The sequence below is a fragment of the Salmo trutta genome, chromosome 20, assembly GCF_901001165.1.
Source record: "Salmo trutta chromosome 20, fSalTru1.1, whole genome shotgun sequence".
In the NCBI taxonomy this organism is placed as follows: domain Eukaryota; kingdom Metazoa; phylum Chordata; class Actinopteri; order Salmoniformes; family Salmonidae; genus Salmo; species Salmo trutta.
In genome coordinates, this window is record NC_042976.1 from 47,494,710 (window position 1) to 47,566,798 (window position 72,089).

Below are 72,089 nucleotides of genomic sequence, written 5' to 3' on the forward strand. Positions count from 1 at the left end.
TTTCCCTCTGGAGGTGCCAATTAGCTCTCGGAGATGACAAGACGAGCATGACTCAGGCATCGGCACAGCGGTAACGAGCTGGGGTGGTGGCACCCTCTCTCTCTTTACCATCTTTCCCTTTCTCGCTCTATTTCTCTCTCTCATTGTGTGTGGGCAGCCAGTCATCTCGTTACAGCACTCAGAATAAGCTTCCCCCAGACTTTCACTCTCCTTCTCTTCCTCCTTACTTTGTCCTCTTCATATCTCTCTCCCCACTCAACCCTTCTTCTCCTTCAACCACTTTCCTTTCATGTCTCTCCCCTCACCATCTCGCTGCCTCCTTATTTCTTTCTCATGGAACATGCCATCTTCCCATACATGGTTTTATTATAAAATATTCTACTTTCAGTGTGCTCCAGGATCCTCATTCTCCATGACTTTTGAATAAAGTCTGAGCATTTGAGACAATGTAAAGATTTCGAAAGTTAAATTAATCCACAGGGCCATCAGTCCACGTGGACATCTCAAGTATCAAACGACAGTCATACAAGAAATTGGACCTTGGATGATGACTGATGTTTTTAGGGTGGATGCTAAAATACTTATCCCTGTCAGTGTCTTCACAGCTTACTGCACATTCTGCCTGGATGGCAATCCACCAAATCAATCAGGACTCCTCACAATCTGACATATTGACTCTCTTGGGAGTGGTCCCAGGAAATGAATGCCCTTGGGAATCACTCTCCTGACAAAACCGAAACATCATCTCCACTACCAGCGTGTACAGATATCAGATCAAACCAGTATGCGAGGAGAATTCTACAATTTGAGACAAATAGACAGTACCAGTCAAAAGTTTAGGCACACTTACTCATTCAAGGGATTTTCTTTATTTTTACTATTTTCTTCATTGTAAAATAATAGTGAATACATCAACTATGAAATATCACATACGGAATCATGTAGTAACCAAAAAACAGATAACAAAAATATTAAATAAATATATTTGATATTTTTCAAAGTAGCCACCCTTTGCCTTGATGACAGCTTTGCACACTCTTAGCATTCTCTCAACCAGCTTCATGAGGTAGTCACCTGGAATGCATTTCAATTAACAGGTGCGCCTTGTTAAAAGTTAATTTATGGATTTTCTTTCCTTAATGCATTTAACCTCTCTAGGGGGCGTCCCACCTTGCCAACATCCGGTGAAATTGCAGAGCGCCAAATTCAAAAACAGAAATACTCATAATAAAAATTCATAAAACATACAAGTGTTATCCATCGGCTTAAATATGAACTTCTTGTTAATCCAACCGCGGTGTCAGATTTCAAAAAGGCTTTATGGCGAAAGCATACTATGCGATTTATCTGAGGACAGCGCCCAGCACACAAAACATTACATACAGTTACCAGCCAAGTAGATTAGTCACAAAAGTCAGAAATAGCAATACAATTAATCACTTACCTTTGATCTTCGTATGGTTGCACTCACAAGACACCCAGTTACCCAATAAATGTTACTTTTATTCTATAAAGTCCCTCTTTATATCCAAAAACCTCCGTTTTGTGGCGTGTTTTGTTCAGTAATCCAATGGCTCAAAGGCAGTCACAACAGGCAGACGAAAATTCAAAATAGTACCAGTAAAGTTCATAGAAACATGTCAAACGATGTTTATAATCAATCCTCAGGTTGTTTTTAGCCTAAATAATTGCTAATATTTCAACCGGGAATAGCGTCGTCAAAATAAAATAAAAACAAGAAAGGCGCACTCTCGGTTGTGCGCCACAAACAGCTCTGGTGACATCCCACTATCCACACACTCAGTGGTCATTCTCCCTCATTTTTCAGAAAAAAAGCCTGAAACAACGTCTAAAGACTGTTCACAACTAGTGGAAGCCATAGGGGACGGAATCTGGGTCCTATCCCTTTAAATGGTGGATATGTTTTCAAAGGAAAAACAGCCATTTAAAATAATGGCACTTCCTGGATGGATTTTCTCAGGTTTTCGCCTGCCATATCAGTTCTGTTATACTCACAGACATTATTTTAACTGTTTTGGAAACTGTAGAGTATTTTCTATCAAAATCTACCAATTATATGCATAGCCTAGCTTCTGGGCCTGAGTAGCAGGCAGTTTACTTTGGGTACACTTTTCATCCGGAGGTGAAAATAGTGCCCCCTACCCTAGTGAGGTTAAGCCAATAGGTTGTGTTGTGACAAGGTAGGGGTGGTATACAGAATATAGCCCTATTTGATAAAGAAAACAGGTCCATATTATGGCAAGAACAGCTAAAATAAGCAAATAGAAATAACAGTCCATTGAGACATGGTCAGTCAATGTCGAAAGTTTCTTCAAGTGCAGTCGCAAAAAGCATCAAGCGCTATGATGAAACTGGCTCTCATGAGGATCGCCACAGGAAAGGAAGACCTAGAGTTACCTCTGCTGCAGAGGACAAGTTCATTAGAGTTACCAGTCTCAGAAAATGCAACCCAAATAAATGCTTCAGAGTTCAAGTAACAGACATATCTCAACATCAACTGTTCAGAGGAGACTGCGTGAATCAGGCCTTCATGGTCGAATTGCTGCAAAGAAACCACTACTAAAGGACACCAATAAGAAGAAGAGACTTGTTTGGGCCAAGAAACACGACCAATGGACATTAGACCGGTGGAAATCTGTCCTTTGGTCTGATGAGTCCAAATGTGAGATTTTTGGTTCCAACCGCCGTGTCTTTTGTGATACGCAGAGTAGGTGAACAGATGATCTCCGCATGTGTGATTCCCACAGTAAAGCATGGGAGAGGTGTGATGGTGCTTTGTTGGTGACACTGTCAGTGCTTTATTTAGAATTCAAGGCACATTTAACCAGCATGACTACCACAGCATTCTGCAGCGGTACACCATCCCATCTAATTTGTGATTAATGGGACAATCATTTGTTTTTCACCAGGACAATGATCCAACACACCTCCAGGCTGTGTAAGGGCTATTTGACCAAGAAGGAGAGTGATGGAGTGCTGCATCAGATGACCTGGCCTCCACAATCACTTGACCTCAACCCAATTGAGATGGTCTGCGATGAGTTGGACCATAGAGTGAAGTGAAAGCAGCCAACAAGTGCTTAGCATATGTGGGAACTCCTTCAAGACTGTTGGAAAAGCATTCTAGGTGAAGCTAGTTGAGAGAATGCCAAGAGTGTGCAAAGCTGTCATCAAGGCAAAGGGTAGCTACTTTGAAGAATCTAAAGTATAAAATATATTTTGATTTGTTTAACACTTTTTGGGTTACTAGATGATTCCATATGTTTTATTTCATAGTTTGATGTCTTCACTATTATTCTACAATGTAGAAGATAGTAAAAACGTTTGACTGGTACTGTATATGGAATTAAACTGCAGTCGTATACTACTGAGGTAGTCATTAAAAAAAACGTACATATGAGTTATCTAAGAAGCTGATAATAAAAATGTGCTTCTTCTATAGAAATGGGTCATGCGTCTTTCACAATAGTAGAAAACAGATTCCTACTGGTTCTAGATAATGGCGACATCATCATCTAACGGTGCAGACAATGATCAACTAGGGGGAAATCCGGATAGACTAGCCTGCCACTGTGCCTGTCACCTTATAACCTGTCGAAAGTAGACAAACAACTGATCCAAACGGAATGAATGGAATGACACATTCAAATCACAGGGCTTTTGCGCCATTATTTAAATGTCATTTTCAATGCAGTTTACAGCCTAGAGTAGAATATTGTACTCACTTGAATTATTCATTGCATTGTGATGTTGTAGGCTAATCTATACTGAACAAAATTATAAACGCAACATGCAACAAATTTGCTAAAATATTTCATGCCACTTTTGTTACTTTTTTCATTTATTGTATTAGTTTTTATGCATATGTTTAAAGTACATAATTCCATCACAAATACTTATTTTACGTAAAAAAAAGTTAGTAGCAGAAGGAGGCTGCATACTTTGACCAAGGGCGCAGTGCCACACATCATAAGCCATACAGAGTATAGACATAGGAGTACCCTAGTACATATAAGTACCGTGCAAATTCAAGCAACACAACTGATGCACATCGCATACAACACGCCAGCCATGACAACACAGTTTTGTTATAATATACACTGAACAAAAATATAAACGAACATACAACAATTTCACTGAGTTACAGTTCATATAATAAAAAAATGTAAGGGCGTCGATCACAAAACCAGTCAGTATCTGGTGTGACCAGCCTTTGCCTCGTGCAGCGCGACACATCTACTTCGCATAGACTTGATCAGGCTGTTGATTGTGGCCTATGGTATGTTGTCCAACTCTTTTTCAAAGGCTGTGCGAAGTTGCTGGATATCGGTGGGTGACATGTCTGGTGAGTATGCAGGCTATGGACGCTTCCAGGAATTGCGTACAGATCCTTGCAACATTGGGCTATGCATTATCATCTTGAAACATGAGGTGATGGTGGCGGATGAATGGCACGACAATGTGTCTCAGCATATCGTCATGATATATCTGTGCATTCAAATTGAGATCGATAAAATGCAATTGTGTTAGTTTTCCGTAGCTTATGCCTGCCCATTCCATAACCCGACCGGCACCGTATGGGCACTCTGTTCACAACGTTGACATCAGCAAACTGCCCTCCCACACAACGCCATACACATGGTCTGCGGTTGTGAGGTTGGACATACTGCCAAATTTTCTAAGATGTTGGAGGCGGCTTATGGTCAAGAAATGAACATAAAATTCTCTGGAAACAGCTCTGGTGGACATTCCTACAGTCAGCAGACGAATTGCATGCTCCCTCAAAACATGAAACATCTGTGTCATTGTGTTGTGTGACAAAACTGCGCATTTTAGACTGACCTTTTATTGTTCCCAACACAAGGTGCACCTGTGTAATGATCATGGTGTTTAATCAGCTTCTTGATATGCCACACCTGTCAGGTAAATGGATTATCTTGGCAAAGACAAATGCTCACTAACAAGGATGCAAAGATTTTTGTGGGTATGAACAATGTCTAGGATTTTTTTTATTTCAGCTCATAAAAAAATGGAATCAACACTTTACATGTTGCGTTTATATTTTTGTTCCGTTTAGGTAATTGTATTGACCCTAAACAAAAAAGGATAGCTTTTTGAGCTGTGTGACTCATGTCTTCACTGTTCTCTCCGCTGCCTATCAGCTATTGCTTGTGTTCTTGTGGATTTATATTGAAAATTGGTGTAACTTTGAATTATTGTATGTGTGGTATGAGTGCTAGCCTACTGGAGATCTGGACAAATGACGCAACTACCACTATTGTCACTATGAATGGTGGTTAAAGTGCAGGATAGACATTTAGACTGATAGACTATATTGACCTGTTGTATAGGTAGCGCGGAAACCCTACATTTGGATGAATTGGTGCCTTTCGGCAATTACTTTTGTTGTTAGAGGACACATTCCTCTTCACTGAGGAATGCGGTTGTTTTTTAAATATATATGTTTGTTTCCTAGGCTCCTGCCTGGGTTGTGTAATTGCTGGGTCTTGTAATGCAGGGCTCCCTCAAAAAAGAGACCTGGGTCTCAATGGGAATCCCCTGCTTAAATAAAGGTTAAATAAAAAATAAAGTAGAGCATACACATCAGTGTTAAATCTCCCTTTTGCAACTCTGCAGCGCTCCCTAGTTAATTTTGAGTTCAAAGAAAGCCTTCCCCTCTCTCCCAACAGTAGTGATTACATATACAACCCCCAAGAGCAAACACACAGCACACAGAAGCTAACCAATCAACCTCCAGCTTGAAACAAATACAAGCCACCTACGTCTCTGTTTCAAGTGTAAGAGGCTTTCATTCCCAATTTTCTGTGATATTACGAGTCATATGATCTTTGTTTCCAAACAGGCTAAGGTCAGATGATTCACCGTCTTGTCCTCTGAACAAGCATCTGGCAAGGTAATCCCTCAATGCGACTCGCACTGCGGCAGCTCCAATCTCTCCGCCTTCTAATGCCAGCTTTCTACAGAGTATCTTCAAAAGGCAAAAGCCTGAAACAAAAAGCAGGTGTTTACTGCGCATACCACAGGTGGCTGTTGGCACCTTAATTGGGGAGGATGGGCTCATAGTAATGGCTGGAACGGAATAAATGGAATGGTATGGAACACATCAAACACATGGTTCCCATGTGTTTGATACCATTCCATTCCAGCCATTATTATGAGCTGTCCTCACCTCAGCAGCCTCCTGTGGCGCATACTGTGAACTAAATCCCCTAAAGAAGTGGTGTTTGCAGCCGTGGGAAAAGACAACAGCGAGATAAAGAGAAATGCGTTTATAATCACGCTCATCCCCACAAGCTGCAAGCAAAGCATTGCACTGTTCATGATGCATCTCTGCCAATGGTGTCAGGCCATTGAACTTTGATATGCGTTGAACAGCTCAAGGTAACTAGGTTTGTTCTTGCTCACCTGAGCAGTTTCTCATTCCACGGCACCTCGGCCTTTAAAGCTATTTATGTTTTACCTGAACCTCAGGGCTCCTATTGTCTTGATTTTGCGAGGTGAAAAGGGTTCTTTTTGAGGATGAATCTCTGTAAATACCAGAGAAAATTCATCCCCTGCCCAACATGCCCAATACTTGCATGATAAAATATACAACCTAAGTTTGCATCCCAAATGGCACCCTATTCCTTATTTGGTGCATTACATTTGACCAGGGAGCACAGAGTTCTAGGCCCGGTTGCATAAAACGTCTTCAGTGTTTCCCTTAAGGAATAATTTTCCCTTACCTAAGGGAATTGTTTAAGGGAGTTGCATAAAGCCCCTCAAATATTCCCTCAGGTAACGGCATACTTAAGTGATTTTACAGTAGTTTGAAGGCATGTATGGCAGAAAGAATATATGATTACCATGGTGATGACCTGATTCACTGACAACATCTTGTCAGAGATCGCATTGATTTTGTGAGATAGCTATTGATGAACATACAAGTAATTAACTTTACAATCACCATTACACTTACCATTGATCATTTCTTGTTTTTAATCTGTGAGAGAAGTGCTACAACTGGTGGAAAGAGGCTGGCACAGAATGAGTTTCATAATGCCTGCCGTACGTTACGTCGTGACATGTCACAATTTAACCTACAGCATCAGAGGCGTCAGTTTTATACTATTGGCCCATTACCATGTCAATCAACGCTTGAATAGAAACGTAGTTCACACCCTGCATTTTGATAACAACACAGTTGCTACAGTCCCATTCGTTTTCATTGCAGCCTTGTTTGAACGCTGCGGTTGCGCAAATGTGTACAGATCGGGGTTAGTCAGCTAGTAGCTAGCTACTCGCTAGTTCTAATTTTTTATTTAGGTTGTGTGAGTCAGATGGCAAGGGTCCAATACTGAGGGTGCTAACACTATTTGATAAATGTTTTATGTTTGTAGCTGTCTAGTAACAGTGCTATGTAGATAGATATGTGTGCTTGGCTAGTGTTCTATTATAGCTAGCTAGTTACCTAGCTAAATAATGTGTGTTAGCTTGGCAAACAAAAGCATGTAGCTGACGTTACTGTATAGACGAGAAGGCGGGAAGAGTTTCTGCCACTTGCCATTTTTAAGGTTAAGTCTTTACTTTTTACTTTTTTACTTTTTGTTGTTAAAACTCTTAGTATCACCAACATAACTGATTTAGTAGGGCATGTCATAATAATATTGTATGCCATTCCCCTTTTGACCCTCCTGACAGTAGCACCTGCTCCTATCCATTACACAACATAAAGCCCACAGTAATTGCAATGCTATTGCTATTCTAATGTTACCTAAACCTTCATAAACACAACCAAATATACAGTATAGAATGTTTAATTACTGTTAGAATGTTGCTTTTAGCTTGAATCGAGGCCCAACACGTCTTATGTTAACTGTTTAATGCTGGCATAGAGATCATATAATCACTTCACCATGACAATAAACGAAAGCTAAATATTTTTATTATTCAACATTAATATTAATAAATATTATTTCTTGAAAATATAACAGTTGTGTTCTGCACTGTTCATGAGCTACCTTTTGAATATTTCATGCCTCCTTACAGGGGATTGAAGCATACCCAGTGTTGCTTGTTGTTTTGGCCTTGGTTGGAGGTGCTTTTAAAGCTAGAAAGTGTTGGTTTGGTCTTACAATACCTGCCAAACAAAGCTACACTTACTGGCCTTGACATTTAACTATTTGAACATAACTCTCAACATAAGAATGTGTTCTTAACTGACTTGCTCAGTTAAATAAAGGTTAAAAATAAAAACACAAAAAAATTATATATATTGATTTATTTTTCAGAAGTGCAAACTGAAGGTAATTTGAAAAAGAAGATGGAGGGGAGTAAATTAGATTAGAATGCCCTAAGTAATTTGAGGAAAAAAGCAGCAAAAAGGTGAATCAGTTAATTTTGTCAGCTCAGAGAGAGGTCCTGAATGTGTCCCGGAAGTTAACGGCACAGGTCAAGACCCTAGCATGGAAGATATGGACATGTCTGATGTAGAAGTGGTGGATTGGGAAGGTTCTGGTGTTGACAATTTGTCAGACAGTGAGAAAAGTGAGGGAGACAGTTCTACTGGTGATGAGAGTGAAGGCTTGATGGGCCGCCTGGCAGACTGGGCTGTAGTGTTTAGGATTCCGTTGATTGCCTTGTCTGCCCTGTTGTTAATTCTTTGAATTTACCATCTTTACTGGGCACAAAAACTTCGTACAAAATAATTTCACTACTTTGGAATAGTTAATGCGCTTAACAAACTATTGCAAAGACTATGGTCTCGTGTTCCGTACGGGCATGCTTTTAAGTTGTAGCTTCACTTTGATGGCCTTCCTCTTTTTAAGAGCTCTGCCATTCAGTTTTAGCCAATACTCGGAATTATCCAAGGACATGCCAAAAAGCCTGTGATTGTTGCTCAAAACCAACTTCTTTGAATGTGTACTTAAGCAAACTGGTCACTGAGTTAAAAAGCATAAGTAGGGGTTTTCTTTTCATGGGATTTTTTTTTCTTCTTAAATGTAACTTCTGTAATATGTGATGCCCCAGCGAGAGCATTTATAAAAAGTGTGAAGTCCCACACTGGATATAGTGGCTGTGACAAGTGCTACCAAAGGGGTGTCTACACAGGCAACCGTATGACATTTCCTGGGGTTAATGCCAGTCCTAGAACCAACGAGTGCTTTAAACAGTTACTGGATGAAGAACACCACCATAACCAGTCTCCTCTTTTGGATACTAATATTGATTTGGTAACAGGCTTCCCTCATGACTACATGCATTTAGTTTGTTTGGCGGTCATGAGACTCCTGTTGGATCTGTGGATGGACAGTAGTGGTCCACTGCGTTGTCATATTTCTTCCTGTCAAGATTCCTTCATCTCAGAAAGGCTTGTAGCTTTAAGGGGGTACATCCCAATGGTGTTTGCCAGAAAACCACATCCAATTGCTGACAGAATAAGATGGAAAGTGACAGAGCTGCGTCAGTTTTTACTCTACACAGGTCCACTTGTTCTCAAGGATGAGTTGCAGCCACCTATGTATGACAACCTCATGTTCCTTTCTGTTGGTGTATATATTTTAGCGAGTAAAGAATATTGTTTAACAATCTTACCTAGCCAACACATTACTTGTCTCATTTGTTCAGCACTTCGGACAACTGCAAGGTCAGGAATTTATCATTTATAACATACATGGCTTGGTACATCTGAGCGAAGATGTCAAACTACATGGACATTTAGATGTATTGGGGACACTAAACAGAATGGTCAGAAGGCCACACGATCCTTTAACTCAAGTGATCCGCCGACTGTCAGAATTTGATAGGTTAAAGTCTAGTTATGATGATGAAGAAGAGCAGCAAGGAATATACTTGAGGAAGCCACATCAGGATGGGCCAGTGTTTTGTTGGAGTAGTGCATCAGTTCAAGGAGCTGTTGATTAATGGATTAGTCGTGAGAACCTCAGAGAGATGGTTGTATCAGAATTTATAAGAAAGTTGTTTCTGTCCTGAATGTAATTTCTACAGAAGGCGAAGAGTACATTGTGGTTAAAGAATACAGACTGAAAGCTATTTTGTTTTTAGTATCCTTTTGACTCTAGGGAGTTAGGAATCTGTGGTTTCTAACCTGTCCTCAAGAATTCAGTGCTTTCAGGTAAAAAATCTGCAGAAATATGTGAGGTTGCCACTACATACCACTACAGTCCTAGAACTGGAACCCGATTCAACTCCCTGACGATTCCCTGTAATATATTTTTGTAAGTATACTTACTTTAGCCTAAAAAAATTATGTTGCTACTGACTTTGTTGATGAGTGCATATGAGCATATTTAATTTTGTAAACATGCTTACATGCTCCCATCACGTTTTTATCTACAGTAGTGGTGACTAAAGTTAGCTGAAGTGTGTAATGGTTGTCGGAGAACTATCTAATATAAAGTTGTAAAATAGTGAACTATTCAAATAAAAGCAGTAATATCTGTAATGTACAGTATAATTTTAACCAAATTATTTTGAGTGTAAGATGAGGCTGTCAATGCGAGTGTTCCTATTTTTGTCTCCCTTTAGGAAATGTATCACTGTAACACACGTCGTTGTAGGTAGACTAAAATGCAGCGGGTATATTTATCATCTTTTATTGAAGGAAAACAAAACACTTACACAAAACAAACGATGAAAACAGTCCCGTAAGGTGCACAGACTAAACAGGAATCAACCACCCACAAACACAAGAGAAAACTAACCCACTTATATATGGCCTCCAATTAGAGGCAACGACAACCAGCTGCCTCTAATTGGAGGTCTTTCCAAAACCCCAACATAGAAATAGAAAAACTAGATAAACACATAAATAGAATAACAGAACAAATCCCCAAAACCCGAAACACACAAAACAAACACCCCCTACCACGCCCTAACCAAACTACAATAACAAATAACCCCTTTTACTGGTCAGGACGTGACAGTACTCCTCCAAATGTGCAGACCCCGGATGCACCGAAACACAAAAAAAAACACAAAAATAACCCCAAACTTAAAGGGAGGGAAGGGAGGGTGGCCACCGTCAATGACGGCTCCCGTGTTACACCCCCCCTCACTAATCCTCCAACTACGGAGGTGGCTCAGGCTTCGGCCTTAGTCCCCATTCTAACCTGCCCACCCACCTTGAAGGCTCATGGCTGTAGACCACTGCTGAAGGCTCTGGGCTGAGGTGCGTCGCTGGAGACCTCGGGCTGTGGGCCATCTCTGTCGGTTCCGGACTGTGGGCCGTCGCCGGAAGCACCGGACGGGGCACTGTTGCCGGAAGCTCTGGACGGAGCACTGTCGCCGGAAACTCTGGATGGGGCACTGTCGCCGGGAAGCTCTGGACGGGGCACTGTCGCCGGAAGCTCTGGACGGGGCACTGTCGCCGGAAGCTCTGGACGGGGACTGCGCACTGAAGGCCTGATGCGTGGGGCTGGCTTTGGAGGCGCCAGACTAGTGACACGCACCACAGGGTTAGTGCGTGGAGCAGGAACAGGACGTACTGGACTGGGCAAGCACACTAGAGGCCTGATGCGTGGGGCTGGCTTTGGAAGCGCCAGAACAGTAACACGCACCACAGGGCTAGTGCGAGGAGCAGGAACAGGATAAACTGGGTCTTGAATACGCACTGGAGGTCTGGAGCGCACAGCCTGCACAACCTGTCCTGGTTGGATTGTAACTGTAGCCTGCACGGGTGGAGTGCTGGCACAGGGCGAACTGGGCTGTGCTGAGGCATGATGGCTGCCGTGCGTAGAGCAGGCGCAGGGTAGCCTGGGCCTAGGAGACGCACTGGTGGCCAAATGTGCCGCAAGCACGACACTTGCGGGGAGCTGGTATCAACCGTACCGGCCTGTGCGTGCAGATGGGCGAGACCGTGCACACTTCCTCATAGCACGGTGCTCTCATCGCCAAACGCTCCCCATAATAAGCACGGGGAGTTGGCTCAGGGCTAACCCTTGGCCCAGCCAAACTACCCGTGTGCATCCCCCAAATTTTTTGGGGGGGCTGCCTCCTCTCCTCCTGAAATGGAGGATATCATGCCTCATACCTCCGTCGTTCTGCCTTAGCTGCCTCCAGCTCCTCCTTCGGATGCTTGTACTGCCATGGTCCTTTACCATCTAGTATCTCCTCCCATGTCCACGACTCCAAATAGCTCCTCTGTTGCTCCTTCCTCCGCTGCTTGGTCCTTTCAAGGTGGGTGGTGGTTCTCTAACACACGTCGTTGTAGGTAGACCAAAATGCAGAGGGTATATTTATCATCTTCTTTTATTGAAGGAAAGGAAAACAAAACACTTACACAAAACAAACGACGAAAACAGTCCCGTAAGGTGCACAGACTAAACATGGATCAACCACCCACCAACACAAAAGAAAACTAACCCACTTAAATATGGCCTCCAACTAGAGGCAATGACAACCAGCTGTGGCCCTGTTTATAGGAATTGTTTTAATTTGCAAGTCATGTTTCTATATTGTCTTTACAAGGCTCATTTGGGCAAAAATCATTTGAGATGTGAGCTTGTTTAAAAACAATATGTGTAACAATGTTAGCTATGTTGCCACTGCAGAACTTTAATGTTATGTATCAATGCACTTGTATGTTATTGTGTATGATTAAGTTAGCATGCACAAACGAGACTTTAGTACATTACAGTAGGCACAATGGAGTACAGTATATATTATTGTATTCTAATTTAATGTACTTTATTGTGCTAACTGTACTGTACTATAATAAAATACAATTTCAGTATTTAAGACCCTAATCATATAAATGCCATGTTATAGAAGGGTGAAGACACTTTTTGAAACAGCACAAGGTTTTTATTAACTTACCTGCAACAGCAGTCTTCCTGAGATGGAAATAGTAACAAAGGCTCCAAAAACACACAAATACATACTTTTACAAGCTGCAAAGTTCTCATTATTATGGTGCAGATCTGTAGATGTTGTAGAAATGAACATTTTGTAATTCTAAACTTTATCTGCAATGGTCTGTGGCGGTAAGTTTTGCCGTCTTGAGACAATATCTGACATACATGCGCAAACTTCCATGTTTTGCTCAGCAGAGGTAGAGTATCTCATGATAAGCTGTAGACCACACTATTTACCAAGATAGTTTTCATCTATATTCTTCGTAGCTGTCTATATACAGTGGTTGCTCCACTAAAAGTTTTGCAATTATGCTGCGGGACTTCGAGGTAATTTGTGATTTAGTACGGTACACTGCGTCACCACTTCATTGCTCCAGACCAGCGCAAGGGGGAGTTAGAGCACTGATTATGCTTTTGGGTCCTACTGTGTCTCTAACTGACAATGAATGGGCGACATGAACCTAAACAGAAACTATGCACGACTATATCGAAGTTAGTATAGCCTATTTAACTAGGCAACTCAGTAAAGAACAAATTCTTATTTACAAGGACTGCCTACTCCTTCCTCCCCCGTCAGGGAATTGAACACGGTCTCCCGCGTGCCCGCACGAAACAGGGATTCTTTAGCTAAATAGCCCAGTACTGTACTCCCAACCGTCACGTTGTACAGCACCATATTTTCCATTCCATCCTAACGGAAACCCAGAGGGTTTTTACTTTTTCTTAAAATATAAACACCATAATATTAATCAAATTAATTAAGCAAGTAGCAGTCAAACGTTTGGACACACCTAATCATTCCAGGGTTTTTCTTTATTTTTTTCTATTTTCTGCATTGTATCAGTTAAGAAAAAATATTATTTACAAGGACAGCCTACTCCTTCCACATCGGGGAGTTGAACCCCGATCTCCCGCGTGCTTGCATTCTCTAGCACAGCCACTATTGAAGGCTTTCAAAGGCTTCTCAAAGATGCCCAATGGTGGTCAAACTAGCACTAATTAGCATTGATGGTACCGGTGGTTCACACTCAAATAACATGCCATAGAATTCTCTAGCACCATGCAAGCTGCACCGGCAGGACACTGCACCAGGCAGGACGCTGCGCCTCCAGGACGAACCACTGTACCACCACAAAACGATGCTGGCACCAAGACTACACTCAATTAGCTGTATACAGGAAAATGTTCATCCAGAGAAGGCACTCCTAGTGGCCTGGGACTTAATGCTGGGAAACTTAAATCTGTTTGACCTAATTTCTACCAGCATGTTAAATGTGCAACCAGAGGGAAAAAACTCCTACCTTTACTCCACACACAGAGCCGCGTACAAAGCTCTCCCTCGCCCTCCATTTGGTAAATCTGACCACAATTATATCCTCCTGATTCCTGATTACAGGCAAATACTAAAGCTTGAAGCACCAGTGACTCGGTCTATAAGAAAGTGTTCAGATGAAGCAGACGCTAAGCTACATGACTGTTTTGATAGCACAGATGGGAATATGTTCTGGGATTATTCCGATGGCATTGAGTAGTACACCACATCAGTCATGGGCTTCATCAATAAGGTCATCGATGACGTCGTCCACACAGTGACCGTACGTACATATCCCAACCAGAAACCATGGATTACAGGCAACATCCGCACGGAGCTAAAGGTTAGATCTGCTGCTTTCAAAGAGCAGGACTCTAACCCGGAAGCTTATAAGAAATCCCGATATGCCCTCTGATGAACCATCAAACAGGCAAAACGTCAAAGCAGGACTAAGATTGAAACGTACTACACTGGCTCCGATGCTTGTCGGATGTGGCAGAGCTTGCAAACTATTACAGACCACAAAGGGAAGCACAGCCGTGAGCTGCCCAGTGACACGAGCCTACCAGATGAACTAAATTACTTCTATGCTCGCTTCGAAGAAGGTAAAACTGAAGCATGTATGAGAGCTGTTCCAGATGACTTTGTGATCACACTCTCTGTAGCCGATGTGAGTAGTTCAGCCTGTCCCTGACTGAGTCCATAATACCAACATGTTTCAAGCTGACCAACATAGTCCCTGTGCCCAAGAACACTAATGTAACCTGCCTAAATGACTACTGACCCGTAGCACTCACGTCTGTAGCCATGAAGTGCTTTGAAATGCTTTTCATGTCTCACATCAGCACCATTATCCCAGAAACCCTAGACCCACTCCAATTTTCATTCCACCCTAACAGATCCACAGATGATGGAATCTTTATTGCACTCAGCACTGCCCTTTTCCACCTGGACAAAAGGAACACCTATGTGAGAATACAATTCATTGACAACAGCTCAGCATTTAATACCGTAGTGCCCTCAAGGCTCATCACTAAGCTAAGGACCCTGGGACTAACCACCTCCCTCTGCAACTGGATCCTGGACTTCCTGACGGGCCACCCCCTGGTGGTAAGGGTAGGTAACAACACATCTGCCACGCTGATCCTCAACACGGGAGCCCCTCAAGGGTACGTGCTCAGTCCTCTCCTGTACTCCCTGTCCACTCATGACTGCATGGCCAGGCACGACTCCAACACCATCATCAAGTTTGTCGATGACACAACAGTGGTAGGCCTGATCACCGACAACGATGAGACAGTCTATAGGGTGGTCAGAGACCTGGAGGTGCCAAGACAACATCCTCTTCCTGAACGTGATCAAGACAAAGGAGATGATTGTGGACTACAGGAAAAGGAGGACTGAGCAAGCCCCCATTCTAAATCGACAGAACTGCAGTGGAGCAGGTTGAGAGCTTCAAGTTCCTTAGTGTCCACATCTCCAACAAACTATCATGGTTCAAACACACTAAGACAGTCATGAAGAGGGCATGACAAAGCTTTGGCATGGGTCCTCAGATCCTCAAAAGGTTCTACAGCTGCACCATTAAGAGCGTCCTGACGGGTTGCATCACTGCCTGGTATGGGGGTAGTGGGGTAGTGCGTATGGCCCAGTACCTCACTGGGACCAAGCTTCCTGCCATCCAGGACCTCTATACCAGGTGCTGTCAGAGGAAGGCCCTAAAAATTGTTAAAGACTCCAGCCACCCTAGTCAGACTGTTCTCTCTGCTACCACATGGCAAGCGGTACCGGAGCGCCAAGTGGAAGTCCAAAAGGCTTCTTAACAGTTTTACCCCCAAGCCATAAGACTCCTGAACAGCTAATCAAAGGGCTACCCAGACCCCTCTTTTACGCTGCTGCTACTCTCTGTTTATTATCTTTGCATAGTCACTTTAACTCTACCTACATGTACATATTACCTCAACTAACCGGTGCCCCCGCACATTGACTCTGTACTGGTACCCCCTGCATATAGCCTCACTATTGTTATTTTACTCTGTTTAATTATTTATTTTTATTTTCTATTTTTTACTGAACACTTCTTAAGGGCTTGTAAGTAAACATTTCACTGTAAGGTCTACAATTTTTGTATTTGGCACATGTGACAAATAACATTTGACTTGATTTGGAGGGATGCTAAACATTGATCATAAACAACCACATTACATCCAGGCCATTGTCCCCGATTTTACTATGAAGTATACTTCTCACATTCTCCCAGTTGAAGCAGGTGGGCAAAACTGTGTGAAATGGTAATAGAAATCGAAACCAGACACATAAAGCTGAATAAAATTGTTGCGCTTTCTCACAAGGTTAAAGTTCACTGTCAATGGACCATCTGCATAGAGAAGTTAAAGCCCAAAGCAGTCACGACACAAGTTGCAAGCCACTTCATATTGTTGCATAATCTACCTCTCAGAAAAAGCTCAGACTACTGTGTTAAGTAAAAACACCAACTGTTCCTTAGCAACCAGTCAACATATAGATTTCTGTTTTAATACTAATAGCCCACATATTCACAAATGATGCTCTAAATCACAAAGTTCAGGGGAAGCGTATCACAAGATAAGGCTTTTGAACACAGCCGCTTCGTTAAATTTAATTCCATCAATCAGGAGTACATAGTATTGTGCCACACTGGGAGTGATTTTTGTTGCGTCCCCAAGATCCATATTTTATACCCTCACACCTACTCCACTAGCCTATGGGAGTATACCAATATAATTGGACAAACTAACTTTGTAGCAAGAAGTTGAGTGTATGATTATAAGCTCACGTTGTTGTAACTTTAATGTGTTACAGAGTTAATGTTTAAGTTCATTAATTGAGCTGTATCTAAAGATATTTTCTTTACAGTTATTTGAGAACTACATACATATTTTGTTGTATTGGTTAGTATTGAATTACGCTTTTGACTGCAAGTTCCAGAATGCCTTGCGACAGACGAGAGAGTTCGCACCAGTTATGTTATGACAAGTGATTATCCTGACCTTTCGCTAGCAACCAACTTTTATTGTTTTGTAGAATCTAAAGTTGTTAAATGTAACATGAACAAGTATTATTACTAAAAGAAGCTTTTATTTCAAACCCGACATCCCGAGTCATTACTTTGAAGATAGTTGTTCTATACACGTTCAAGCCCACATACAAAGCAAGCTTATATCCAGTGCCTTTGAACCTAGTGGCATTAAGTTAACGTGATTACTTCTCTTTGTGCAAATATTTCAATTAGTGCTTTATCTCCAGCTAGATCTGATGTAAATTATAAAGGATTTATTGTTCTGAAACAATGTATCTATAAACTCCATTGAACACCAGAAAAAAAAGCCTGGAACAAGCATGAGAGTTTTACAGTGGCTTGCGAAAGTATTCACCTCCCTTGGCATTTTTCCTATTTTGTTGCCTTACAACCTGGAATTAAAATGGATTTTTGTGGGGTTTGTATCATTTGATTTACACAACATGCCTGCCACTTTGAAGATGCAACATATTTTTCTTGTGAAACAAACAAGAAATAAGACAAAAAAAACTGAACTTGAACGTGCATAACTATTCACCCCCTCAAAGTCAATACTTTGTACAGCCATCTTTTGCAGCAATTACAGCTGCAAGTCTCTTGGGGTATGTTTCTCTAAGCTTGGCACCCACTGGGATTTTTACCCATTCTTCAAGGCAAGACTGCTTCAGCTGGAGTACAGCAATCTTTAAGTCAAACAACAGATGCTCAATTGGATTGAGGTCTGGGCTTTGACTAGGCCATTCCAAGACATTTAAATGTTTCCCCTTAAACCACTCGAGTGTTGTTTTAGCAGTATGCTTAGGGTCATTGTCCTGCTGGAAGGTGAACCTCCGTTCCAGTCTCAAATCTCTGGAAGACAAACCGGTTTCCCTCAAGAATTTCCCTGTATTTAGTGCCATCCATCATTCCTTCAAGTCTGACCAGTTTCCCAGTCCCTGCCGATGAAAAACACCCCCACAGCATGATGCTGTCACCACCATGCTTCACTGTGGGGATGCTGCTCTCGGGGTGATGAGAGGTGTGGGCCGTACGCACTATCCTCTGTAGTGCCTTGTGGTCGGAGGCCGAGCAGTTGCCATACCATGCAGTAATGCAACCCGTCACGACGCTCTTGATGGTGCAGCTGTAAAACCTTTTGAGGATCTGATGACCCATGCCAAATGTTTTCAGTATCCTGAGGGGGAATAGGTTTTGTCATGCCCTCTTCACTACTGTCTTGGTGTGCTTGGACCATGTTAGTTTGTTGGTGATGTGGACGCCAAGGAACTTGAAGCTCTCAATCTGCTCCAATATAGCTCCGTCGATGAGAATGGGGTCATGCTCGGTCCTCCTTTTCCTGTAGTCCATGATCATCTCCTTTGTCTTGATCACGTTGAGGGAGAGGTTTTTGTCCTTGCACCACACGGTCAGGTCTCTGACCTCCTTCCTATAGGCTGTCTCATCGTTGTCGGTGATCAGGCCTACCACTGTTGTGTCATCAGCAAACTTAATGATGGTGTTGGAGACGTGCCTGGCCGTGCAGTCATGAGTGAACAGGGAGTACAGGAAGGGACTGACCACACACCCCTGAGGGGCCCCCGTGTTGAGGATCAGCATGGCGGATGTGTTGTTACCTACCCTTACCACCTGGGGGTGGCCCGTTAGGAAGTCCAGGATCCAGTTGCAGAACGAGGGTCCTTAGCTTAGTGATGAGCTTTGAGGGCACTATGGTGTTGAACACTGAGCTGTAGTCAATTAATAGCATTCTCATGTAGGTGTTCCTTTTGTCCAGGTGTGAAAGGGCAGTGTGGAGTGCAATAGAGCAAATTGGAGTGGTTCTAGGGTTTCTGGGATAATGGTGTTGATGTGAGCCATGACCAGCCTTTCAAAGCATTTCATGGCTACAGATGTGAGTGCTACGGGTCAGTAGTCATTTAGGCAGGTTACCTTAGTGTCCTTGGGCACAGGAACATGGGTGGTATGCTTGATATATCCTGTTGGATTTACCCTAGGATAGGGGGCGCCACAGCGCATTTTGGAAAAAAATCGTTCCCATTTTCAACGGCCTACTAATCAAAGTCAGAAGCTAAGACATGCATATACTTATTTTATATGGATAGAAAACACCCTGAATTTTCTAAAACTGTTTGAATGGTGTCTGTGAGTATAACAGAACTCGTATGGCAGTCAAAACCCCGAGACCGATTGAACCAGGAAGTGGAAATCTGAATTGTGGACTCGACTTCACAGCCTTACCTATAAATCACAACGTAAAAAAATGAAAATTGAGCACTTTCCAGTGCTTCCACTAGATGTCCCCAGTCTTTACAAAGTGTTTTGAGGGTTCTGCGGTGGAAACTCAGTGAAAGAGACGATGTGGCAATTGGTCACAGTCGGAGGGCCATGAGCATTGTGACGTTGGCGGCCGTGTCTGCCCCCACCTTTGGAAGTTTTTTGAAACACAATGAAATCGTCCCACTCGAATCTGATTGGCTCTCTTGTTGAAACAGGCCCTGACGATTACTTGATACAACGTTTGACATGTTTGAACGACCCTAACTTACCGTAAACAGTCATTTTGCGTTAGACAGCTGCCGCCCACGGATCAACATTTGATTACAGCCTTAGGACGCGCTAACAAGAGGAAGCTAATGGAACATAAAGCATGGACTTTTTCGACCGAAAATACATTTGTCATGGACCTGGGACATCGGGAAGTGATTTCTGATGAAGACAACTAAAGGTGAGGGATTATTGGCGATATTATACAATATCAGATGTTACGTGCTATTGTTCACAGGTGGCGCCGAGCTAGGTTTTCGAGCTCAATTTCTGGGTATCGCATCCCATTTGATCTCAAAGTGTGATTACCCTGTAAAGTTAATTTAAAATCTGTTTTGACGGGTGTTTTCAAGAGATATTCATCTATAAATCTTAGATTGACAATATATATTAAAAAAATCGTTTTCGAATAGTAATTTATAAAATTGTAGCACTGTTTCCCGGGACGCATTATATGGGAAAATAGTTAGTCAACCTCAGGTGCCGATGTAAAATGCTGTTTTTATATAGAAATATGACCTTTATTGAACAAAAGATTGCATGCTGTGTGTAACATGATGTCCTAGGTGTGTCATCTGATGAAGTTTGTAAAAGGTTAGTGCTGCATTTAGCTGTTTTTTGGTTATATGTGATGGGTGTGCTTGCTCGGAAAATTCATATGATGCGACTTTTACAATGTACTCCTCTAACATAATCTAATATTGTGCTTTTCCTGTAAAACCTTTTTGAAATCGGACAACGAGGGTCGATTCAAGAGAGGTGTATCTATAAAACGATATGAGACAGCCCTATATTTGAAAAAAAAAAAATATTGAATTTCGTTATGCTAATGTCGCTAGGAGTTTTCGCTGGAAAATGATCCCGCTAACGGGATGGTAGGCTGAAGAAGATATGTGGGTATTACAGACTCAGACAGGTTTTATTTAGCTCGTCTGGTAGGCTTGTGTAACTAAGAAGCTTTCGGCTTTGCTTCCCTTTGTAGTCTAATAGTTTGCAAGCCCTGCCACATCCGACGAGCGTCAGAGCCGGTGTGGTACGATTCAATCTTAGTCCTGCTTTGACGCCTTGCCTGTTTGATGGTTCGTTGGAGAGCATAGCGGGATTTCTTACACATTTCCGGGTTAGAGTCCCTCTCCTTGAAAGTGGCAGCTTTACCCTTCAGCACAGTGCAAATGTTGCCTGTAATCCATGGCTTCTGGTAGGGGTATGTACGTACAGTCACTGTGGGGACGCCGTCCTCGAAGCACTTATTGATGAAGCCACTGACTGATGTGTTGTACTCAATGCCATTAGAAGAATTTACATTTACATTTTAGTCATTTAGCAGACACTCTTATCCAGAGCGACTTACAGTAGTGAATGCATACATTTCATAAAAAAAAGTTATCCGTACTGGTCCCCCATGGGAATCGAACCCACAACCCTAGCGTTGCAAACACCATGCTCTACCAACTGAGCCACACGGGATCTTGGAACACATTCCAGTCTGTGCTAGCAAAACAGTCCTGCAGTTTAGCATCTGCTTCATTTGACCACTGGTGTTTCCTGCTTTCATTTTTGCTTGTAAGTAGGAATCAGGAGGATAGAATTATGGTCAGATTTAACAAATGGAGGGCGAGGGAGAGCTTTGTATGCGTCTCTGTGTGTGGAGTTAAGGTGGTCTAGAATATTTTTTCCCTCTGGTTGCACATTTTTACATGCCGATAGAAATTAGGTAAAACTGATTTAAGTTTCTCTGTATTAAAGTCCCCAGGTACTAGGAGCGCCGCCTCTGGATGAGCGTTTCCCCATTTGCTTATCGCGGTATACAGCTCATTGAGTGCGGTTTTAGTGCCAGCATCGGTCTGTGGTGGAAAAATAAATATAAACTCTCTAGGTAGATAGTGTGGTCTACACTTATCATGAGGTACTCTACCTCAGGCGAGCAAAACCTTGAGACTTCCTTAGATATCGTGCACCAGCTGTTGTTTACATACAGTATATGTATAGGCCCCCGCCCTGTGTCTTACCAGAGGCTGCTGTTCTATCCTGCCGATAGAGTGTATAACCCGCCAGCTGTATTTTCTTAATGTCGTCGTTCAACCACGACTCTGTGAAACATAAGATATTTCAGTTTTTAATGTCCCGTTGGTAGGACATACGTGCCTTCAGTTTGTCCCATTTATTTTCCACAAGGCACCATTCTTTTTTTCCGCTAAATCTCTGTTTCCTTCTCCAGTGAATGACGAGGATCTGTCTAATCTGAGGTGAGTAATCACAGTTCTGATGTCCAGAAGCTCTTTTCGGTCATAAGAGACGGTAGCAGCAACACTATGTACAATGCAAAAAAAACAAGCAAAATAGCATGGTTGGTTAAGAGCCGATAAGACACCAGCCATCCCCTCCGGCACCATCATTATAACACTTTGTATTCATGACAAAACGTTAATTGCTTTGACACAGTTTTTGCAGTATTACTTTAGTGCCTTGTTGAAAAACATGATGCATGTTTTGAATATTTTTATGCCCTTACAGGCTTCCTTTTTTCACTGTCAATTAGGTTAGTATTGTGGAGTAACTACAATGTTGTTGATCCATCCTCAGTTTTCTTCTTTCACAGCATTAAACTCTGTAACCATTTTAAAGTCCCCATTGGCCTCCTGATGAAATCCCTGAGTGGTTTCCTTCCTCTCCGGCAACTGAGTTAGGAATGATGCCTGTATCATTGTGGTGACGGGGTGTATTGATACACCATCCAAAGTGTAATTAATAACTTCACCATGCTCAAAGGGAACATCAATGTCTGCTTTTCTACCAATATCTGTCCTTCTTTGGAAAGCATTGGAAAACATCCCTGGTCTTTGTGGTAGAATCTGTGTTTAAAATGCAGAGCTCTACTGAGGGACCTTACAGATAATTGTATGTGTGGGGTACAGAGATGAAGTAGTCATTCAAAAATCATGTTAAACACTATTGAACACAGAGTGAGTCTATGAAACATATTATGTGACTTGTTGAGCAAATGTTTACTCCTGAACTTATTTAGGTTTGCCATAACAAAGGGGTTGAATACTTAATGACTCAAGACTTAAGCTTTTCATTTGTAATTCATTTGTAAAAAAACATTTTTTTAACATAATTCCACTTTTACATGATGGGTTATTGTGTGTAGGCCAATGACAAAAACATCTCAATTTAATCAATTTTAAATTCAGGCTGCAACACAACAAAATGTGGAAAAAGTTAAGAGGTGTGAATACTTTCTGAATGCACTGTAAGTCATTTTAATAATGTGGCCTAGGTGGTCTAGTGGTAAGTGATGGGTGTCGGCTTGGGTTAGAATCTGACCCACTGCCATTGTGATAAACTCTACCTATATTTCCCACTGTCTCACCTATGTCCAATACAACATGCAATAAAGGTAATGCCAATGTATTGATTGATCATTTTAATTTCCTTTATAAGACTACACATTGTAAGCTAGCACTACTTTTAACGTCAAGTGTCATCATAATCTCGACTAATCATTTCCTACAACCCTGTCACTTAAGTTCCTTGCAAATGTCTTGAATGATCTTTCCATTCTATTCATACATCATCAGTTGCACTCTTGATTTTAAAGTACCCGGTTCAACCATCCAGTGATGCAAAATGCACAGTAAATTACATCATAATATTTGGGCGGGAACTCTATACATATTTTATCATAACTATAATCAAAAAGATCATGTTTGATACGCATTTATTTTTCTTTATGGTCGGCTTTCATTCTAATGTGTTAAAATGTATGATGAATTCCTACCAAATGATAATAGTCTTTTCTTGCTGTTAGGCACCAGGCAGTGGCAGTCAGACACTGTGCAGCATAGACTTGTTGATTCACATGGGGCTCAGCTATTGCATAATGAACCTGGACAGAGAAAAATCACAGATGCTATTTTCAGTCAGTGCCAGTGACTGGTAGAAGCCTGGTGTTTCAATATGACAGTTCAGTGTGTGTGGGTAGGCACATGAGTGTGAATGTTTGAGTGTGTATTTGTGTTTGTGTGTGGAAGGCAGATGGACTAACTGGCATATTCCCACAGACACAATAGAACATTTTAGAAGTGGCATGAACATGCCACAACCATCCATTTGTGTAGTTACTAGTTGCTCCATCTGCCCATAATTTCACCATTAACCCCTAATCTGTCTGAGACGATCGTGACAGTTTATTATGCAACCAATTCCCATCCAGTCTCACAGCTCAGCTCTTATTTATCAATGACTCATGCACCTAATCCTTAATATCTTGTAAAACACACCACTATTCTATCATGGCATTCTATGGCCATTTGTAATCTAATATACGCTATATTCAACTCTTTACCTGCAATCTACTGAGCTGAACCTTACGGACTTTAGATACAAGTTTAGTGTGCAACTGCATCACAGAAAAGGGGAACGTATTCCCCTTGCAGTCTAGGGGAGTGGCTCCTCGCCAAAACAATTGAAATACTTGAGTTTTTTCCAAAACCTTATTGACAGATAGCAATTTTGATCAAAAGACTACTCAACAACCTGAAACTCAATTTAAAGGCTTACTGTCAAGTTTAAGAGCAATTTTCTATGATGTTGGGCACCAACCGAAAGAACCAGCTTAAGGCTAATGCTAACAGGCTGTTGTGATGTGACTATCATTAACTTGTTATGGATAGGGGGCAGTATTTTCACGGCAGGATAAAAAACGTACCCGATATAATCTGGTTATTACTCCTGCCCAGAAACTAGAATATGCATATAATTAGTAGCTTTGGATAGAAAACACTCAAGTTTCTAAAACTGTGTCACGTCGGACTTGGACTGGCTGATAGGTGGAATCAAGTGCAGGAGACAGAGGTGCTGGAGGTGAGTGTCTTTTAATAATCTTTACTCACACACACGCCGAAAAGCACAGGGCGCTATACAAAGTTCCAGTATTTGTTAACTGCGCCCGTACAGCACAAAATATAATTCCTAAGGCAAGGAGCGCAGCCCGGAAAATCCTTCTAAAAAAACTGTCGATCACACAACGTGGACAATAAACAATCCCGCACAAAATCCCAACTGACAACACACATTAAATAAGTCCCCACTAATGACATACACAAAACAGGTGCGGAACAGACAAAACTAAACGACACAGAAACAACGATCGGTGGCAGCTAATAGGCCGGCGACGACGACCGCCGAGCGACGCCCGACCGAGGAGGGGCGCCACTTTCGTTGGATCCTGTGACAAACTGTTTGAATGGTGTCTGTGAGTATAACATAACTCAAATGGCAGGCCAAAACCTGAGAAGATTCTGTACAGGAAGTACCCTGTCTGAACATTTCTTGGCCTTCTTTGTCATCTCTATCCAAAACAGTGGATCTCTGCTGTAACGTGACACTTTCTAAGGCTCCCATAGGCTCTCAGAAGGCTGAAAGATGACTCTGCTGTCCCAGGCTGAAAAACAGTAGCGCATTTGGTAAGTGGTCGATCTGATAACAATGAGACGGGTGCGCGCATGCATGAGACGACTCCATTTTCAACTTAGTCTTTGAACGAAAACAGGGTTTCCCGGTCGGAATATTATTGCTATTTTACGAGAAAAATCGCATAAAAATTTATTTTAACTTCTTGCGCCTACCATCCCGTTAGCGGGATCATTTTCCAGCGAAAACTCCTAGCGACATTAGCATAACGAAATTCAATATTTTTTTTTTTTCAAATATAGGGCTGTCTCATATCGTTTTATAGATACACCTCTCTTGAATCGACCCTCGTTGTCCGATTTCAAAAAGGTTTTACAGGAAAAGCACAATATTAGATTATGTTAGAGGAGTACATGGTAAAAGTCGCATCATATGAATTTTCCGAGCAAGCACACCCATCACATATAACCAAAAAACAGCTAAATGCAGCACTAACCTTTTACAAACTTCATCAGATGACACACCTAGGACATCATGTTACACACAGCATGCAATCTTTTGTTCAATAAAGGTCATATTTCTATATAAAAACAGCATTTTACATCGGCACCTGAGGTTGACTAACTATTTTCCCATATAATGCGTCCCGGGAAACAGTGCTACAATTTTATAAATTACTATTCGAAAACGATTTTTTTAATATATATTGTCAATCTAAGATTTATAGATGAATATCTCTTGAAAACACCCGTCAAAACAGATTTTAAATTAACTTTACAGGGTAATCACACTTTGAGATCAAATGGGATGCGATACCCAGAAATTGAGCTCGAAAACCTAGCTCGGCGCCATCTTTGAACAATAGCAAGTAACATCTGATATTGTATAATATCGCCAATAATCCCTCACCTTTAGTTGTCTTCATCAGAAAACACTTCCCGATGTCCCAGGTCCATGACAAATGTATTTTCGGTCGAAAAAGTCCATGCTTTATGTTCCATTAGCTTCCTGTTGTTAGCGCGTCCTAAGGCTGTAATCAAATGTTGTTCCGTGCGCGGCACCTGTCTAACGCAAAATGACTGTTTACGGTTAGTTAGGTTCGTTCAAACATGTCAAACGTTGTATAAAATAATCGTCAGGGCCTGTTTCAACAAGAGAGCCAATCAGATTCGAGTGGGACGATGTCATTGTGTTTCAAAAGGCTTCCAAAGGTGGGGGCAGACACGGCCGCCGACGTCACAATGCTCATGGCCCTACTACTCTGACCAATTGCCACATCGTCTCTTTCACTGAGTTTCTACCGCAGAACCCTCAAAACACTTTGTAAAGACTGGGGACATCTAGTGGAAGCACTGGAAAGTGCTCAATTATCATTTTTTTACGTTGTGATTTAAAGGTAAGGCTGTGAAGTCGAGTCCACAATTCAGATTTCCACTTCCTGGTTCAATCGGTCTCGGGGTTTTGACTGCCATACGAGTTCTGTTATACTCACAGACACCATTCAAACAGTTTTAGAAAATTTAGGGTGTTTTCTATCCATATAAAATAAGTATATGCATGTCTTAGCTTCTGACTTTGATTAGTAGGCCGTTGAAAATGGGAACGATTTTTTTTCAAAATGCGCTGTGGCGCCCCCTATCCTAGGGTAGAAAAATCGCATAAAAATTTATTTTAAACAGCGTTTGACATGCTTCGAAGTAAGGTAATGGAATATTTTGAATTTTTTTGTCACGATACGCGCCGGGCGCGTCACCCTTCGTTACCCTTCGGATAGTGTCTTGAACGCACAAACAAAACGCCGCTGACATAATCTAATGTTTTGCTTTCGTTGTAAAGCCTTTTTGAAATCGGACAGTGTGGTTAGATAAAGGAGAGTCTTGTCTTTAAAATGGTGTAAAATAGTCATATGTTTGAAAAATTTAAGTTTTCGGATTTTTGAGGAGTTTGTATTTCGCGCCACGCCCTATCATTGGATATTAGAACGGTGTTCCACTAGCGGAATGTCTAGATGTAAGAGGTTAACCTCTCTAGGGTCGGCGGGACGAAATCGTCCCACCTACGTAACAGCCAGTGGAATCCTGTGGCGTGTTATTCAAATACCTTAGAAATGCTATTACTTCAATTTCTCAAACATATGACTATTTTACACCATTTTAAAGACTCTCGTTAATCTAACCACACTGTCCGATTTCAAAAAGGCTTTACAAGGGAAGCAAAACATTAGATTATGTCAGCAGAGTACCCAGCCAGAAATAATCAGACACCCATTTTTCAAGCTAGCATATAATGTCACAAAAAACAAAACCACAGCTAAATGCAGCACTAACCTTTGATGATCTTCATCAGATGACACACCTAGGACATTTTGTTATACAATACATGCATGTTTTGTTCAATCAAGTTCATATTTATATCAAAAACTAGCTTTTTACATTAGCATGTGACGTTCAGAACTAGCATACCCCCCGCAAACTTCCGGTGAATTTACTAAAAATGTACTAAATTACTCACGATAAACGTTCACAAAAAGCAAAACAATTATTTTAAGAATTATAGATACAGAACTCCTCTATGCACTCGATATGTCCAATTTTAAAATAGGTTTTCGGTGAAAGCACATTTTGCAATATTCTGAGTAGATAGCCCAGCCATCACGGGCTAGCTATTTAGACACCCACCAAGTTTAGCCCTCACCAAAGTCAGATTTACTATAAGAAAAATGTTATTACCTTTGCTGTTCTTCGTCAGAATGCACTCCCAGGACTTCTACTTCAATAACAAATGTTGGTTTGGTCCCAAATAAGCCATAGTTATGTTCAAATATCCTCTGTTTTGTTTGTGCGTTCAAGACACTATCCGAATGGTAAAGAAGGGTGACGAGCATGACGCATTTCTCGCAAAAAATTCTAAATATTCCATTACCGTACTTCGAAGCATGTCAACTGCTGTTAAAAATCTATTTTTATGCCATTTTTCTCGTAAAAAAGCGATAATATTCCCACCGGCAAAGCGTGTTTACGTTCAAAGAGAGAGAAAATAAAAGCATGGGATCCCCTCGTGCACGAACCTCAGTCTGATGGCCCTCTGATCGACCACCATCCAAACGCGCTAATGTTTTTCAGCCAGAGGCTGGAATTACATCATTCAGCTTTTTCCCGGGTTCTGAGAGCCTATGGAAGCCGTAGGAAGTGTCACGTTACAGCAAAGATCCTCAGTTATCAATAAACAGAGCCAAGAAGAACAAGAACTTGTCAGACAGGCCACGTCCTCTAAGGAATCTTCTCAGGTTTTTGCCTGCCATATGAGTTCTGTTATACTCACAGACACCATTCAAACAGTTTTAGAAACTTTAGGGTGTTTTCTATCCAAAGCCAATAATTATATGCTAGTTACTGGGCAGGAGTAGTAACCAGATTAAATCGGGTATGTTTTTTATCCGGCCGTGCAAATACTGCCCCCTATCCCCAACAGGTTAATGTGATGACTGTTATTCATTGAATAATTATCTACTATGTTTAAATGTTATTAGATTAAATTAATCATGTAACAATTAATTCATTTGGTATTTGGGGCATCACGGGAAAAGTTGTTTATTGAGTTACCATCTCCCGAATTAACTCAAGAATACATAGATCATAACAGTCACTAATTAATAATTTCCTCATATCAGTCTCATTCTGAATGTTGCAGACTTTGTGAATCTGCACAAACCTGAGTCTCACTGATCATTCCGTACCACACAAATTGATTTGATTATTTATTTACTAACAAACTAAATGATACACACACACGGTATAGGTAACTGACTAGAAACGTAATACTATGACAACAGCTCCCTAGCGGACTAACACAATATGGAGAGAGACAAACAAAGAGAAGCAACACTTGGATACATTTGGAAACTACGCTTACAGTAGCCCTACTACCTTGCCCCAAACTGCCGCTCTTTTGGGTAAGAAGTAATGTATGTATTGACGTGTTGGAGGTCTTCGTTGGGTATCTCTGTTGGGCACAGGCCTTCAAGGGCAGGGTTCCAATTGGTGAGAAGGGTTCGATTGGGCAACAGTTCTTCGGATGGCCTTCTTCTTCATTCTCAGGTGTAAATCTCTGATTGTCCAAAATAGGTCACAATGTCCTTCTTCTTAGTTGTCTGTTTGCTTGCACTCGTTCTGGAAGAAGGGTCTTCTGAGGATGGCTAACCAGCCATGTCAATGATCCCAGAGTGGGGATGAGGGCAGTGACAGCAAAGATGATTTGAAGAGAATAACCGGAAGGTCCTACTTAAATTCACCTTCTTAGATACAGTGCTTTGTTTGAACAGCTACTCAACAATAGCATTGATTGTTAACTTCTCTAGGCTAAGTGGGACGTTAGTGTCCCACCAGGCTAACATCCGGTGAAATTACAGAGCGCAAAAATTCTACATACACCATTTGTAATATTAAATTCATTGGGATAGGGGGCAGCATTTTCACGGCCGGATAAAAAACGTACCCGATTTAATCTGGTTACTACTCCTGCAAAAGCAACTAGAATATGCATATAATTAGTACATTTGCATAGAAAACACTCTAATGTTTCTAAAACTGTTTGAATGGTGTCTGAGTATAACAGAACTTATATGGCAGGCCAAAACCTGAGAAGATTCCATACAGGAAGTGCCCTGTCTGACAATTTGTTGTCCTTCTGTTGCATCTCTATCGAAAATACAGCATCTGTGCTGTAAGGTGACATTTTCTAAGGCTTCTATTGGCTCTCTAAAGCCGCCAGAAAGTGGAATGGGGTGTCTGCTATCTCTGGGCGAAAAACAGCAGGTGTTTTTGTGAGCTGTCCTGCTGAGAACAATGACACTGGAGCGCGTGTGTACGAGACGACTCAATTTTTTTCTTTCAGTTTTTGAACGATAATTTTGGAAAATTATCGCTATTTTACAAGAAAAATAGCATAAAAATTTATTTTAAACAGCGTTTGACATGCTTCAAAGTACGGTAATGGAATATTTTGAATTTTTTTTGTCACGAAATGCGCCCGCGCGTCACCCTTCGGATAGTGACTTGAACGCACGAACAAAACTGAGCTATTTGGATATAACTATGGATTATTTGGAACCAAAACAACATTTGTTGTTGAAGTAGAAGTCCTGGGAGTGCATTCTGATGAAGAACAGCAAAGGTTTATCCAATTTTTCTTATAGTAAATCTGAGTTTGGTGAGGGCCAAACTTGGTGGGTGTCAAATTAGCTAGCCATGATGGCCGGGCTATATACTCAGAATATTGCAAAATGTGCTTTCACCGAAAAGCTATTTTAAAATCTGACACCGCGATTGCATAAAGGAGTTCTGTATCTATAATTCTAAAAATAATTGTTATGTTTTTTGTCAACGTTTATCATGAGTAATTTAGTAAATTCACCGGAAGTTTTCGGTGGGTATTCTAGTTCTGAACATCACATGCTAATGTAAAAAGCTGTTTTTTGATATAAATATGATCTTGATTAAACAAACATGCGTGTATTGTATAACATAATGTCCTAGGTGTGTCATCTGATGAAGATCATCAAAGGTTAGTGCTGCATTTAGCTGTGGTTTTGGTTTTTGTGAAATATATGCTTGCTTTGAAAATGGTTGTTTGATTATTTTTGGGAGGGTACTCTGCTGACATAATCTAATGTTTTGCTTTCGTTGTAAAGCCTTTTTGAAATCGGACAATGTGGTTAGATAAAGGAGAGTCTTGTCTTTAAAATGGTGTAAAATAGTCATATGTTTGAGAAATTGAAGTTTTTGTATTTTTGAGGTATTTGTAATTCGCGCCACGATGTACCATTGGATATTGGTTTAGGCGTTTCGCTATCGGAACGTCTGTTTAAACGTTCTTGTAAATACATGTATCTTACATCATTTAAAAGCTTAACATCTTGTTAATAATCCAACCGCTGTGTCAGATTTCAAAAAGGCTTTACGGCAAAGCATACATTATAATAATCAAGCATTACTAGCATTTTTCAACCAAGCATTAGCGTCACTAAAGTCAGAAATATTAATAAAATAATCAATTACCTTTGAAGATCTTCTTCTTTTGGCGATACAAAAGGCCCAATCTTCACAATAAATTGTCGTTTTGTTCAATAAAATCTATTTTTATAGCGTAAACGGCTTGTGTCATGAATTCCGTCTCCTTCAACATTTGATGAAACATTCGATGTTATTACTCACACTAAACTTACGTTTATCCAGTCATGGTTGGTTTCATTGCAATCCTCTGTTAGTAACACAACCATACTTGATGGTTCTTTTTGTGGGACGTATTGACCGAAAGGAACTGATTTGAACACACCAAACAATGACCTCATTGCGCGCCAATGATATGACCAGTACTTCGTTGATTGACTGTATTTCGGCCCAATGACCACTGATAGTCCTGAAATCTAGCTTGGTAGATAGTCAATGAGCTGAGGTAAACGGCAATATCTAATGGTTATATCCGGGAAGACCAGCTCCTGAATGAAAGTTGAGCGTAACACAGCCATTCGCCATTGAAATTTCTACCTGAAGGAGCCACATTGTTTGCGCTTAGCAGTATTGAGTCGAGATAATTTTCCGCTATTTTATCGAAATAATTGTGGCGAGTAAATCTGGAAAATCAAAGGCAAAGTCCAGGTATACAGATCTACACGATATTATTGATGAAATTGATAGAGAAAGTGACACCGAGTTACTTGAAGATGTCAGATTGTGAGACAAGTTTGGACTCCCAATTTGAAAAAAAAATGTTGCATGGAGAGGATGCAATTTTGGACTGATAATACCTCTCATGCCGTTGTTTGAAATTAATAATATCAAATATTATTCATTTGAGTTGTTTTGGAGATATTTTTATTTATTTTTTATATATATTTGATTTGACACATATATATATATATATATATATATATAATCAGTAATGAAATGTGTGAAGTACACATGGCTAAACATTATGAGTGTGTGTCTGTGTCGGTATATATTAGATATTTTTTACATGTATTTTATCTAAACATGGAATGGAACTGCACCTCACCATAGTGATTGAGGTTCCCTACTCTATATATAATCTGTGTGTCTGTGTCTTTATTTCACAGTCCTTCCGATTCTGATTGGGAGCCCCCACTGCCAAGGTGAACGTTCACAAAAAACATAACAAATATTTTACGAATTATAGATACATAACTCCTTTATGCAATCGCGGTGTCCGATTTTAAAAAAGCTTTTCGGTGAAAGCACATTTTGCAATATTCTGAGTAGATAGCCCGGCCATCATGGCTAGCTATTTTGACACCCACCAAGTTTGGTACTCACCAAACTCAGATTTACTATAAGAAAAATTGGACTACCTTTGCTGTTCTTCGTCAGAATGCACTCCCAGGACTTCTACTTCAATAACAAATGTTGGTTTGGTTCCAAATAATCCATAGTTATATCCAAATAGCGGCGTTTTGTTGTGCGTTCAACACACTGTCCGAAGGGTAAAGAAGGGTGACTCGCCTGGCGCGTTTTGTGACAAAAAAATTCAAAATATTCCATTACCGTACTTTGAAGCATGTCAAACGCTGTTTAAATCATTTTTTATGCCATTTTTCTCGTAAAAAAGCGATAATATTCCAACCGGGAAACCCTGTTTTCGTTCAAAGACTGAAAATAAAAACATGGAGTCGTCTTGTGCACGCGCGCACCAGTCTCATTGTTCTCAGATCGACCACTTACCAAATGCGCTACTGTTTTTCAGCCATGGCCTGCAAAGTCATCATTCAACGTTCTGGCACCTTCTGAGAGCCTATGGGAGCGTTAGAAAATGTCACGTTACAGCAGAGATCCCCTGTTTTGGATAGAGATGATCAAGAAGGCCAAGAAATAGTCAGAGGGTGCTTCCTGTTTGGAATTTTCTCAGGTTTTGGCCTGCCAAATGAGTTCTGTTATACTCACAGACACCATTCAAACAGTTTTCGAAACTTTGGAGTGTTTTCTATCCAAAGCTACTAATTATATGCATATTCTAGTTTCTGGGCAGGAGTAATAATCAGAATAAATCGGGTACGTTTTTTTATCCGGCCGTGAAAATACTGCCCCCTATCCATAACAAGTTAAGAATTAACTCAAACTTTTATACCCTCGGGTAGAAAGGGGCGTTTACGTCATGCTGACACGCTCTCTGGGCTCCCTGGGGCGTGGCTAGTTACGAGGCAAGGTATCATAATTTACTATGGTCTCGTTAGATAACTAAAATCACAATCTTATCGTCACAAAAACATTCTCTTCATCTTTGATATTTTCTACACAACGTAAAGGATGTAAACCAGATGCACACAGTGTAAAAGCTTTATGTTACAATGTTTTCGTGATAACATCTTTATGGCATCCCAAAATAGACATTAACATTCCATCTCTCATCATTACCAACAATTGATGTTGACGTTTTGGGCGGCAGACTCTTCTGTAACAAAGAGACATTCCATTCACCCAAACTACAGACTAGAAAGGAGTCGTTTACAATTTACGAACAACGTGAGGTGTCATAAAACCACACCATCAGCCCCCCCCTGTGAGTGAGAGGGCTCTATTGAATGCTGATCCACTGTAACCTTATCCTTGGTTCCTCACAGGAGAGTCATGACAAGGCCCACTAGCCTAGCCAAGGTCCATGAGGCTACACCCACAGCCGAGCAATGCACAGCTGAGGCGACCGGGCAATAAGCTGTCCCATTGTCATTGAAATAAATAAAGCGGGGATGAATTCACAAAATGGACAAAATGGCAAAGATGCAGTCCGCAGAGCTACGAAATCAGGTTAGCCAGCTAGAGAGTAGCTGAAAACTGCCACTGAGCAAAGCTAACTCCAAATAGAGGTGCTGGACATCCACATGAGACTGCGGGTAATGGCTACTCCAACATGATCACCACACTGAAAGAGGGTATTCTCCAAATGAAAAAGAAATCAACGAAATCAAGGAGAAAAACAAAAATGTGGAGGCTAGATCTTGCAGTTAAAAGTGTGACAGGTGTGAGAGAGACACTATAGGATGTACCCATTGAGTCATGAAGAATACGACTTACAATTGCCTCATGACTTACCCTATCATAACCCAAAATATATGTTGTATTAGGATCATTCAACCCACTATCTTAGATTGTGCTAAAATCACTTATGTAAGTTAAAAACAAATAAGCTTAGCATTCCTGAAAAATTATTTTGTTTAAATATAATTAGATCTCTGAGAAATGTATATAATTGATTGCACCCAAATTGGCCCTTTTAATTAATAGGCCTCATGTAATCTTCAAAATATATAGTACCTAACATCCAATTTGCACCATAATTCTTCCTAACAATGAGTAAGGTGGGGGGGTAGGTAATGATAGGAAGAAGTTTTGTCCAAATCGGACGTTAGGTAGGGAAGAGTGGGGAAAGTTGAGCAAAAAGGGGTAAGTTGAGGTGTCCCTTGTTCATGGAGTCTGTGAAGGAATAAACCACATGGAAAAAGTGGTAAGCAAGTAAGGTCCATACAACTTTTTTTCACCAAGTCAAATTAATGTATTGTGTTTGAGGTTTCATGATGCTTGTATCTAAACCAAAGCACATAATTTTACGATACATCAGTTGGGGTCTCTATAAGCTTCAATATGTGGTCTTTAACCTAGCATGAAAGTGCATCCTTGGGAGCTGTGTGGGCTAATATAGTCAAAATGTTTGCCTTGGGGTAAGTTGAGCCAATGGCCATGGGGTAAGTTGAGCGGATGGTTGAGCCAAATTACAAGTTCAGCAAATTCAAGTGTTTTCTTCCCAGTTGTAATGCAAGGCATTATCGCTGGGATATGAGGTAACAACAGGGTCTGGCATATGTTCAAAGTGTTTTAAAAAAGTACAAAGTCTTTATTTAAGTTTTAAGCCTGTTTTAAAATACACTTACAATTATTAAAAGACAAAGCGATTGTAATTGTGTTTGGGAAATAAAGGACAGTAATTTGTAGGAGGCAACTTACCCTGTCCCGTGGCTCAACTTATCCCATACCTGGGGTAAATTGTACTAAGAGACCACTTGATTTGGATAAGCTATGTTTTCAAAACTGTAATGTTTACATGAATTCTGATTATTTCCAGGGATACACAAGATCCTGAAATATTTTATATATAGACACTATTTTTGTTAGAAAGAATACCATCTTTCCACTGACAGAGTGATGCTGAATGTAAAAAATGGCTCATCATACCCCACTCTCCCCTACTATATTTATTGAATATTATGCGAATCCTATAAATTAAAAAGGCCAATTTGGGTGCAATCAATTAGCTTAAAGCTGAGATCTGCACTAGGCATAACAGCGCCACTGGCTGCCCCTAGACTCATTTGTTTTATGTTTCCGTTTTGTTTTTTAAAAGTAGAGATGGGTATCTAGCTATGTAAAAAAAAGAAATTGGAGTGCATACTATGCTGTTCTATTGCGCTTGCAAGGATGTGAATTGATGTCAGTGGGAATAAAATGGTTTGTTGTTTTGAAGTAATATCTTTGTTGTTAAATATAGCAAATGCACCTGGCAGTTGCACTGCAACAGATTCAAATAACATTTCAGCAAAATAGTGTTGCAGGAATGCTAATGTTCTTACTACAGAAACGATTTTAGAACAATCTGAGATGGTGCGTGCCATGGCTTGCTGAAATGACATGGAACGATTCATTACTTCTTGCTTGTTGTCATTTGAGTCTTTCTAAACATGTTTAATGTATAAAACTATCATGTTGATCTCATAGTCAGTCCTTGCATACATAGCTTCATCCATGAATTTTGGTGTGTTTACATTTTCCCAGCTTCATCCCTCAGCTTTATACCAAACCATGTGGCAAGGCTACCATTGGGCTGAAACAAGCTTGGATTGTGCTTTTAATTTATGTTAGAAGAGTTCTGTCCATGGTCTTGCCTCTCATTTAAAATGTCCTTTAGTTTTTCAGATTTAGGGATGAACAATTCAAACCATTGTCCAGATGCTACAGTGGGCACACGGGTCATTGTTTAATTTCATGTTGAAATTGTAATGAGTACGATGGGAGACAGGGTGCTGGTTTCAAGCGCAGGGCACAGCAGGTGTTTATTAGTAAAGGACCACAGGAGGAGGTAGGTAGCTGGGTCCAGGTGCAGGCAGAAGGTCATACACAGGGACTCCAAAAAGGTAACAGTACAGGTAGGGAAAAGGCTAAGAACGAGAGATCAGGCAAGAGGTTGATGACAGGGAATCTGATAGGCAAAAGTACAGGCAGGGAATAGACAAAAAGGCATCGTTAGTGAGGAGGGCCAAAAACTACTATACACGGGAGGACTAATATGAAAATAAACAGAGATCCGACTAGACTGTGCAACAAAACAAACAATACCTCACAATGATGGGGTGCAAAGAACTGAACGAAATAGTTTGTAAATGACATACAGGTGATCAGAATTCAGGTGATTGGGATCTGGAGAGTGAGCTGCGTTCAGGGGATCTATGTGTTTAAGTGTGAGTTGGAAGCAGACCTTACAGAAATAAAACAATGCCCAGCAAAGGACAAACAGTTATTGTATCAGTGGAAATGTGTTTTTCTCTCTTCCTTGATTTCTTGGAAGCTTAGAGTACTGTTGTCAAACTGCCAAGTTGTACCGCCAATCCTTAAGGCTACCAAAACAATTGTGTCTGTCTAGACAGAAAAGCTTAGGCTGTTTTTACACAGGCAGCCCAATTCTGATATTATTTTCACAAATTGCTTGGTCATTCAGATCTGTGATTGGTAAAAATGCCAATTAGTGTAAAAAAGATCTGAATTGGGCCCTCTGTGTAAAGGTAGCCATACTGTATATGTCACTGAACAAGCCCTGTCCAATCAGTGGCCACATCAGAATAAAGTAGACTATCGCCTTTTATCAATTAGATTTGCTCACCTTCTGCATCGTCTCTCCTCGGTCCTCTCTCGCCTACTTTTGAAAAAGGTCAAAGTTAATTGAGGTGAGTCGGCGAGGAGAGATGAAGGTGGATGGAAATGTGCTTGCTTGAAATGAGACGGTCCTTCTCTGCTCGAGCATCATTAGGCAAATTACATTTACAGGGGTGGATCCTAAAATGTGTAAAGTGATCAAAACAATTTAAGGTAGTTGTGCAAGATATTTTATAGATAAAACATTAAGTAGCGTTTTTAAACATGTGCCTGTTTTTTTTCCCTCTGACAAAATAAAAGCTTATTCAAAATGCATTTGGCAGATTTCAAAACTCTTCGCGGTGGGATACACATGAGTATCCTTGATGAAACGTGGCTACTGAGCAGGGGAGGACACTCTTCCGTTTACCTACTAACAAATTGACAGACTCCTCGACTTATCGGTTTCCGGGTCACGGAAGAGAGAGGACGGAAGACCGTCTTATACAAAAACAAGAAAACCTCTGTAGGCAGTTGAGGTATACCTGTGACTGGGTGTAGTTGACATGGCTTGAATGACCTTCCCATAACAGGCACTGAAACAAAGAAATAAGAGAATACAATCAGTAAAAATGCCATTCAATAATGGTAATCATATTTTACTCCATACACACTATAAGCTTACCTATCAGTACAAATACCATACTGTTTACTTGCCTATATTTTGTTTCGCTTGTAAAATATTGTTGTTCCTGATGAAAATCTCTTATCTCCATTTTTGCCCTTAAAATAAAGTGTTGAGAGCAGCAACTCCTCTCAATGTACTTTGAACATTTCATGACTAGGTCCAAGAAAATGTATTCAAAATAACTTCTGAAGTTTTATAATTGTATGTTCATAAAGGGAAAAATGCAGTTTTTTTCCATTTCCTGAAAAGTTTCTGTTTTGGAGATTCCATCAGACAGCAATGATATTGTATTCAAGCAGATTACAAACTCTATTATTTGTACAAATATCATTAAATATAATCTGATAATTTGACCCAATTAACAAAATGATAGTCACTATGCAGTGTAGGTTATTACAAAGAATTTCAAAACAGAGGAATCACAAATCCAACAAATCTTCTCCTAAATCCCAGCTGGTTATCCCATTTGCCCATCCCTCTGCCACCCACTGCAAGACGCATGTTGGCATATGTTAGGCCCAAAACTGTGCTGAGGTGGCCGATGCTGGGCCGGTGGGTATCTGTTGCACTCAGGTGAGGGCGGGCACAGGGCAGTGCCCCCTTCTGACATGATGGACACAGCCTGTAGTCCTCTAGCCTGTCCATCTACCCCGTAGCAAGCTATTTAATCAGATCAGTGGGCATACAATTTACCCTGTATGCCTGGCAGGCTCCCAGACAACTGCCATTTTATCTCTCTCTCTCTCTCTCTGTGTGTGTGTGTGTGTGTGTGTGGTTATTTGAGTTATACTGTATAACATAGATGTGGGATGTTATTATCTTTGATTAAAAAGTAGCTTAAAAAATGTATCTCAAGACCACATTCACTATAAAATAATTGACAAACCAAAGAAACTGGCGTGGTTAAAGAACAAGGATCAAATTCTTAATTTTGGTCTCACATTCCACTGAAAATCTCACCAAATGTTAAAGACCGACAAGCGAAATGAACATTTTCAGCTGAAATATGTGACCCGTTTCAGGAAACTAGACGTATGTCTAGGTAACTACTTTAAAAAATATATTTTTTTATCAAAATGCGTTTTTTGGCAGAAAAGCCTTCTCGAACATGTGAACTTTCATGTGCCTTAATAATAAACTTTTTTTGCCAACTGTAAAAGCAAAAAAAAATGTTAAATTACAGGCCTAGTTTGTTAAACCACAGAAACAGCCAGCAACATTGCCGCTAGCAATGATTGGCTGAGATAATGAGTGGGCTGGACATGCCGAGAGATGAGTATGCCATAGCACGCTTCTGTCTATTTGAGCTGGTCAGTATGTGTAGGTAATCCTGTCTAACGCGACTTTTTGTTTATGTATCGAAAAGTAACATTTAACAAAGACACCACTTTGCAAGTAACCATTTCAATAGAATATCACTGCAACAACTGTGTGAGTGCGCCAGAGCGCAGAATAACTGAGTAATTTACGAACGCTCAACACCCGTTGAATATGGCCGGTGTCAGTAAACGTCGGCAAAAAAGCATAACTAAATTGTTGCCAGGAGCACAGTTACAGTCACCAACGCTCTGGATAACATGAAAACAGCTTAACCAGCTCTGGTAGGGCGAGTAAAATGGTCAGAGTTTGGGTGGGGGCTAAAGCTTGAGATGATTCTTATGGCATTGCACACAGTCAGTGTGAACCAGAGTGACTTGACACAACGGGCCAAGCAAGCTGTACAAACAAAACGGAAAAGAAACAGAAACGGAAAATAAATCTTATTTAATGATTAGGTGTTCCGTGAAGCGTTCATCCATGTATACGGGTAAGAGTCTAGCAGTTTCAAAAATAAGTTCCTAATTATGTCAGAAAGTTGTTTTCATTGCAAGTTAAAGTTTACTGTTAGCTAGGTACCTGACGATAGATGGTTGGCTCCCTAGCTAACATTTACGTTCATGATCTGTCTGTAGTAAAGTTCTCAGAATGTCATTTCGCATTGCTAGTTAGAGCCTAATGTCATCTAGCTAACTAGCTAACATTGAACATATTTGGTTAATTTTAGCTAGCTATGACAATCGGTTTGTATTGCTAATACTCTACCGATTAGGATTATGGTAAAAAAAATGCTAGCATGTCTAAACAAAAGATTCCACTTCGCCAGATGATTACATGACCCATCAAGTTAGCCAGGTGTGTCTGACGGTGATAACGGCTATCTATTGTTTAATAATACCAAAATATTTGTATCTGGAATTTGTCTTTCAGCATCTGTAGAACACGCCTGACTCTCCTCCACCAGTCATACAAGGAGAATGGTCTGATGCCTCCCATCAAAAAGAGAGCTGGCCCAAGCAAGCACAGGTTACACCTGAATCATGAGGACTTGCAGTGAGTTGTGACTTTTACGCAATTGTGAACAATTAAAACTTTTACGAGTTGTGAACCATTACGCAGAGGATAATGCAATAGTATTACCAGGACGCCACCCAGGACACAAACACTTTGGTGGAAAGCTGCTGCCATCCCATGTGACAAAACCAGCGGTGTGTTGTCTCTACAAGGAATCAATGACAACACTTGGTATGTTAAACATAAACAACACATTTTGATTATTTAATTTACCTCCAACATTATTGGCACTACTTTTGTTGATCTCACATTTTTTTACTTATTTCCTGTTTTACAGCTTCCATGCTCTGGAGCCTGGTGTTGTTGTCGCCAAGGAGCGTTCGGACTCAGTCGGGACCAGGTTTCAGCTGCTGCGCAATGCTGACATCCTCCTCCCATAGATGGTATGCCTGTACAAGCACCACCTGCATTGGACACAGCTAGACAAACATATATTTTTGAGAAGATCAAGGAGTTTTGTGACGAAGAGGCTACGGACATCACGTGCCCTGCACCAAAGTCAAGGGCAGGACAGAAACAGGCTCTCCGAATATAGATTCTTGTTCATGCGTGGTTCGGATGGACCAGTTCATCACTGGGGGTGAGTTCCCAGTCATCAGCACTATCTGCAGTGCCTCTATTCAAATGACTCTCCTAACACACAAGCCATATGTTGCTGCTACAATAATTGTTTTATCCTGCTGCTCAGACACTTTACCCCTGATTGTATGCATATAACTACGTCATCTATCACTGATATCGTTATTGAAATTGTTCTTGTACATACTGTATTTTATTTTCTGTTTCTATCTGTTTCTGATATTGCTAATATGCAAGTAACCATTTCGCTGTACCAGTTTACACCTTCTGTAGAGACCCATCCACTTAGCAAGATGTGGCTGGGGGTTATAGTGTTTCTTTCACATAACCCATCAATTTAGACAAGTGTGTCTGGGTAAGCATTATCTAATATTTATAAATTATTTTTATCTGGACACTTTCTGTTTACTGCAATTTTTCCTTATTGTAGGCAACTACTTTTACTGCTTTTAGTCTTAGACTTTACTACACTACTCACTGTTTTGCACATGACCTTATGTGAATCCTTAAAGATATGGGTGGGGCTGGCTTAACCTGTTAGGGTATAGGGGGCAGTATTTTCACGGCTGGATAAAAAAATTTACCCGATTTAATCTGGTTACTAATCCTACCCAGTAACTAAAATATGCATATACTTATTATATATGGATAGAAAACACCCTAAAGTTTCAAAAACTGTTTGAATGGTGTCTGTGAGTATAACAGAACTCATTTGGCAGGCAAAACCCTGAGACATATTCTGACAGGAAGTGGATACCTGATGTGTTGAATTGACTTTCAGCCTCTGCCATTGAAAAACAAAGGGGCTGAGGAATGTTTTGGCACTTCCTATTGCTTCCACAAGATGTCCCCAGCCTTTACAAAGTGTTTTGAGTCTTCTACTCTGAGATCTGACTGAAGAAGAGCCTTGGAACGGTGATGGCCCATTAGACACCTGGCGTGCGAGTTCATGTTGGGTACTCTCATTCCGAAACATTTTAAAAGAGAACCCAATGGTCCGCCTTGAATTTTATTCATGTTCTGGTTAAAAAAGGCCCTAATGATTTATGCGATACAACGTTTGACATGTTTGAACGAACGTAAATATATTTTTTCCGTTCGTGAAGTGAAGTCCGGCTGGCTTAGATCATGTGCTAACAACACGGAGCTTTTTGGACATAAATGATGAGCTTTTTTGAACAAAACTACATTCGTTATGGACCTGGGATTCCTGGAAGTGACATCTGATGAAGAGAATCAAAAGGTAATGGATTATTTACATAGTATTTTAGATTTTAGATTTCTCCAACATGGCGGTTAGTCTATATCGCAATGCGTATTTTTCTGGGCGCAGTGCTCAGATTATTGCAAAGTGTGATTTCCCAGTAAGGTTATTTTTAAATCTGGCAAGTCGATTGCGTTCAAGAGATGTAAATCTATAATTCTTTGAATGACAATATAATATTTTACCAATGTTTTCTAATATTAATTCATTATTTTGTTGCGATGACTTGACTGCCGGTTATTGGAGGGAAACGATTTCCTGAACATCAACGCCATAGTAAAACGCTGTTTTTGGATATAAATATGAACTTGATAGAACTAAAAATGCATGCATTGTCTAACATAATGTCCTAGGAGTGTCATCTGATGGAGATTGTAAAAGGTTAGTGCATAATTTTAGCTGATTTTATGGTTTTGGTGACGCCTGTCTTTGAATTGACAATACAGTACACACAGCTATTGTCAATGTACTCTCTTAACATAACCTAACTTTATGCTTTCCCCGTAAAACCTTTTTGAAATCGGACAACGTGGTTAGATTAAGGAGATGTTTATCTTTCAAAGGGTGTCAGATAGTTGTATGTTTGAAAAACTTTGACATTTATTAGGTTTCAATTTTGCCGCTCTTGACATGCATCTGCTGTTGATAGGGTGCGCCACGGGTGGCACACTAACGTCCCACATAGCCCCAAGAAGTTAAGAAGGTGTGAACAATGCTGAATGCGTGTAGACAAAGAGGAGTACCAAAATATTCAAAGGCCATTTTCTCAAAAGTGAGTTTACAAGTTTATCAACTTTCAAAGCAGAATGACTTTCCCACTGTTCCTCAAATACAGTGTATGATATACCATTTTGTAGCTCTGTGTCTCTGCTTTTATCGACAATTTCAAATTTTGCTACATAAGACCGAATCAAGGCGGTCGGTCACACATGATTCCCATGATGTTGCACAATAATTTAAATCAATATGTCATTGTTTTAGTCAAAGTATGATATATTTGGGCTTGAAATATGAAATCTGAAGTGGGAACTTCAGAGTTTCTTGTCAATGCTGCGTTTCCCCAATAAAATTATGTTCATATATTACGTGTCTTTTCAGGGCTGGGTTTAGTTCATTTAGAACTACCTACAATGTTTCACATGTGGACTCATTACTTCCTGTTTACAACCTATTGCTACTGGCATACTGCTGTCTGCAATGCACTTCGATCGGGAGCTACTGGGCTGACGGTAAAACGGTGAAGAAAAACAAAAGAGCTATTCTAGCTTTTAATGAGCTACTGATTTTCACTTGTAACCAGTCTTGCCAGGCTAACAAAGCTAGTGACCTTCACCTACTTGACAGGGGCTAGTAGCTAATGTGTACCTAGCCCTGAGTCTCAACCCCTCCCTGTGCAACTGTGTCCTGGACTTTTTGACGCGACGCCCCCAGGTGGTGAAGGTAGGAAACAACATCTCCACTTCACTAACCCTTAACACTGGGGCCCCACAAGGGTGTGTGCTCAGCCCTCTCCTGTACTCCTTGTTCACCCACGACTGCGTGGCCATGCACACCTCCAACTCAATCATCAAGTTTGCAGACGACACAACAGTAGTGGCTTGATCACCAACAATGACGAGACAGCCTACAGGGAGGAGGTGAGGGCACTCGGAGTGTGGTGTCAGGAAAACAACCTCTCACTCAACATCAATAAAACAAAGGAGATGATCGTGGACTTCAGGAAACAGCAGAGGGAGCACCACCAATCCACATCGAAGGGACAGCAGTGGAGAAGGTGGAACGTTTTAAGTTCCTGCGCGTAGACACAGACAAACTGATATGGTCCACCCACACAGACAGTGTGGTGAAGAAGGCGCAACAGCGCCTCTTCAACCTCAGGAGGCTGAAGAAATTTGGCTTGTCACCCTGACAAACCTTTACAGATGCACACTCGAGAGCATCCTGTCAGGGTGTATCACAGCCTGGTACGGCAACTGCACCGCCCTCAACCGCAATGCTCTCCAGAGGGTGATGCGGTCTGTACAACATATCATCGGGGGCAAACTACCTTCCCTCAATGACACCTACAGCACCCGATGTCACAGGAAGGCCAAAAAGATCATCAAGGACCAAAACCACCCGAGCCACTGCCTGTTCAAACTGCTACCGTCCAAAAGGTGAGGTCAGTACAGGTGCATCAAAGGTGGGACCGAGAGATTGAGAAACAGTTTCTATCTCAAGGCTATCAGACTGCTAAACAGCAATCACTAACTCAGAGAAGCTGCTGCCCACATTAGACCCAGTCACTGGCCACTATAACTTCTATGGGCTAGGTGGGACGTTTGCGTCCCACCCTAGTCAACAGCCAGTGGAATCGCGTGGCGCGAAATACAAATACATCAAAAATGCTAAAACTTAAACTTTACACAATTTTAAAGACAAGACTCTCATTAATCTAACCACATTGTCAGATTTCAAAAAGGCTTTACAGCGAAAGCAAAACATTAGATTGTCAGGAGAGTACTCTGCCAAAAATAATCACAGAGCCATTTTCAAGCAAGCATATATGTCACAAAAACCCAAACCACAGCTAAATGCAGCGCTAACCTTTGATGATCTTCATCAGATGACACTCCTAGGACATTATGTTATACAATACATGCATGTTTTGTTCAATCAAGTTCATATTTATATCAAAAACCAGCTTTTTACATTAGCATGTGATGTTCAGAACTAGCATACCCACTGCAAACTTCTGGTGAATTTACTAAATTACTCAGGTTTTGGCCTGCCATATGAGTTCTGTTATACTCACAGACACCATTCAAACAGTTTAGAAACTTTAGAGTGTTTTCTATCCAAATCTACTAATTATATGCATATTCTAGTTTCTGGGCAGGAGTAGTAACCAGTTTAAATCGGTATGTTTTTTATCCGGCCGTGAAAATACTGTCCCCTAGCCCCAACAGGTTAATAAATGGATCACTAGTCACTTTATACAATGACACTTTAACTTTTTAAGGAATAGGGGCAGTATTTTCATTTTCGGATGAAAAGCGTGCCCAGAGTAAACTGCCTAATACTCGGGCACAGAGTCAAATATTTGCATATTATTAGTATATTTGGATAGAAAACACTCTGAAGTTTCTAAAACTGTTTGAATGAAGTCTGTGAGTATAACAGAACTCATATGGCAGGCAAAAACCTGAGAAAAATCCAACCAGGAAGTGGGAATTGTAGTTCTTTTGAATCCCTATCAAAACTACACTGTCTGTGGGGTCACGTTGCACTTCCTAAGGCTTCCATTGGCTGTCAACAGCCTTTAGAAACGGGTTTCATCCTTCTCCTGTTACTGGGCAGAAAATAGGAGCTCAGTCAATGAGTGGACAAAGGACTTGGGGATGCGTGAGCCCGCCAGTGCACCGTTCCTTCTTTTTCTTCTGTAATGAATATGCTATTGTCCGGTGGGAATATTATCAACATTTTATGTTAAAAAGACCTTAAGCAATGACTTTTTTCTGGCCACTCTTCCGTAAAGCCCAGCTCTGTTGAGTGTATGGCTTAAAGTGATCCAATGGACAGGTACTCCAATCTCCGCTGTGGAGCTTTGCAGCTCCTTTGGGGTTATCTTTGGTCTCTTTATTGCCTCTCTGATTAATGCCCTCCTTGCCTGGTCCGTGAGTTTTGGTGGGCGGCCCTCTCTTGACAGGTTTGTAGTTTAATAATGGATTTAATGTTGCTCCGTGGGATGTTCAAAGTTTCTGATATTGCTTAATAACCCAACCCTGATCTGTACTTCTCCACAACATTATCCCTGACCTGTTTGGAGAGCTCCTTGGTCTTCATGGTGCCGCTTGTTTGGTGGTGCCCCTTGCTTAGTGGGGTTGCAGACTACGGGGCTTTTCAGAACAGGTGTATATATATATATATATATATATATATATATATATATATATATACTGAGATCATGTGACAGATCATGTGATACTTAGATTGCACACAGGTGGACTTTATTTAACAAATTATGTGACTTCTGAAGGTAATTGGTTTCACCAGATCTTATTTGGGGGCTTCATAGCAAAGGGGCTGAGAACATATACAGTTGAAGTCAGAAGTTTACATACAATTAGGCTGGGGTCATTAAAACTCATTTTTCAACCACTCCACAATTTCTTGTTAACAAAAACAGTTTCATATTTCTTCATATTGTAACATCATACTGAATGGACACTTGAAAGCTAGAATATGTTTCCTCCCTAATAACATCACAAAATGAAAAGCAATATGGACATGATTATTCTTTAGAGCCCCACTTACCATTCCTAACTTAGAAATATTGTTCCAATATTCACTTTTTTGAACGTTATAGTTTTGGCGGCAAAAGTTTTCTGGAGGACAAAGGCATTCCTTGGTTGATACTGAAGAGGCAGAGGGAGAGTTCTCTCTCACTTGATTTACGACAGGGTGTGAAGGTGTCATTAAACCGGCCAAGCCACCCCTCTCCTCTCCTGTGGGAGAGAGGGGGTTCTGGCTATTTGTCAGCCATTTGCCAAGCTGATCTGAGGCCTTGGATCCTCGACCAGGAGAGTCATGACACTACCCTCACTGCCTGGGGGCAGCCCGACAGGAATTCCAGGATCCAGTGGCAGAGGGAGGTGTTCTGTCCCCAGGATCTGGTGATGAGCTTGGATGGTGTTGAATGCTGAACTATGGTCAATGAACAACATTCCAACATAGGTAATCATTTTGTCCAGGTGGGTGAGGGCAGTGTGGTGTGCAAAAGAGATGGTGTCACCTGTGGATCTGTTGGGGCAGTATGTGAATTGGAATGGGTCCAGGGTGTCTGGCATGATGATGTTGCTGTGAGCCATGACCAGCCTTTCAAAGCATTTCATGGACAGACATCTTTTCAATCAAAAACAAATATATTTCTAAGTGACCCCGAACTTTTGAACGATAGTGTAGATAAATGCTGTAGGGTAAATAGTATGGTCTGTAGCTTATGAAGTATTCGAAAACTTCGGGACTTCCTTAACATTAGAGATCGCGCACCAGTTGTTAACAAAGAGACACACCCTTCCTCCCTTCATCTTACTCGAGTCTGCCATTCGTTCTTGACGATGCATAGAAAATCCAGCGAGATGTAAATCCATGTCCTCGTTCAGCCACAACTCTGACAAACACAGGATATTACAGTTTTCAGGTCCTGTTGATAGGTTCGTCTCGAACGGAGCTCATCCAGTTTGTTCTCTAGTTACTGCACGGTCGCCAACAGAACAGAGGGCAATGGTGGTCTATTTACTCGCTGGCGTAGTCTTGTCAGGCTGCCATCTCACCTGCCTCTTTTGCCGCCGCTTCCTCTTTCGAGTCCCGGGGATTAGAGCCTGGTCCTGGTAAGCAGAATATCCAGAAGCTGTTTTTGTTAATAGGAAATTATGGCAGAGACATCGTGAAAAAAAAGAAATACAACCGGCAGATGTACTTCGTAATGTAAATGTGTTTTTTTTTTATGTAAGACATAATCGCATTCCACTAATTAAACATTTTCAGGTTCAATCTGGTATCTAGGAATCTGTTTAATGGTCCTATTTTTGATTCTTCAAAGGGAAAACTGCGGTTCAAACAGCAAAGCCTCAGCTCGCCTCTGTTTTGGTAAAAGGCTGAGGGATGGTGGTGGAGAAGTGTAACCACTCAAATTCATCGGCAGAGCTATGGATCCAAAATGACAATTTAACCATGTTTTGAAGCTATGCAGTGTTGGTTTACAATAACACTGGCCATGTCCGAATACCCATACTTCCATCCTAAATTGTATTCCATTTGAGCAGACTAAAAAAGTGTTATTGTATGTGACATTTCGAAAATCGAGTCTACTTTAAATGCCTGGACGTCAAACTCATTTCGGCTTTGACAACAGCTGATAATTCGCTGTCAATTAAATATGGAGATGCGCTACCAAAATCAACAAATAGCGGGAAACAACGCAACTGCGCATGAAACATTCTCAGTATGCGAAAATATAACGTATAGTATGTGAATTGTCTAAAAAATGTATGCTTTAAATGCCAGGATGTTTTATGGAAAGCGGCGCAGTTGGGTGACCATTTAGGGAATGGAGTTCTCTGCTTGTATGCACATTTTCATTAGGGGATTTTGAGGTTTGAGAGAGAAAAGATGAGGAAAAAGTAAATTTAACCAACCAAAGGCTAATTATCGCCCCCACGATAATAATAAAAAGGTCCTCCTTGTTTTTCATGACCAATTTAAACTCCTAACCAAAGAGCAACTTCAGTATACAAATATGAGGGGGAGACAGGAAAGGAGAAGCATATTCCCCAGGAAGCAGGAGCAACACATGAAGAGGATCAGCAGACTGCCTCAGAAGCAGCACAAGAAGAGAAGCAGCACCTATGAGAGAGGAATCTTTTTTATTTTCATTTTTTTACCCCAATTTCGTGGCATCCAATTCATAGTTAGTCTTGTCTCATCGCTGCAACTCCCGTACGGACTCGGGAGAGGTGAAGGTTGAGAGCTGTGCGTCCTCCGAAACACAACCCAACCAAGCTGCACTGCTTCTTGACACAATGCCCACTTAACCCGGAAGCCAGCCGCACCAATGTGTCGGAGGAAACACCGTACACCTGGCAACCGTGTCAGCGTGTTCTGCGCCTGGCCCGCCACAGGAGTTGCTAGTGTACGATGGGACAAGGAACATCCCTGCCAGCCAAACCCTCTCCTAACCTGGTCAATGCTGTGCCAATTATGTGCCGCCCCATTAGTCTCCCAGTCGCGGCCGGCTGCGACAGAGCCTGGACTCGAACCCAGAATCTCTAGTGGCACAGCTAGCACTGCGATGCAGTTCCTTAGACCACTGCGCCACTCGGGAAGCAAGAGTGAGTTATCTGAACAGTGGGTGGCAACCCCTTCCCTTCTCCCCCAGCAACGGGGAAGCGTCAGAGGAGGAAGATGAGTGAGAGCAGAGCCTATACTATGTACCTGGAAAAAGAGAGACATGCACTTGCAGTTACAAGCCTGCAAGTTAACGGCATACGGACTAACAATATCCACCGTCGTAATACAGATGAAGCCTGAGCCAGAATGTGAAGGTAACCAAAGCAGTCTATCTTTAGAGAACTCAGAGTAGCTCTATCTTCCGTGGTAGTATATTCCTCTGGACGTTCCCCAAGGCATAAGCAGAAAGCCAGTTGCAGAAAAAAAGCATTTGTTTTTAATCTGAGTCTAAGGCAGCCAAAACATGAAGAAATTCAGACAAGCTTCTCACATCCCTTCAGCTAAAACTGAAAATTATTCAAAAGAAGAATCTCAAGATTACAACAGCAACAACAAGAGGAGAGGAAAGTTGAACAAAAGACGGTTGAAGAAGAAAAACAAGAGAATGATGCATCACATTTCTTAATATATTGACATGTGCTTGGATAAATTAGCTTTGATAGAACCTGTGTCCTTATGAGAATCAGAAATGACTCATTCCTTTCATCTTAAATAGCAGAATCATATTTTTTTGAGGGGGTTTCCAATACTGATAAAGATAAATTAAAAACTTGCAGAGTCAAAAAATAAATAAGTTCTAAAACATGGTTAGATTTCCAAACATCTGGAGGCATGAATATAATGCAGTAGGACATCCATTTAAACTCCCCAACGCCCTGGGCACCAAAGGGGATAACAATTAATTGATATGCAGAGGGCCATGGAGAGAACATGAAGACATCCCTCAATGGTGATGCCTTCATTATGACTTCCACCCAGACTGGGAGACGAGACCTTGGGAGGAGAGTAAGGGAGGGAGAGGGAGGATGAGCAAGCCTGAAATCGAGAGTCATCTCTGACTAGAATAACAAACAGCCTAAGTGAAGAAGGGATGTCAAACGTGAAGGACGCTGCAAATTAGTGTTAGGATAAAGACATCAGGGACCTGGCCCACAATCCCGCAGCTGTTTTCAATCTTAGTGGGGAAGGCAGAGGGAGGAAGGAGGGGTGCATCTTATCCGTCAGGGCGTGGGTGACATTTCTGAAAGTGACAGGAGTGAGGTAACGCAAGCAGATGGGCAGTGTCGGACAAGAAACAGAGCGCATGCAACATGGTGGCCCTTGTAACCCTACAGACGGCTAACTCAGATGCTTAACTAGATCCCAACACAGGTGCCAGCTCACGAAGATGTCAAAAAATGACTTGGTTCTGCAACCTCAGAGCTCTCTATCAGGGGTTAGTTTTACGAACCTTCTAAGTGACTTTGTAGCCAGTAGGCTATGCACTGGTCATGTCTGAATACCCATACTTGAGTCTTAAATAGTAGGCTGTTTAATAAGTATGAGGGGGAAAACATTGTATTGAGTGACATTTCGAAAATCTAGTAAACTTTAAATGCTCAGATCTCATAATATTTTCGGCTTTGACAACAGCTGATAATCAGAACCTGACACCATCCCTACGGTGAAGCATGATGGTGGCAACATCATGCTGTGGTGATGTGTTTCAGCGGCAGGGACTGGGAGACGTGTCAGGATCGAGGCGAAGATAAACATAGCAAAGTACAGAAAGATCTTAGATGAAAACCTGATCCTGAGCTCAGGACCTCAGACTGGGGCGAAGGTTCACCTTCCAACAGGACAATGACCCTAAACACACAGCCAATACAACTCAGGACTGGCATTGGGACAAGTCTCTGAATGTCCTTGAGTGGCCCAGCTGGAGCCCGAACCCGATCGAACATCTCTGGATAGACCTGAAAATAGCTGTGCAGCATTGCTCCCCATCCAACCTGACAGAGCTTAAGAGGATCTGCAGAGAAGAATGGGAGAAACTTGCCAAATTCAGTTGCGTCAAGCTTGTAGCGTCATACCCAAGAAGACTTGAGGCTGTAATCACTGCCAAAAGGTGCTTCAACAAAGTACTAAGTAAAGGGTCTGAATACTTATGTAAATGTGATTTCAGTTTGTTTTTATAAATTTGCAAAAATGTATAGAAACCTGTTTTTGATTTGACATTATGGGGTATTGCGTGTAGATTGGTGGTTTAATCCATTTTAGAATAAGGCTGTAACATAACAAAATGTGGAAAAAGTCAAGGGGTCTGAATACTTTCTGAAGGCACTGTATTTTTGGGTTAAATTCAATTCAACTCATTACTGAGTACCACTCCCCATATTTTCAAGCTTAGTAGTGGGTGCATCATGTTATGGGTATGTTTGTAATCATTAAGGACTGGGGAGTTTTTCAGGATTAAAAATAAATGGAAAACCTGTCTCAGTCTGCTTTCCACCAGATACTGTGAAAATAATTCACCTTTCAGCAGGACAATAAGTTAAAACACACAGCAAAATCTACACAGGAGTTGCTTATCAAAAAGACAGTGAATGTCTCTGAGTGGCTGAGTTACAGAGTTTAGTTAAATCTGAAAATGGTTGTCTAGCAATGATCAACAACCAATTTGACAGCGCTTGAAGAACTTCAAAAAGATTAATGGGCAAAATGTTGCACAATCCAGGATTTGAAAGCTCTTAGAGCCTTACACAGAACGTCTCACAGCTGTAAATTATTGCCAAAGGTGCTTCTACAAAGTATTGACTCAGGGGTATGAATGCTTATGTAAATGAGATGTTTCAGATTTATTTTATATGTCCAAACCTTTCGAAAAACATGTTTTCACTTTATCATTATGGGGTATTGTGTGTAGAAGGGTGATGGGCTTAATACATTTTGAATTCAGGATGTAACACAAAATATGGAATAAGTCTAGTGGTATGAAAACTTTCTGAAGGCACTGAAGCTAATTATTTTGGTAGATTACCAACCAAATAATTATTGAATCACAAAGCATTTTCTCTCTTTTGGTGTTGATTTTTCCACAACCTCAACTTCTATAACCTGAGGTTCCCTCAAAATCAAACTGTCTCGATGCGTGTCTTCCTGAGAAATATACATTGTGTGATGTTACTGTACCCCATTTTCTAGCTAGACATGTTTTGGGGTGGTCCTGGGAAAAAAGATTTGACTACAGCAAGCTACTATTATCATCTACAAACCAAACACTATCATGTCAACAATCTGCGTATATAGCTTTAGCTAGCTAGCTAACGTTAGCTAGTTGAAATAAAAGCATTGGGCTTCTTGTGGTATTTATGCAGTGTTGCTACATGATGTAGCTATCATTAGATTCCTTTGAGTACAAAACAGTCAGAATACAGAAGAGGTTAGCTAGCTAGCTAAGTAGCCGTGTTAACTAGCTTGAACGGTGAACCCACTAAGGTTATCAGCTAATGTACCTAGCAGGCTAAAAACGCAACCCAACAATTACCTACAAATCCATGAGAACGGTGGCCATTTCAGCGGCACTATTCCACATTTTAAAATGAATTCCAATGTTTATCCGTTTTCTGGATTGGTCATGAGCCGTCTTTCTTGCTTGCTTCTTTTTCTCTTTTGGGGTCTAGTTGATTCAGATCCAATAACCCAGAATGATGCTTGTTATTGTTGACATTTACATTCCCCAGCAAGACAAGCAAATACTGTTGCTGAGAACAGTCACTGAGAACACAAAACAGGTGGGGTTTTAGGACGGGTTATGAAAGACTCATCGGGGTGTCCAATGAATTTTGACTAGCAACAACAACTTGAACCTAAAGACACCCACCAGGAACCAAACAAAATAAAAACCCATTACAAACTTAAAGACAGGGAGCAAACCAAGAAGGTAGATAAAAAATAAATCATGGAGATCAGACAAAGGAATGTTTTTTTTTCCTTCTAGAAATCAAATAGGGAGCGCCAACTAAAAGGTATTGACCCTCCATATCTATCAACACAACTAGAGGACTGGGCCAGCCACTCTTAAATAGCACCTGGGCCAGCACAGTTGAAACACCTTCGCTCTAACGAGATGGCAACCGGCACAGGTGTAACACATACTGACTAACAAGGTGACACCAATCGGTGCGCCCTACGTGCTATACGTGCTAAAGTTCAACCTCAAAACATGAATGGAAAAACCTCATATCTTGGACATAAGTGTTTTTGAAAGGTTTTCAAAAATGTCCAAGATGGAGGAAAATATATCCTGATAGACGTTGAGGAAAATGCACGAGAAAAGATTAAACGTGGCGGCGGATATGAGGGTTTAAGTTTAACTGCTTAAAACAGCGCCACCTATGGGCCCACATTTTTGTTATAATAATAAAAATAAAGAATTACACTTCAGAAAAAAACGAATCCCATCCGAATCGTCCTTCTGTAGTAATAATTACATAACCAACGTTCTCTGCGAATAGGTCTTTGTTCATGTGTCATGTAAAGAGAGCAAGGGTTGAGAGAATATGGAATGTTTTTCCTAAACAAATGAAGAATTTCGGTAACAGAATTTTGCAGTCAGAAATGGCTGTAATTATGTTGCAGCTTCACCAACACAGACAGTGCGATAAACACTAATGGTGTGTGGTGGTCGCTGCAGCAGGGAGGAGAGAGAGACAACGGGTGCTAGTCACAGTCACTCACTGTGTTTTTTTTAACACAGTGTACCAAGTCAGAGCCGGCCCAGTACAATCAAATCAATTGCTGGTCCCTCTAGTTATTTAATCAAACCGGGTGCTTAAAGCATCACACAAGCTCACTGAATATAGTTGATTTGATTAAAACACATAGGATGTGTCAATATATGGAAAAATACACGTTTGTATACCAATCAATTGGTCAAAAGAACAGACAACTCTTGGTCGACCAAGATGTTTTTTGGTTGGGAACAGCCCTAGTTTGTAGAATATGTGATAACAAATGTATGTGTTTGTCTCTACAGATCGTGTGGCTGGAGTGTGGGCAGCAAGTGTATGAAAGTTGTTGGCTTGTATATTGGCTGCAATTCAAAGAATGAACCCCTTTCACAAGGGCTGTACCTTCTTTGACGCATGGAGAAGAGGACCCTGTGGCTGGGTGGTAGATCGGCCCTATTGGCTCAGTTGTTGGAGGCTTCCTGGCGCCTGGCATTCCTACACCCAATCGCCAGGGCACAGGTGCCAGTTCATCATTATGAGCGTATAAAAGCACCAGCTGGTGGAAGAACCAAACGTGCATGGAACACAAACAAGAGCCATGAGAAACCGCACGACAGACTGCAGGAGGGCCATCGCTCCTGCAAAGATAACCAGTAACAACTATGCAACAAACTGAAATGGTTCATACGCACATTCCACTCCAAAAAAGACTACAACAATCAAAGTGGTCATGGGAGAAAGTAGTGGCCATATAGTTAAGCCTCTGCCAGGTGATTTGGGGAAACAGCCATTGGTTACCCCTGTAGCAAACAGCAGGAGGCCATGGAAAAATTATAGATGGTATGGATGACCTCTACTGGACTACTGTGAACTGATTCAGGGATGGGTGAAGGACCATAGGGATGTCTGGCAACAACAGAGCCAAGAATGTCAGGGCAAAAGCAGAGTATGTGAGGAGTTGAGCAGTTGGAAGTCCCACTCATAGCTCACTGAGTGGTCTTTGCGCACCGCTCCAGTGCCCAACATCCTTTACCCGCTCTGCTAAAAATCACTATGTGCTCAAGAAAAAAACTCCTGCTCCAAATTCGCACCATTCATTTTTTTGGTTAAAAAGATAACAGGCCCACCTACTTTTGTGACTATGTACTTTTAGGTTTTGAAATAGGTTATTGTAAGAAGCTTCAACATTTCAACACCATGTCATTGGCTATTAAACAAGGACCTACCTGATGAAACGTGGACGCTGTGTTAAAAACATCTATTGATAATCAAATACTACAGTTGTAACTGTGGCTCTATTGCCCTCACATTTTACAATTGATAGACAACTTTAACACGGTTACAAACTTAGACTCCTCTATTAACAATAGCCTATATCCAAATCTTAACGTCCCGGTGCTGCTGCATGGGCTCATTCGTTGTCTTGCTATCAATTACACTTGCTTTTCTTGGTCGATTTCTATCAACATCTGTGCATTAATGGTGAGGTAGGCTAAATAAACACAACAGAATATGCCTAATTAAAAGAACAGTGATGAAGGCTCCTTGCTCCACTCCAGATCCACTCCGGTCACATTCTCTGGCACACAGTACCACAGCAATCAACTTCTTTGCAGCTAGCTTTGCTCCCATGTGTCTGTTTCCCACTCTTATCAAATTAGCCACGCCCGTTAGGTAAGCGATTGGTTCGTCAGCACCACCAGCAACTTTTAACAATAATACATTTTATTAAACACACGTCTCGGCCCCCAATTTGAGATTGATCAGTTTTATGGGCTTCCGGGCACTATTACTTCCGATAATTTTGATATTTAACAAAAATGTTGCTTTCATTTGTCAAGTGTGAGTTGTGCTCCAAGGATATGTGAGACGTGTCCCAGATGAATCTGGTGTCAGCCAATCAGATACTCAGAACTATGGTAAAATGTCCATTCTCTTTTACAAATAATGTGTCAAATCAAACATGTAATTACGCATGCACATGTTTTGCCGGTTTTCTCCAGTGGAATCTAACAGCATTTTTATCTCATGATGAATGATCAGTTTCATGCCATTTCAAAATGCTATTAATAGAAGATTTAGAGCTGAGACGCTGGCGGGGTTTGTATTCCAGTCGACGTCATGCTTTTCGCAGGTCCTGTTTTTTATGTCTTCAACACAGCCTTGTAACGGTTGATGACGTTATCTGGGGATTTTTTTCCAATGTAAAACCCTTGCTATGTCAACGTGTTCATCTAAGATTGCACTGGATCATTCTTTGGATTCACCTCCACTTAATAATCTTCCTCAGTCAAAACAGAATAGGCCTATTCTTTTGTCAGCCAATCTAACATGGGGTACATTTTTTCCGGGGTAGCATTATGCTAAAATGAAATGCGTGTTTTTGGAGTCAGTGTCGCCATAGGTCCTCAAATCCTTTTTGTTTGTAGCAGCTTTATCATTCAGATCAATCATCCTGTATTTATTGCTTGCTGTTGTATGCCTTGAATCATTTCATCCCTCTAAATGACTCCAAGTATGTATTTCATTGATCATAGAATGGAAAATCGTTTTAGATTAGGAATGCTTATCCATCTTTTTTTTCCTCTCTCACTCCTTTGTTTTGGTTTGCAGTATTTATTTTTGCTTAGCAATGCTGTCATTTTCCTTGCATAGATGGCCAAACCATGCTAGACGATTGAAGGGTCAAAGAAGCCTGCCACTTATCTTGGATAATCTGTTTTCTTCCAACGCACTCATAACCTGAGCACTAAGGATGCCATCGCTTCACAGCCTTGTCAAATCAAATCAAATATATTTATAAAGCCCTTCTTATATCAGCTGATATCTCAAAGTGCTGTACAGAAACGCAGCCTAAAAGCCCAAACAGCAAGCAATGCAGGTGTAGAAGCACGGTGGCAAGGAAAAATTCCCTAGAAAGGCCAGAACCAAGGAAGAAACCTAGAGAGGAAGCAGGCTATGAGAGGTGGCCAGTCCTCTTCTGGCTGTGCTGGGTGGAGATTATAACAGAACATGGCCAAAATGTTCAAATGTTCATAGATGACCAGCAGGGTCAAATAATAATAATCACAGTGGTTGTCGAGGGTGCAACAGGTCAGCACCTCAGGAGTAAATGTCAGTTGGCTTTTCATAGCCGATCATTCAGAGTACGTCTACCACTCCTGCTGTCTCTAGAGAGTTGAAAACAGCAGGTCTGGGACAGGTAGCACATCCGGTGAACAGGTCAGGGTTCCATAGCCGCAGGCAGAACAATTGAAACTGGAGCAGCAGCACGGCCAGGTGGATTTGGACAGCAAGGAGTCATCAGGCCAGGTTGTCCTGAGGCATGGTCTTAGGACTCAGGTCCCCAGAGAGAGAGAGAAAAAGAGAGAAAGAAAGAAAGAGAGAGCGAATTAGAGAGAGCATACTTACATTCACACAGGACAACGGATGAGACAGGAGAAATTCTCTAGATATAACAGACTGACCCTAGCTCCCCAACACATGAACTACTACAGCATAAAAATACTGGAGGCTGAGACAGGAGGGATCTGGAGACACTGTGGCCCTATCCAACGATACCACCGGACAGGGCCAAACAGGCAAGATATAACCCCACCCACTTTGCCAAAGCACAGCCCCCACACCACTAGAGAGATCTCTCCAACCACCAACTTACCATCCTGAGACAAAGATCTCCGCAACGGCACAACCCAAGGGGTGGCACCAACACAGACAGGAAGATCACGTCAGTGACTCAACCCACTCAAGTGACGCACCCCTCCTAGGGACGGCATGAAAGAGCACCAGTGACTCAGCCCCGTAATAGGGTTAGAGGAAGAGAATCCCAGTGGATTCCCCAGAGGGGAACCGTCCAGGCAGAGATAGCAAGGGCTGTCCGTTGCTCCAGTGCCTTTCCGTTCACCTTCACAATCCTGGGCCAGACTAAATCATAGGACCTACTGAAGAGATGAGTCTTCAATAAAGACTTAAAGGTTGAGACCGAGTCTGCGTCTCTCACATGGGTAGGCAGACAATTCCATAAAAATGGAGCTCTATAGGAGAAAGCCCTGCCTCCAGCTGTTTGCTTAGAAATTCTAGGGACAGTCAGGAGGCCTGCGTCTTGTGACCATAGCATACATATAGGTATGTACGGCAGGACCAAATCGGAAAGATAGGTAGGAGCAAGCCCATGTAATGCTTTGTAGGTTAGCAGTAAAACCTTGAAATCAGCCCTTGCCTTAACAGGAAGCCATTGTAGAGAGGCATGCACTGGAGTAATATGATCACATTTTTTGGTCCTAGTCAAGATTCTAGCAGCCGTGTTTAGCACTAACTGAAGTTTATTTAGTGCTTTATCCAGGTAGCCGGAAAGTAGACCATTGCAGTAGTCTAAGCTAGAAGTGACAAAAGCATGGATTATTTTTTTCTGCATCAATTTTGGACAGAAAGTTTCTGAATTTTGCAAAGTTATGTAGATGGAAAAAGCTGTCCTTGTAACAGTCTTGATATGTTCGTCAAAAGAGACATCAGGGTCCAGAGTCCTTCACAGTTTTATTTGAGACGACTGTAAAACCATCAAGATTAATTCTCAGATTCAACAGAAGATCTCTTTGTTTCTTGGGACCTAGAACAAGCATCTCTCTTTTGTCCGAGTTTAAAAGTAAAACATTTGCAGCCATCCACTTCCTTATGCCTGAAACACAGGCTTCCAACGAGGGCAAATTTGGGGCTTTGCCATGTTTCATCGAAATGTACAGCTGTGTGTCATCCGCATAGCAGTGAAAGTTAACATTATGTTTCCGAATGACATCACCAAGAGGTAAAATATATAGTGAAAACAATAGTGGTCCTAAAACGGAACCTTGAGGAACACCGAAATGTACAGTTGATTTGTCAGAGGACAAACCATCCACAGAAACAAACTGATATCTTTCCGACAGATAAGATCTAAACCAGGCCAGAACTTGTCCATGTAGACCAATTGGTGTAGATCAATGTGGTAATTGATGGTATCAAAAGCAGCACTAAGGTCTAGGAGCACGAGGACAGATGCAGAGCCTCGGTCTGATGCCAATAAAAGGTAATTTACCACCTTCACAAGTGCAGACTCAGTGCTATGATGGGGTCTAAAACCAGACTGAAGCGTTATGTATACTTTGTTTGTCTTCAGGAAGGCATTGAGTTGTTGCTCAACAGCTTTTTCAACATTTTTTGAGAGGAATGGGAGATTCGATATAGGCTGATAGTCTTTAATATTTTCTTGGTCAAGGTTTGGCTTTTTCATGAGAGGCTTTATTACTGCATCTTTTAGTGAGTTTGGTACACATCCGGTGGATAGAGAGCCGTTTATTATGTTCAACATAGGAGAGCCAAGCACAGGAAGCAGCTTTTTCAGTAGTTTAGTTGGAATAGGGTCCAGTATGCAGCTTGAATATTTAGAGGCCATGATTATGTTCATCATTGTGTCAAGAGATATAGTACTGAAACACTTGAGTGTCTCCCTTGATCCTAGGTCCTGGCAGAGTTGTGCAGACTCAGGACAACTGAGCTTTGGATGAATACGCAGATTTAAAGAGGAGTCTGTAATTTGCTTTCTAATGATCAACATCTTTTCCTCAAAGAAGTTCATGAATTTATCACTGCTGAAGTGAAACCCATCCTCTCTTGGGGAATGCTGCTTTTTAGTTAGTTTTGCGACGGTATCAAAAATACATTTTGGATTGTTCTTATTTTCAAGTAGCAGTGAGAGTGAGGGCTCCCCGATACTGCACGGTACTGTCTTTCCAAGCTAGTCATTAGACATCCAGTTTGGTGTGGAGCCATTTCATTTCCAATTTTCTGGAAGCTTGCTTCAGAGCTCGGGTATTTTCTGTATACCAGGGAGCTAGTTTCTTATGAGAAATGTTTTTAGGGGTGCAACTGCATCTAGGGTATTGCGCAAGGTTAAATTGAGTTCCTCAGTTAGGTGGTTAACTGATTTTGGTACTCTGACGTCCTTGGGTAGGCGGAGGGAGTCTGGAAGGGCATCTAGGATTCTTTGGGTTGTCCGAGAATTTATAGCATGACTTTTGATGATCCTTGGTTGGGGTCTGAGCAGATTATTTGTTGCGATTGCAAATGTAATAAAATGGTGGTCCGATAGTCCAGGATTATGAGGAAAAACATTAAGATCCACAACATTTATTCTACGGGACAAAACTAGGTCCAGAGTATGACTGTGGCAGTGAGTAGGTCTGGAGACATAAAACCCACTGAGTCGATGATGGCGCCGAAAGCCTTTTGGAGTGGGTCTGTGGACTTTTCCATGTGAATATTAAAGTCACCAAAAATGTGAGTATTATCTGCCATGACTACAAGGTCCGATAGGAATTCAGGGAACTCAGTGAGGATATCTGTATATGGCCCAGGAGGCCTGTAAACAGTAGCTATAAAAAGTGATTGAGTAGGCTGCATAGATTTCATGACTAGAAGCGCAAAAGACGAAAACGTAGTTTTTTGGGGGGGAAATTGACATTTGCTATCATAAATGTTAGCAACACCTCCGCCTTTGCGGGATGCGCAGGGGATATGGTCACTAGTGTAACCAGGAGGTGAGGCCTCATTTAACAGAGTAAATTCATCAGGCTTAAGCCATGTTTCAGTCAGGCCAATCACATCAAGATTATGATCAAGATTCACACTGGCAGTTTGTAGTGACATGTCACATATACATACTCCTTCTCTGGCCTCTAGGTCACCAGACTGCTGATTAGTATGCACACCTGTCATCATCGTCACACGCACCAACGCTTATTGACACTCACCTGGACTCCTTCACCTCCTTGATTACCTGCCCTATTTATGTCACTCCCTTTGGTTCCTTCGCCAGGCATTATAGTTTTTGTTTCATGCTGGTGTGCTGTATTTGGTTCTTGATTTGTTCATTTATTTATTGAATGTGTTCACTCCCTGAACTTGCTTCCAGACTCTCAGCGTATTTTTCGTTACGTGACAAAAACATAATAATTGGATATCCGATTAGAATCTGTTCCTGCAATCTGAATAGCCAAAAAGCACATGGAATCAGATATATCAAGCCACATTTCAAACCACCTTTTGTAGGTGGTATAAAATCTGATTGCTGGCGATATAATTTGTCTGAATGGTCAAATCTGATTTATTTGCCCTCAAGTGGTTTAGACTGTTTTTGGTTGATAATTTATTGACATTTTGACAACAACATGTGGTAGCTAATTAGCTTGTTAATTGTTTACAAACACATTTGTGAATGTGCTAAACTGCTACCTAGCTAGCTGACTGCTATGGCAAGCCAAAAATGACATGTTTTGAAGCTTTATGATTTTGAACATTCAAAGAAACTGGGAAACGTCAATGGCAGGCATTGTTGTCACCTTAGCTTGTTACATAACTTATGAGTAATAGAATGCATGAGCACCACCACCAATCAGCCTACACCACTTTGATCAGATTGTCTGACCTGGGTGTCCTGTTTTCCCCTGATCTATCATTAACGTGAAGACATAGGGATATTTTCCTGTCTTAAGGGCCGCCGAAAAACAAAACTGCAACCCGCCACTTGATACCGTCCATTTCCCTGTAAACCTGGCCTTTAATACATTACAAGATCTGATATCCCTGACTATGACAATTCATTATTTTAGCCTATAACTGATAACAGATATGTACTTTTACAAGTATGAGACAGAGGTTAGGGAAGGTCGTTGCACTCAAAGCAAATGTTCAGCAGGAGATCCTTCTCCCAACACACCATATGTCCTGACAGGTAAATCCAAATTTGAAACAATTTTGGCAGGCCCCAGCCCTTTCCTATTACTGGGCTTAGGCTGTGCACTCCAACACGAAAACAGTGTGCCATGACCAGATGTTGACCTTTGAAAAGAAGAGCTTAAGGCCCATGCAGACAGGACTATGACAGAGGAATGCAAATGAAGACATTTTGTCAGTACTTTGTTTGACATTCAATCCCCTCTGGGAGGGATCATGAAGGACGTGGCTGGAGAATCGAAAACCACAGGGATTTCCCCACAGCAACCACTGGAATGTAGACAATTTATATTGTGTAATGAGGGTTGCCAGGAATGGGTAATTAGGGGTTGCCAGGACCAGTGGTTAGTAGACCGGACACATCGAGCGCCGGAAAGGGGGAGCAGGAGTAGAGGTGACAGTTATGACAATTAAGCTCCACCAAACAATTGCACATCTTGCATATTAATGAATGATAAAGCCTGTAGGCCATGAAATAACAAAACTAATCATGGTAGATTTTAAATGCTCTTTTGTAGAGGAACCTGTTGCAAAAGTATGTCATTAGTTGTTATAACGATTCAAGTTGTTGTCTTTTCTTTCGGCATGTTACTATTTTATGTGCCTTTTGATATCCACCACTAATTCGGCAGGGCACGCAAGGTGGATGTTCGCCATTGCCGCTTCAGAGTTTTAGATGTGAGATTGAGTTTAACAATGCAATCCTGATATAAAGAAATATCATAGAAATCACATTGGCTACACATGGCCTGTCTGCAATGAACTTGAAACATTGTATCAACTATTAACTTGGGTCCGCCAAGAAGCTTGCACTAGCGAACTTGCAACATTGTATAAAATATTCTGGGCCCTCAGAATTTCCACTGCCAGTGAGCCGGGACAGACACAGCTGTAGGGTATTTGCGCAAGGGATAAGAAGCAGTACTTGACTTGGGCAGGATCTCACTGGAGCTGAGCACCGGCACCTCAAATGTTCTACTGCTTGAGCTCCTGTTCCTTTTATAGAATATCAGCTCAAAAGTATTGTGGAGCTCCTGCACCTAAATAAAAACAGTACCAGAACCAATTTCAAAGTCAAGCACTGAAAATGAGTAGTCAGGTAGGCCTATTTTATGATGTTTCCAATGGATAATTCTTCCCTTTTACACTGAGTGGTGTCATGACATTGGCCTGTGGGTAAGGTTTATGACCCCCCCCATAAATACCTTTCTCCCTTCCCCTCTCTTACTGACCCTACTGAAGGACTGCTGTCCTGTTAAATATAGAGAGTCTGGGAACATCAAACAAATGGGGAAAAAGAACCATATTTTGGTAATAAAACCAGTTGGAAATATGCTTGATAACATAATGAGTATGGATGTCAGTTCATTGTTATCTGTGACATTATGACTGATGACAGGATGACAAACTGTACCTGGGAAAGTATACACCCTCTAGTTATCAGTCACATGGAATTGTTATGCAATTGAAATCTTTGATATTGAAATAGTTTGTTAGGAGATTAAATGTAATTTTAGCTTCCAAATGAGAGATTTGGGTTTTCATAAGGAAAGTGCCCTGCTCGATCAGTGGCCCAACCCTGTGAAGAGACAGGGGTTATAAACGATGAAACACCTCCTTCCCCCTCTCCACTATATAAGCCTTTGACGAAAATATAACCAGTAGTTCCAGTACGGGAGGTCTGCAGCCTCTACGTTAGAAGGACACACATGTTAAAACCTCTTGAGACTCTCATCCCGTTAGCGGGATCATTTTCCAGCGAAAAACTCCTAGCGACATTAGCATAACGAAATTCAATATTTTTTTTTTTCAAATATAGGACTGTCTCATCGTTTTATAGATACACCTCTCTTGAATCGACCCTCATTGTCCGATTTCAAAAAGGTTTTACAGGAAAAGCACAATATTAGATTATGTTAGAGGAGTACATGGTAAAAGTAGCATCATATGAATTTTCCGACCAAGCACATGCATCACATATAACCAAAAAACAGCTAAATGCAGCACTAACCTTTTACAAACTTCATCAGATGACACACCTAGGACATCATGTTACACACAGCATGCAATCTTTTGTTCAATAAAGGTCATATTTCTATATAAAAACAGCATTTTACATCGGCACCTGACGTTGACTAACTATTTTCCCATAAAATGCGTCCCGGGAAACAGTGCTACAATTTTATAAATTACTATTCGAAAACGATTTTTTTTTTTTTATATTGTCAATCTAAGATTTATAGATGAATATCTCTTGAAAACACCCGTCATAACAGATTTTAACCTCTCTGGCGCATGTGGGACGAACTCGTTCCACCTACGTAACAGCCACTGAAATCCAGTGGCGCGATTTTTGAATCGTTAGAAATACTATTACTTCAATTTCTCAAACATATGACTATTTTACAGCTATTTAAAGACAAGAATCTCGTTAATCTAACCCCACTGTCCGATTTCAAAAAGGCTTTACAACGAAAGCAAAACATTAGATTATGTCAGCAGAGTGCCCAGCCAGAAATAATCAGACACCCATTTTTCAAGCTAGCATATCATGTCACATAAACCCAAACCACAGCTAAATGCAGCACTAACCTTTTATGATCTTCATCAGATGACACACCTAGGACATTGTGTTATACAATACATGCATGTCTGTTCAATCAAGTTCATATTTATATCAAAAAACAGCTTTTTACATTAGCATGTGACGTTCAGAAAAAGCATAACCCCCGCAAACTTCCGGGGAATTTACTAACAGTTTGCTAAATTACTCACGATAAACGTTCACAAAAAGCATAACAATTATTTTAAGAATTATAGATACATTACTCCTCTATGCACTCGATATGTCCGATTTTAAAATAGCTTTTCGGATGAAGCACATTTTGCAATAATCTAAGTACATAGCCCGGCATCACAGGGCTAGCTATTTAGACACCCACCCAGGTCAGCCTCCACCAAAATCACATTTCCTATAAGAAAAATGTTCTTACCTTGCTTGTTCTTCGTCAGAATACACTGCCAGGACTTCTACTTCAATAACAAATGTTGGTTTGGTCCCAAATAATCCATAGTTATGTCCAAACAGCGACGTTTTGTTCGTGAATTCTAGACACTATAAGAATGCTACATCACGGTCTTGCGCATGGCGCATTGGCGTGACAAAAAATGTCTAAATATTCCATTACCGTACTTCGAAGCATGTCAACCGCTGTTTAAAACCAATTTTTATGCCATTTATCTCGTAGAAAAGGGATAATATTCCAACCGGGAATATGCATTGAGCCTAAACAGCCGAATTAAATTTCTCCTCAGGAGCGAATCGTGCACGCGCCTCATTCAAAGGTCCTCTGAGCCGCCACTTGCCAAAGGCGATAATGTGTTTCAGCCTGAGGCTGCCTCGTCAACCTTCAGGTATTTCCCGGGTTCTGAGAGCCTATCGGAGCCCTGGGAATTGTCACGTTACAGCTAAGATCCTTACTTTTCAATAAACAGATGCAAGACGCACGACTCCTTGTCAGACAGGGTACTTCCTGCTTGAAACCTTGTCAGGTTTTTGCCTGCCATAGGAGTTCTGTTATACTCACAGACACCATTCAAACAGTTTTAGAAAATTCAGAGTGGTTTCTATCCAAACCTGAACAATAATATGCATATTCTAGCTTCTGAGTTGGTGTAGGAGGCAGTTAAAAATGGGCACATATTTTTTCCAAAATTCTCAATACTGCCCCCTATCCCAAACAGGTTAAATTAACTTTACAGGTTAATCACACTTTGAGATATAAGGGGATGCGATACTCAGAAAATGAGCTAGAAAGCCTAGCTCGTCGCCATCTTGGAACAATCGCACATCACATCTGATCTTGTATAATATTGCCAATAATCCCTCACCTTTTAGTTTTCTTCATCGAAAGCACTTCCAGGAAACCCAGGTCCACGACAAATGTATTTTCGGTCGAAAAAGTCCATCCTTTATGTTCCATTAGCTTGCTGTTGTTAGCGCGTCCTAAGGCTGTAACCAAATGTTGATCCGTGCGCGGCACTTGGCTAACGAAAAATGACTATTTTCCCTCCGTTAGGTTCGTTCAAACATGTCAAACGTTGTATAACATTAATCTTCAGGGCCTGTTTCAACAAGAGAGCCAATAAGATTCGAGTGGGACGATTTCATTGTGTTTCAAAACGTTTCCAAAGGTGGGGGCAGACACGGCCGCCGACGTCACAATGCTGATGGCCCTCCTACTGTGACCAATTGCCACATCGTCTCCTACACTGAGTTTCAACTGTAGAAGCCTCAAAACACTTTGTAAAGACTGGGGACATCTAGTGGATGCACTGGAAAGTGCTCAATTATCATTTTTTCACATTGTGAATTACAGGGAAGGCTGTGAAGTCGAGTCCACAATTCAGAATCCCACTTCCTGGTTCAATCGGTCTCGGGGTTTTGACTGCCATACGAGTTCTGTTATACTCACAGACACCATTCAAACAGTTTTAGAAACTTTAGGGTGTTTTCTATCCATATAAAATAAGTATATGCATGTCCTAGCTTCTGAGTTTGATTAGTAGGCCGTTGAAAATGGGAACGAATTTTTCCAAAATGCGCTGTGGCGCCCCCAGTGGTAGGATATACGCAAGAGGTTAACTAAACCATATCAAGGATAGAACTAAGCCAACCTTGGCGTGAGCTATGGTATGAACTGGTATGAACTTTGAGCTTATTCACTACAGAAGTGATACTTCCTAGACGTTGAGTTAGCCGCTGCTAACGTGGGCTAGGAAAGGATGGACGACGGATCCAGTCTAACAACCAGACGAAGATACCACCACGTATCCAATTTACCACCATTGACATTCTTCCACTCCAGGAAGATCTGTTGGCCAACCCGGCCAGCATCTACGACCAATCTACCGAAGCACAGCTCAGAGTAAATATTTATTGCATTTTCCTTTTCCAAATGGGCGGTAATTTAGAATGCATAAGATAATGTATTTACGATAGCATAGCTGCTGTTTCTTTGTTCCTAAATCTTCCCGCTCTTTCATTCAAGCCCAACCCCCTTTCCTTTGTGTAACCAGGTTCCGTCCACAGGGACGTTTTCTGTATGACATCATTGGTGTTCTGTGTATTTGTAATTCTGTGTGATTAGTTAGGTATTTAGTAAATAAATGATCAATTCCAATTTTACAGTGCCTTCTCCACTGTTAGCCCAGAGTATACTCTGCTTCCTAAGAATTTAACATTGTTCAATGATCCGAAAAGGGTCTGAACAGACATATTTGGCGCACCCTGTGTGGACTCTAAAACTAGGACGCACGTTTGGGTCATTTTGATAAAAAACATTTGGAGCCCCCGTGCGAGGAATCTAAAATAGGATGAAGCTTTCATTTTGATTCAGCCTATTTAAAATTGAAAAGCAGATTACATAATATACCAAGTTTATAATATACATCATGGGAATTGTAGACCGGAATTATTGGTGCGTGTGTGCTCTGGAGAATCGCCTCCGTGTTGTGCTCTGAGGTAGTCAGTGGCGAGCATAAGCTATACAGTTCTGTAGGAGGACTGATAAAGCTATCTGAGAAGTAGCGCGTTTGGCCAAACGCAGGGCTATTTCTGCCTCGCGCGTTTCAGACGCGTGTTGGCTAGGTCATTATTAATTTCTCGAGCGAGGACAAAGAGCCAGCCGATTTGAAATTTAGGAGAGATTAGCTTGACCAGCTATAAGTATCTCTCTGTCTGTCTCTCGTGTTTCGATGCGAGTAGACCACGGTGCATTTTGTTGTTTACCGCGAGTTCCGGTTAAAACATCGTCAAATATCGCCGAAAAGGGTTTGAACATAATATGTTATAAGTAAAACCTTTCCCTTGCCAAGAGAATCCTATGTTGAGCATTTTTCAGGCATAAAGTAGCATTAGCTTGCTCGAGATGCTAAGCTAACAAAAGGGAAAACAGCCATTTTGTTTGTGCCACATTGTAATTCATCCGACTTGCGGAACGAAAGTCCTGCCCTGGGTACTTCCGTTTGATTTCTGAAGAGTCACCAGTACTTTACTTCAAATAATTAGTCAGGTGACACTCAAGTCGTTACTCATGATATCCAGACGGATATTGATGTCTTATTCAATTGAACTAATAAGTGAAATTGCCAGATTTACATTCTCAAGTGGATCTTTTAAAAAAATATCCAAATTGATGAGTTTTCTAAATGAGACATTGTAATCTTTTTTTCCACATAAACCTAGATGAATAAACCTCTCGGGTTAATTAAAGTTTAAATCCCAAATACCTTATACAGGTTTGATTTATCATTAAAATTGATCAATCAGTAAAATTTGGTTTTTGCAAAACCCATTCAGTAATCCAGTACTGACAGAAGTCCCGCCCCAGCGAAAACACAGCCGAAATTGCGAACGCTCTCCAAAATCAACCATCAAACACAGGCTTTGTGACGGTTCTCTCCACTTTAGCACTTATGTATCGCCATCAAAGGTTGGCATCGATCCAATACCACAGTGCACAGCTGAAGCACGTGCAAGACATGGCTAACATGAGGGCAAAGGTGGAGAGAACTGAGCAACTATTGACAAAAGCAGGAAATGAAAACATTCTGCTAGTCGAGGAACTGCGTTTGAAATCGGAACAATTTAAAAGTAATTGCAAATACTTATGACGATGAACGAGCACAAGCTCTTCAACAAAATCGTTTTCTACAGGAACAAAATCATATGCTACAGGAACAACTCGATTTAGCCAAAACCAAATACGATGATGTCCACGCCAAACTAGATAAATCTGAAGAGTTATCTACAAACAGGAGCGCTCAACTTGACAACATGCATGCTGTTTTGTTGAATGTTACTCAAAATAACACGGTGCTCCTCAAAGCACTGCAGACCAAAGACGATCAGTTAATGAACACAGTGACAAAGTTGGATGATAAATCAGCAGAACTTATTGAAGTTGCTGACCAAATGAATGATGAGAGAACTCAGGTGATGAGGATGGAAATATTGATTTCTAAGCAAGCAAAGGAAATCTCATCATTGAATCTCTCGCTCCGTACTCAAGACCTCTATCTGCAAACCATGACAGATAAGTTTGAGACCGAAAGGAGCAGGTGTGACACTCACGTGTCCAAAATTGGTACTCTAAGCGCTCAAGTGGACTCTGCAATGCAGCAGAAGACCACCCTTAGATACCATCTGGAGGAAGTCCAGAATGGTCACGCTCTACAGCATGACTACCCATCCAAGCAACCGGAGTCCGGTACTCAAAGGAGTGAAGACGATAGGATTCAGACATTGCCTCCATCATGTGTCCCTCAGTCTTCTCCTCTTGGCCATTCGGCACTGAGTAATATGGAGCCTCTTGGCCAACAAAGCCAAACCTTGGCTTCTCCTCTTGGCCTTTCGGCCCCAATTTCTCCACAGGATGAAGCCAATCCTCTCCGCCTGCTTGGCGCGGAATACCTGGACAAACTCGTCAAGAATTTCCCCACCTTTGACCCCGTTCCAGGTCAGCCAAACGATACTGAGACGTTCCTAGCTGACATAGAGGACGCGTTGGGTGGCTACCCGAACGCTACGGGTTCTGACAGGGTTTACCTGTTGAAGCGAACATCGAATAGACACGTGACAAGGTTCATTCGTCTACAACAGCAACACGTGCTAAATGACTACGCTAAACTTGCCACAGCTTTGAAATTAGAATTCAGTGGTTCTGCGACTCGCAAACACGATAGCTCACTGGCTAACACGGCCAAACAAGCTCGGAACGAACACCCACAAGCTTTCTATCATAGGCTTCGTTCAGCTTACTTTGGCCTACTCACGGAAACAGGAATGGAAGAGCTGTTACCATTCAAACAAATGTTTCTGTCGAACATGTATCCCACCTTCATTACCTACTTGGGCCCTGCAGCCCACGTTGGCTTGCCTATCTTACAACTCAGAGAGCTTGCAAGCACAGCTTTTGAGGCATCAAAAGCTCGCAACACTAAGAGCCCTGACCACTCGGTTTTGAAGTTTGACCAGGAGCACTCACTCCAGTTAGAGGGTGCATTATCAGGTATTGGAGCGTCGAGAGCTGACGCACAACAACAGTTTCTACCACGAAACCATGATTCCAATAACCGCCGCGGTCGAAATAACTGTAAAGTACGTCGCCTTCAAAACGACTACCGCTACAATCGACCTGTTCGCTACGTTCCTGCACCCAACCCACACAAAGTGTCAGAACACGAGGGTAACAAAGGGTTGAAGGACGATCAAAACGTAGACCAATGTTCTCCAGAAGTTCCACTACGTGAAGAACTAAAGTTAGAACAATTTGAGAAAAGGGTAAAAGATAAGTCACAAGGACTAGACGGGGAATTACCGGACACCAGGTCCGCAGAAATTAACACCCATAGCACGGACGTTAAAGTTCAAATTTCTCCCGCTCTCATTCAAGACCCTATCCAGGGCCCGCTTGATCAAGAAACAAGCCCCCGGGCTTTGTCTATAGACTCTGATACAAAAGTTGCGAAGAAAAAGGTCAAACGCTTCGTTAAAGCCAAGCCCACTCAAAATCGGAAAAGTCAATCTGCTTCCACCTTGAACAGAAATGGCACATCACGTCATTGCGAACGACCACTCCACTTTGTGGGGAATATGTCCACTAACCACGAATCTAAACGGCCATACCTGGAAACAGTCCTGGAGGACTGCTTAACTTGTCATGCGCTAATTGATTCGGGTGCAACAATATCACTCATCTCTCAAACATTGTTTGATGATCTCAAAAGGGCTTTGAAGCCAACTAAACGTTGGTTAAAAGTGGACTGATGTGACACTACACTTCGAGGGGTCACTCAGACTACCTTGCCTCTCACATTGAGAGTCATGCTGAAACTACAGTTCAAGGACGTATCGCTCATTCACCCTGTGTATGTTACCAGCCTCGAAACTGTACCCCTGCTACTTGGAGCAGACTTGATGGATCGGTTACTCCCATTGATGGATTGGAAAACCAACCAGGTATGGTCACAGGCCACAGTGCCTTCTCCACTGACCACACTGTCTTCCCCTAACGCTAGCTGCTACGCAGTCATTCACGAGGGGTATCTGTCGAAAGCACCCCTTGGGAAAAAGACGTTTAGAAACCTCTTGGTGCAGAATCCGATCCAAGGAGATATTACGATATCTCGACACATTCCATCAGCCAATCTGATTGACCATTCTTTTCATGATTTCGAGCCAGCTGTCTCTGTGAATGAGCAACTTCCCTCCTCCTTGCAGTCGTGCAATACGGTAGTTGAGATGAACTTCTCTTGCCCTTCGGACACTTCCGCAAGCACTGCGGACGTCTCAGCAAGAAAAACATTGATGCGCAGAGTACACTCTGCTTCTGATGATACATCTTCTGCTTTGTTGGGGACTGTCACCCCTTACAATGACACTAATGGTGTCAGTCCAGCAACTGACCCGATGACTCCCACTGGTGAAACACTTTGCGATATCACAGACCGATATCCTCGTCTCAGTTTGCAGGTACTGAAGAGGTTGCCGGACGCGGTGGTGACTGACAGACCTCGACAGCCACTGAGGGTGTTGAAGCACAAACACCAGGAGATTTGGTTGAAAGGTTACAGCCATTCTCATAATAACGCGGCCACTGACAACTCGTACATAGGGTCCGACCTTTTCGCTTGCGCCTTGGACACCAATACCACCCGCTGGTGGGGGGGTCCTGAGACACAAAGGGGGGGAATAGTAGCCCAGACCCATGATGAGCCTCATCGAGGCCGGTGGGGGGTCGAGACTACGGACAACACCGTACGAGGCCACCAGAGCATAAATCAAATCTTGTTGTAAACTCCCCTATGAGAACAGTGAGGAGCAGACAGGCCCCTAGACGGGGATTATCTTAGAACACATCTAAGATAGTTCTGAGGTGTACCACACTGGTCGTAAAGGAAGTCCAGTGGACTTGTCCACCTCCAACACAAATGGCAACAATAATCATTCCTTGCCATGTGTAGGTTCAACTACAATACAACTAGTAATGTGCTCCAATCATGTGTTCCGGTAGATAATATTTCAGAATAAATCGGTAGGACAACTGGACCCCTTGAATACCAGTGCCAATACCACAGTCAGTCCAGCAACACTCAGTAAGAGGATTAGTAACCTCACAAGTTAAATTGCTATTGATAATAGCGACATAGGAGTCACTCAGAGTGCAACACGGGGAAGGGAATCTCCAGTGCACTCTTCCAATGGTTAACACATGCCACTAATAAATAGAACCCTCCGTTCAGGAGAAAAGTAATTAGAAGTCATGAACCATGATCACACCACATACGACTGGTCTAATACTTAGAGTACTTCCGTCGTGAGGTTAGCTCCTCCGTGGATAACATAGCTATGAAATAGACTTCATACCTACCGCCACTACAATAGTGGAAGACACCGTGACTTGTAGAAAACTACTACAGACTCCCTTGACACCAATTCTGACTGACCTCCAGGCATTGACCTGAAAATTACCTGACTACGTCAGACTCATTCTGAACAAGTTGTAATCTGCCAGGATACTTGGTTTTCTTCCCTTGACATGCGCGATTGTGTAAGCATAAACGCACATGCACAACGGAACATCCAATTAGGATTTATGCTAGGATCACTTAAGGGTCCAAGCAAAATACCAGCCTTAGTAAAATTGAACATTTACTTCTAGGCCTTTGACTCTACAGCACTCACCAGTTTTCTAACCAGAAGTCCATAGGTCATCCTGTAGAC